General features: G+C 42.9%; 2 protein-coding genes across 2 annotated transcripts; one reads left to right on the top strand and one right to left on the bottom strand.

The window, feature by feature from the left end:
* Nucleotides 1-11,517: 11,517 nt before the first annotated feature.
* Nucleotides 11,518-48,842, top strand: atrx (ATRX chromatin remodeler). The gene is made up of 34 exons (XM_030062198.1): nt 11,518-11,653; nt 13,386-13,447; nt 13,711-13,760; nt 13,901-14,022; nt 14,109-14,189; nt 14,402-14,511; nt 14,656-14,723; nt 15,645-17,641; nt 17,780-17,852; nt 18,025-18,167; nt 18,283-18,450; nt 18,566-18,680; nt 18,782-18,881; nt 19,170-19,355; nt 20,822-20,963; nt 21,107-21,216; nt 21,790-21,936; nt 22,222-22,399; nt 22,646-22,783; nt 22,949-23,124; nt 23,228-23,345; nt 25,521-25,651; nt 25,940-26,034; nt 26,155-26,294; nt 27,691-27,841; nt 28,110-28,210; nt 29,076-29,184; nt 29,378-29,555; nt 30,614-30,805; nt 42,832-42,981; nt 45,042-45,158; nt 46,223-46,318; nt 46,557-46,685; nt 47,207-48,842. The coding sequence occupies exons 2-34, from the start codon at nt 13,391-13,393 to the stop codon at nt 47,429-47,431; spliced, it is 6,093 nt and encodes a 2,030-aa protein (XP_029918058.1). The 5' UTR covers nt 11,518-11,653; nt 13,386-13,390; the 3' UTR covers nt 47,432-48,842.
* Nucleotides 48,843-50,727: 1,885 nt separating this feature from the next.
* Nucleotides 50,728-57,272, bottom strand: fgf16 (fibroblast growth factor 16). Its single transcript, XM_030062070.1, has 3 exons — nt 56,414-57,272; nt 54,593-54,696; nt 50,728-52,310 (listed from the first exon to the last, which is right to left on the bottom strand). The coding sequence occupies exons 1-3, from the start codon at nt 56,682-56,684 to the stop codon at nt 52,065-52,067; spliced, it is 621 nt and encodes a 206-aa protein (XP_029917930.1). The 5' UTR covers nt 56,685-57,272; the 3' UTR covers nt 50,728-52,064.
* Nucleotides 57,273-71,827: the final 14,555 nt, after the last annotated feature.

Here is a 71,827-nt window from a genome sequence, read left to right as displayed (position 1 = left end):
ACATGTAAAAAAAAAAGGCACACTCAGCAGTTAATTGTACTGTCAAGTGCTTTTCAAATTACAAATTAAATTACTGTATGATTCAATTATAATACACTACTGTACAAAAAACATACCAAAATCCTATATAGCTTTTTGTTCTCTCTATCTGTTTGACTTTATTATGCACATTATACCAGTGGTGGGGAACCTATGGCTCACGAGCCATTTATGGATCTTTGCCACAAGTCATATGGCTTTCCCCAGAAACTGCATTTCGAAGAGAGCATGTCATTTTTTACAGTCATTAAGCATCAGTCACTTAAACCTATTTTAACCCCAGCTCTGACACTTTTTACAATGTTTTTGTCCATGTGTCTATTCTGTGTTTTGTTGATTTCTTTTCAGCAGTGTGTAAACTCCCCCCCAAAAAATAGCACGACACAGATTATTTCACTGGTGATCGGAATGAACATGTCCACAACAGCATAAAAAGAATATTTGGCTGATAGGCTCAGTAGTAAGCCGAGAGAGAGAGAGAGAGAGAGAGAGAGAGAGAGAGAGAGAGAGAGAGAGAGAGAGAGAGAGAGAGACAGTGAACAAAGTGAGGAAGAACAAATGTTTTTCAAAGGTGTTGAATCACAACAACCATGAGAGGGGCTTCGTCATGTAATCATAATGGTGAACTCATATCCCCTCTAAGGAACCACATGGCAGAGATACAAAGTAATTCAATATTCCTGTGCTGTAGTGTAAAGCAGATTAGTTACTGGGTGAGTGAAAAGCTGTACCTTATATGAATGGTGAGCAAAGATGATATGTTGATGATATGGCTTTGTATGTGGAAATGCTGTGGAATAATTCAATGAACACAACAATTCACTGTCAAGTCATAATTTATTGATATATAAATATTGATACTGCAAAAATAAGTTATATGAGAACATAAATATAAAATTTTACAATAAATAAGGATAACTTAAATGCACTTCAAACACTTCCAATCGTTCTTGTTTGGTGGCGTTTCTTCCTCTTGTGACTGGTCTTGAAAACAGCGCAATTACGGACACGCTGCAAGAGGACCTTCAGCTGAACTGTATGTTCGGTGGTCGAGGAACAGTGGATAGGGTATTTCTGTGAGAAAATGTGTTTAGCATTTTAAAGTCATTTGCAGCAACGTGAAATATTGTGTTTGCAGTCTGATTTCAGAATGGACTGATCAGCATGTTGAATATCAATCATTTCTTCTTACCTGGTTGTAGCATTTCAAGTATCCCAGGAGGAGGTTATGGTTGTCTTCCTGATACACACTGATATTTCTTATGTCTTTCAAACTTTTGTAAGCACAAATGAAGGTGTCATCCTGAGATGAGAAACAACATCGAGTTAGGCTACCGTATCCAGCATAGTGATGTTAGGGTTTAATTAGACAAAAAGCATCAGCAAAACAAATGTACACTTGTTACAATTTGCTATTCTGAGGAGTCTGCAAGTTCCAGGGAAAGTCTGGAAATTGCAGAAACAATGTGTGAATCATATCAAAGAACGTTACATGGCTAGATTCAGATTAATCCTTTACAAATATTTCTAACATACCGAACACATTGGTCTATCATAAGGTATCCTCATCACGAGCATGTTTGGGTCCTGTGACAAAATCAAAAAGTTGTTATAAAAGCATTTTTACATGCAACAGCAGTTACTGTGATTCCAAAGGCAATCAACTCAAGTGTAGATTTGTACTTGTCTTACCAAATAGTTTGTCTCATCGGCACGTTCTTTAATTGTCCTCAGCCAGTGATCTGTCCAATCAGGTGCAGTAGTAGTTGGTCGTGCACAAATCATCACAATCGGCATCATAAATGTAAGACAGAAGATAGCAACAGTCTTCATGGCTTTGAAGTGCAATGTGGGCAAACACTGTCAGGCTGTCAGGTTGAGGTGTAAAGCTGAATAACTTCCAAACTGTCATACCTGCTACTTATAATAGCAGACACTCACATGACCCTATATCCTGACAACAATTTGATGCTAGACGAACATCAGAGTGAAGATTTCCTAAAGATGGCCTAATAAGGACACGGAAGGCAATCACTATGTATCTTGGAAAGTAGATATATCTATACCACAACTTTTACTTAGTGTGTAACCTCCAACAGAATTAACTTGTTACCTCAATGATTTGAACGACAAGGTCCAAAACTGAAAGCCACAGAAGTGGTAGGTCTTTGTGGACACATGATCTAGAAACTGGACTCATAACCTCTGAAAGCTGTCTTGTGTACTGTTTGGCTGAGTTGTTTTTGATCATATACATATCTTCTAATAGTATGAATTGTAATTTAGGCTGCATTTGTGCTTAATGCTGAAGAGAATTAGCTTATATTGAGTGCAAGCTATAGTCATAATCGTTTCTCCTTTAAAAATTAAGGGAAACATAAATTTGACAAAAGACAAAACTGATTCCAGTTTTTTTTTTAATGGATATACATAGAGAGAGAAAGGAGAAACAGTTTGGTGGGAAAACTTTTTCCAGCACTACAAGTTAGTTACACCGATGATGAGTAGTAAAAGTATGGAACTCAAAAATGTACTTTATACTCTAATTCCTTTAAATCAAAAGATTGAACATGCATGCCATCCAACTCCTGTCAGTGCCATTCGCCCATTGTACACTAAGCAAGTCAAATCTTTATTTTTACATCTGTTGTCTGAACACTTATTATTATATTGAGTTATATAATACATATGCCGTGATATAATGCACTAGTGTGAATTTTGTTTTCTTTTTCTATATGTGAAGATAATTCATCTTTAGGGCATGTTGTAGTGGAGATAAAGTGACTTTATTAGATATCTTCTTTGTCAAATGTTTACATTCATCAAGCCACTGGATACTTAATTTATTAAATTATTTCACATTTTGTCTCACATGATTTGTGCGCTTTTTTCATTGCATTTCACTGTTAATGGTCTTATTGTGTATTAATACTGTGAGAGCTGCATGTCAGTAATGTCTGCAAATTTGCATAAAGATTAATCCAGTTAGGTTATGAGGACAAGGAAGTGCTGCAAACAGTTTATTTTTAGTTTGCATTCCCTGATGATGGAGAATGTATAAACACCATACAGTAACTGAATTAAAAAATAATAAATTAATAAATAAATAATAATAATACAATAGTGCAGATCTCAACCAGATGTACCTCCTGTTTTTCCAGACTATAGGCACACTCAGCAGTTAATTGTACTGCCAAGCGCTTTTCAAATTAAAAATTAAATTATTGTATGATTCAATTAAAATACACTACTGTAGAAAAAACATACCAAAATCCTCTATAGCTTTTTGTTCTCTCTATCTGTTTTGACTTTATTATGCACATTATACCAGTGGTGGGGAACCTATGGCTCACGAGCCATTTATGGATCTTTGCCACAAGTCATATGGCTTTCCCCAGAAACTGCATTTCGAAGAGAGCATGTCATTTTTTACAGGTCATTAAGTATCAGTCTATTAAACCTATTTTAACCCCAGCTCTGACACTTTTTACAATGTTTTTGTCCCATGTGTCTATTCTGTGTTCTGTTGATTTCTTAAAACCCAGCACGACCCAGATTAATTCACCGGTTATCGGAATGAACATGTCCACAACAGCATAAAAAGAATATTTGGCTGATAAACTCAGTAGTAAGCGAAGAGAGAGAGAGAGACAGTGAACAAAGTGAGGAAGAGCAAATGTTTTTCAAAGGTGTTGAATCACAACAACCATGAGAGGGTCTTCGTCATATAATCATAACAGTGCACAAAAAAATTAAGGATGATAGACCCCGTGGTTTGTGAGATTAGCCACACACAGACACATACACACCAGACCAAACTCATATCCCCTCTAAGGAACCACATGGCAGAGATACAAAGTAATTCAATAGTCCTGTGCTATAGTGTAAAGCAGATCAGTTACTGGGTGAGTGAAAAGTTGTACCTTATGTTAATGGTGAGCAAAGATGATATGCTGATGATATGGCTTTGTATGTGGGAATGCTGTGGAATAATTCAATGAACAGAACAATTCACTGTCAAGTCATAATTTATTGAGATATAAATATTGATACTGCAAAAATAAGTTACATGAGGACATAAATATCAAATTTTACAATAAATAAGGATAACTTAAATGTACTTCAAACACTTCAAATTGTGGATGTCTTAGTGGTCGTTGTTTATTGGTGTTTGTTCCTCTCGTTAATTTTCTTGATTGCGCAATCATGGACACGCTTCAAGAGGTCCTTCAGCTGAACTGTACTTTCCGTGGTCAAGGAACAGTTGGCGGAGTGATTCTGAGAGAAAATGTGTTCATCATTTTAAAGTCATAGGCAGCAACGTAAAATATTGTGTATGCAGTCTGATTTCAGAATGGACTGACCAGCGTGTTGAATATCAATCATTTTTCCTTACCTTGTTGTACTCTTCCAAGTGTGCCAGGAGGTGGTTATAGTTGTCTTCGTGAGACACATGGGTATTTTTTATGTGTTTCAAACTCCTGTGAGCACAGCTGAAGGTGTCATTCTGAGATGAGAAACAACATCGAGTTAGACTACCATATCCAGCATAGTGGTGTTCGGGTTTAATTAGACAAAAAGCATCAGCAAAACAAATGTACCCTTGTTACAATTTGCTATTTTGAGGAGTCTGCAAGTTCCAGGGAAAGTCTGGAAACAATGTGCAAATTACATGGCTAGATTCAGATTAGTCCTTTAAAAATATTTCTAACGTACCGCACAGTCTGGTTTATCATAAGGTATCCTCATCACGGTCACGTTTGGTTTCTGTGACAAAATCAAAAAGTTGTTATAAAAGCATTTGTAAATGCAACAGCAGTTACTGTGATTCCAAAGGTAATCAACTCAAATGTAGATTTGTACTTGTCTTACCGAATTGCTGATCTTATTGGCATGTTCTTTAATTGCCCTCAGCCAGTCATCTGTCCAATCATATGCAGCAGTAGTAGTAGTAGTAGTAGTAGTAGTAGTAGTTGGTCGTGCACAAACCATCACAATCGGCATCATAAATGTAAGACAGAAGATAGCAACAGTCTTCATGGCTTTGAAGTGCAACGTGGGCAAACACTGTCAGGCTGTCAGGTTGAGGTGTAAAGCTGAATAACTTCCTAACTGTCATACCTGCTACTTATAGTAGCAGATGCTCACATGACCCTACATCCTGACAACGATATAATGCTAGACGAACGTCAGAGTCAAAATTTCCTAATGATGACCTAATAAGGACATGGAAGGAAATAACCATGTATCTTGGAAAGTAGATATATCTATACCACAACTTTCACTTAGTGTGTAACCTCCAACAGAATTCACTTGTTACGCCAATGATTTTGAACGACAAGGTCCAAAAACTGAAAGCCACAGAACTGCTAGGTCTTTGTGGACTCATGATCTAGAAACTGGACTCATAACCTCTGAAAGCTGTCTTGTGTACTGTTTGGCTGAGTTGTCATTGATCATATACATATCTTCCAATAGTATGAATTGTAATTTAGGCTGCATTTGTGCTTAATGTTGAAGAGAATTAGCTTATATTGAGCGCAAGCTATAGTCATAATCGTTTCTCCTTTAAAAATTAGGGGAAACATAAATTTGGCAAGAGACAAAACTGATTCCAATTTTTTTAAAATGAATATACATAGAAAGAGAAAGGAGAAACAGTTTGGTGGGAAAACTTTTTCCAGCACTACAAGTCATTTACCCCAATGATGAGTAGTAAAAGTATGGAACTCAAAAATGTACTTTATACTCTAATTCCTTTAAATCAAAGCATTGAACACACATGCCATCCAACTCGTGTCAGCAGTGGCGCAAAAAGTGGGTGTGCATTATATGGGGTGCATAGGGGCACCGTGCTGGAGAGGGAGCTAAAGCGATGGAGGGAAAATTATTTCAAGTTGGCATTTTCTGTATTTAACAGCTGTTTGTGCATGTGTAAATGATATGATCAATAACAGCGGCACGTCACTGATTAGGCCCCCCACCCCCACCACACACACACACACACACACACACACACACACACATACACACACACACACACACACACACACACACACTGTAGGCACTCCAGTGCACGCCCCCTCGAGCATGTGCAGGAGCATGAGTGTTTTCATTTGAATTGTGTTGTTATCTGATGACAGGGAGTTAATGATGGAGAGGCAGAAAAGAAAAGAAAGCTTTCGGGGGCACAAAACAGAAAACGGAAGAGGGAGAAGGAGAAAGATTTCGTAGGGATGAAAAAAGCTTTTCAAAGTGGTTGAGAGACAGTAGGTAAGTTATGTCACTGTATCAAGAGGAGGCTTGTAAATATTCAGGTTACCTAAAGCTACTACTAGTAAAACCACAGGTTACTGTTGTCTTGCAACTGTGTACTGATCAGTATTTACAATATAACAGATCATGACAAGAAAAATAAAGGAACTTGTTGTTATTTTGTTGTTCAGACAGTTGTCATTTTTTGAACTAGATGGTGAATCATAAAACACATTATAGAACTTGGGAGGGATACACTTGAGTTTAAATGTCTGCACTCGGATATAACACTACAGTGCTGTTGTGATGTATCTGATAAGTCTGATCAGATGCAGCGTCCAATCAGTAACTGATATCCAATGAGGATGTCATTTGAAATTAAAATTTCATGTTTTTTATTTGTGGTTTGACTGCTGTATTTTTTTTTTTTTTTAAATCTCCTGAACACAAAGTTCATGTCATTCAGGTGTGAGGATGGAGAGAAAGAGAAGAATAAGAGAGAGAGAGAATCAGGGCAGACATGAGGTCGGTGATGGCATCTGCTAAAAGTCTATAATAAAAGTCTTATGTTTTATAAGTCCATGAAAAAATAAGATTTATGCGCGTAAAAAAAGGCACACTCAGCAGTTCATTGTACTGTCAAGTGCTTTTCAAATTACAAATTAAATTACTGTATGATTCAATTAAAATACACTACTGTACAAATAACATTCCAAAATCCTCTACAGCTTTCTGTTCTATCAGTTTGACTTTATTATGCACATTATACCAGTGGTGGGGAACCTATGGCTCACGAGCCATTTATGGATCTTTGCCGCAAGTCACATGGCTTTCTCCAGAAACTGCATTTTGAAGAGAGCATATCATTTTTTACAGTCATTAAGCATCAGTCACTTAAACCTATTTTAACCCCAGCTCTGACACTTTTTACAATGTTTTTGTCCCATGTGTCTATTCTGTGTTCTGTTGATTTCTTGTCAGCAGTGTGTAAACTCCCCCAAAAAACCCAGCACGACCCAGAGTATTTCACCAGTGATTGGAATGAACATGGCCACAACAGCATAAAAAGAATATTTGGCTGATAGGCTCAGTAGTAAGCAAAGAGAGAGAGAGAGACAGTGAACAAAGTGAGGAAGAACAAATGTTTTTCAAAGGTTTTGAATCAAAAACAACCATGAGAGGGTCTTCATCATGTAATCATAACGGTGCACAAAAAAAATTAAGGATGATAGGCCCCGTGGTTTGTGAGATTAGCCACACACACACACACACACACACACACACACACCCCAGACCAAACTCATATCCCCTCTAAGGAACCACATCGCAGAGATACAAAGTAATTCAGTAGTCCTGTGCTGTAGTGTAAAGCAGATCAGTTGCTGGCTGAGTGAAAAGTTGTACCTTATGTTAATGGTGAGCAAAGATGATATGCTGATGATATGGCTTTGTATTCGGAAATGCTGTGGAATAATTCAGTAAACACAACAATTCACCGTCAAGTCATAATTTATTGATATAAAAATTTTGATACTGCAAAAATAAGTTACATGAGGACATAAATATCAAATTTTACAATAAATAAGGATAACTTAAATGCACTTCAAACACTTCAAATCGTTGTTTGTTAGTGTGTCTTCTGGAGATCGGCCATGAAAACTTCAGCACAATAACAGACACGCTCCAAGAATTCCTTCAGCTGAACTGTACTTTCCGTGGTCAAGGAACAGTTGTCGGAGTGTTTCTGAGAGAAAATGTGTTTAGCATTTTTAAGTCATAGGCAGCAACGTGAAATATTGTGTATGCAGTGAAATATTGTGTATACAGTCTGATTTCAGAATGGACTGACCAGCGTGTTGAATATCAATCATTTCTCCTTACCTTGTTGTACTCTTTCAAGTGTTCCAGGAGGTGGTTATAGTTGTCTTCCTGAGACACACTGATATTTTTTATGTGTTTCAAACTCCTGTGAGCACAGCTGAAGGTGTCATTCTGAGATGAGAAACAACATCAAGTTAGACTACCATATCCAGCATAGTGGTGTTCGGGTTTAATTAGACAAAAAGCATCAGCAAAACAAATGTACCCTTGTTACAATTTGCTATTTTGAGGAGTCTGCAAGTTCCAGGGAAAGTCTGGAAATTGCAGAAACAATGTGCAAATTACATGGCTAGATTCAGATTAGTCCTTTAAAAATATTTCTAACATACCGCACACGTTGGATTATCATAAGGTATCCTCATCACGGTCAAATTTGGGTCCTGTGACAAAATCAAAAAGTTGTTATAAAAGCATTTGTAAATGCAACAGCAGTTACTGTGATTCCAAAGGTAATCAACTCAAATGTAGATTTGTACTTGTCTTACCGAAGAGCTTATCTTATTGGCATGTTCTTTAATTACCCTCAGCCAGTGAACTGTCATATTACGTGCAGTAGTCGTAGTAGTAGTAGTAGTAGTAGTAGTTGGTCGTGCACAAACCATCACAATCGGCATCATAAATGTAAGACAGAAGATAGCAACAGTCTTCATGGCTTTGAAGTGCAATGTGGGCAAACCCTGTCAGGCTGTCAGGTTGAGGTGTAAAGCTGAATAACTTCCTAACTGTCATACCTGCTACTTATAGTAGCAGACACTCACATGACCCTACATCCTGACAACGATTTGATGCTAGACGAACGTCAGAGTCAAAATTTCCTAATGATGACCTAATAAGGACAAGGAAGGCAATCACCATGTATCTTGGAAAGTAGATATATCTATACCACAACTTTCACTTAGTGTGTAACCTCCTTTATCTATTCCACGCTGCTACTTCTTAATCACTCAGCTGATCTGAGTCAGCACAGTCACCATGGGGAACTGGTGGTCTTACGTTGCATGTTGTTAAACCTTACTGAAAGCACTTCATTTGATTTGTGGAAGGATAGGGAAAGATGGGTTGGATATTTTATTTGATTTTATATGATCTGAAACAGTAAGAATGTTATATATTCCTAGTTTTCTTAACTGAATTTTTATAAATCATGTTTTGCAAAAACTGCTATTGTTTTAAATAGGATGCATGCACATTGACATTTTTTTTCAATTGGCTATCGTGTCACTGAAATGCCCCCACATAGTGGTTTTACACCAATGAAATTTGCAAGAGTAGTGAAGGGGAATTATTTTGTTTTGAGTGAGTCAGTTTATGTCCTACACAGATGAGGTAGAGGAAAATGTGACTGAAAGAAAAAATTCTGTCACAAGTCAGTTGAATTGTCAGTGTTTTATGACTTGGTAGGCTTCTGAATGACTATGAATTAAGTTAATATCCCACAACTAACTTATTTACACACACACACACACACACACACACACACACACACACACACACACACACTTAGAAAGTATTCAAACCCCCTTCACTTTTTTCACTTTTGTTATGTTGCAGCCTGATGCTGCAATCCTTTAAATTCATTTTTTTTTCTCTCATTAATCTACAATCAGTACCCTATATTGACAAAGAGAAAGCAGAATTTTTGTAAATGTATTAATCTGAAATATCACATTGACATAAATATTCAGACCATTTATTCAGTACTTAGTTGAAGCACCTTTGGCAGCGATTACAGCCTCGAGTCTTTTAGGGTATGATGCAACAGGCTTTGCACACCTGGATTGGGGGATTTTCTGCCATTCTTCTTTGAAGATCCTCTCAAGCTCGGTCAGGTTGGATGGGGACTGTCGGTTGACATTTTCAGGTCTCTCCAGAGAGGTTGGATATCATTCATGTCAGGGCTCTGGCTGGGCCACTCTAGGACAGACTTGTCCCTAAGCCACTCCTGTGTTGTTTTGGCTGTGTGCTCAGGGTCATTGTCATGTTGGAAGGTGAACCTTCGGCCCAGTCTGAGCTCTTGGAAGAGTCCTGGTTGTGCCAAACTTCTTCCATTTGAAAATTATTGAGGCCACTTTGCTCTTGGGGACCTTCAGTGCAGCAGTTTCTGCTCTGATATGCACTGTCAGCTATGAGGCCTTCTATAAAGAGCTGTGTGCCTTTCCACATAATGTCCCATCAATTTAATTTACCACAGGTGGACTCTAATCCAGGTGTAGAGACATCTCAGCAAAGATCAAGGGAAATGGGAGGCACCTGAGCTAAATTTCAAGTGTTGTTGCAAAAGGCCTGAATACTTATGTCAGTGATATTTCAGTTTTTTTAATGAGAGAGAGAGAGAGAGAGAGAGAGAGAGAGAGAGAGAGAGAGAGAGAGACGAGAGAGGAGAGAGAGAGAGAATTTAAACAATTGTAGCATCAGGCTGTAACATAACAAAAGTGAAAAAAGTGTCACAATAAAATAATGCATAATACTCAGTTTTCCACACTAGAAGCAAGACATAACCATGTAAAAATTAGAACATTCTCCTGTACCTATATGACCAAGAATATGATCCTGCACTCTATAGCTCATCAACTAAACATTTCCTCTAAAACTGAAGTTACAGATATCACACCGTTGCATCAAGTGCAGGATGTGATGTTACATTTCACTGAGTTGCAGCATCATGTGAAGCGCGAGGCCTGAACTCAGTTGACATTTTCGTTCCGTGTCACAACTGTTGTAGAAGAGCCCCCTCCTCAGGCGATGTTTGTTTCATTACAATTTACAATATTCACAATATCACAATTAATTTAAAGAGACAGGGGCTGGAGAGAGAAATATCAAACAGCTTTCCTCCTCTTGAATAACAGTTAAAATTATGCAGTGACAGTCTTTGAAAAGCAAATAAGCACAATTTGACATTCCGCATGTTTTGAGTTTATGGGCATCCGTGGTGTTGGGGCACCCTCATATAATAAGACATGATGTTATTAATATTTTGTGTCGTAATTCGAGAATAAAGCAGAGCATTTCCGCGCTGAGCCTGCGTGAAGAAAAACTCTTACAGCTGCTCAGTCACATCGGGACGAGAGCAGCAGCATCGACAAGCGCGCCTGTTTCTATATAAATAAATGAATGAATCAAAAATACAGTGTGCCTCCCACCAGCGTATTTGCAAAGAACAGCTTTCCCCTTTAGGCCCGGGCCAATCAATGTGCTCGGAGCGGCGCGGGCCAATCAGAATACGAGCGCTTATGACGCCCTCAGCCAATGGGATCGCGCATAACATTTGGGCTAGATGCGCCATTTTACTGCGTCCACAGCCATCCGGCAAGATGGTCCCCTTGCTTTGTCTCCCCTGACCGAAGTTGTTTCAATATTCAATGTTTTTTCTCGCATCTGTACCACGGAAATTTTGCAAATCGAGTTGAACCGGGTCGACAATACCATAATTTACACGTATCTCTGTCAATCAAGAAATGACGACGGAGGAAAGGAGGTATGAGCAGCATCCAAGCTATTTGTTTAGGCAGGCCAATTTTGCATTGATCACTGTGCTAAGTTAGCTGGCGGCTAATGGCCATGAGTGTCTGCTAGTTAGCGGGGCTAGCTGCGTGATAGCTGCGTAGCCGGCAGTTTTCATTTCCTCAACCCACAGATTCAGACGCGCCTCTGCGTGTTGTACATTTGCTAAGGTAACACGGCAGCTGCAAAATGCGGGGCGCTGTAAAAAATACCGCTCGCAACCACAAACCAGAACCGCCGGTTTCCGAAACGACGTGAAAGCTAAGCTAACCCTACGTAACTCCTATCTGTGGAGTGCACGGTAAATGTTGCATTGTTAGCTTGGACGAGGCTAGTCAGTGCCAGCCCGCAGTTAGCGCGATGGCTTGTGCCATGGCATCGTCAGAGGGAGGGAAAAGGCCTGTGCATGCATTTTTGTCGGTGCATGTCTATGCATTGGACCATGCATGCACCGCCGAGATTGCAACGTTGCTACGGCAACGTGAGACGTCGGAAACCATAAACTCTGCAGCAAAAGCGGCAGCGAAACATGCTAACGGGAAGTCAACTTCAACTCGGTGAAGCCAGTAGTTAGCATTATGTCAGAAACACGGAAAAAAGCAGCGGTGCTGGAGCGACAGGACATGGAAGCACTTACATGGCTGCAGCTGTAGGAGCTTGTGTTAGTTTTGAGGCTCGAAGGCGCTGTTTTGTTGGAGCGACTCGGCGTGTTTGGTGATATTTGGCATGACTGGGCCGATGGATCAGCAGCTTGTAGCATCTAATCAGCACATTATGATGACGCAAAACGTCAATATAAACAACGCAACTCCCCGCTCCTCTAAAGTATACAAAGTTCAAGTGAAACGCTATCCTTTGAATTTAATGCATTTTAATACAGCCAGATGATGCAACATAGGTAGACAGATGTACTTTATTGATCACAAATTGGGAAATTGTTGTTACAGCAACAGATTGTCCAGACATTTCCCAGGGATGTTAGTAGACTACACAAACTGTACCTCTCAACAGTAGGTGAAGTAGATATCTTTGGAAGAATTATTAAACATAAGTAACAAAATAAATAGCCGAATATGGATCAATAGAAAAAAATATAAGAAAGAAAAAAACCCTATGCATACCGTATAGGGGTAATGAAAAATAAAATACACTAAAATATATTTATAGAATATCAATAGAACTTTCTTTGAAACTTTGCATAGACTATATTTATAAAGAAACATATCTGTATCATGGATGTTTACTTGTCATTACATGATCTTTAACTATTGCGGGGTTGTTGTCTTTGTTTTCAGTTGTCACTGGTTTACCTTGTGAGCCAATCAGCAAATGGGGGGGATCTTTACTGTCTACTGGAACATATATTTAACATTCCTCTGCAATTTTTTTATAGGGTTACACACTAAAACACACACTCTTTACCACCAAGTGTAAGGCAGAATTGAGTGTTTTCTTTTTAGGGAATATGTTGTGTACAGTTTTGTGGTATTGTCTTTTCCTCGTTGTTTCCAACCTGTGCTGGGTACGTGTTGAAATCTTGCTTTTCTCATTTGAAGTAGTGGGCCTCTATCTGTGTGTCTGTAAACCATGTAAAATGGATCAGTCTTCACTATAAGTCAGTGCGGCATCATGAGGCTGGAGGCCTTTTTTTTCATCTTAAAATTAAATTATCCAGCATGACACAAATCTTGGGATTTCTTCCCTAGGTAAAATGAATACGGCTTCTTCTGAATCAAAGCTAGACCAAATGGCAGAAATAGCAGAGGAGGTGAGTGTGGTCACCATTGTTTGTCTTTACGGCTGTGCATGTTGACCTTACTGGGGAAAAAAATAGACCTTAGAGCAACCTGTTTGATTTTGGCAGAAATCTTTATCACACTTTGAAAAGTTTTCTACTGACCTAAGTGTGAACCTGTTGCTGTTACAGGACAGGCTTTATTAAGTCACTGAAGACTTAAAATGTGTTTTCCCCAATGTTTGTGTTGTTGAGATACATTTTCATAACTTAAATCACTTTTCTTTACCCATCAGCCCGGCAGCTCAACAGAAACTATGAAACCCTCCTCTTCTCGTACTAAGAGGTAAGGTGCAATCTTTATTTTAGTATTTTCCAGATGCAGCAGTGAATGTTTTCTTTCCACCTGAGTGCTCTCGGAAGAGGTCAAAATACCCCACAACACAAATGAACAAGACACTTAAAAACTCTGTCCTAACATTTCAGAAAACCCGCTTCCGTAGCTAAGCACACTGGATTGAAGGAATCAGACACGTCAGACGACAGTGAAAACGACGGCGCCAGCTCTGATAATCCCTCAGACAGTAATGTGGACAGCTCGTCTAAAGGTGTGAACTGTGAGATGGCCCCTTGGTATTGACTAAAATACCGTGTTGATGTTGAACAGGAGGCTGATTCTTGTTTTTGTCTCAAGGCACTTTAGTGATGAGGCCAGCTGGGAATGAAAATAAAGGTGCCATGAAGCTCCGAGTGGATTTCAAACAGAAACATACAGGTTAATTTCATTGAATTTAATTCTTTTGGAACTGAACTTGTGCTCTGTTCACTGTGTAGGCGATCAAAAGTGTCGTCCTGCTGAACGTGCATAGCATTTCTGATGTAAATGGTTTAGCTGACAATAACTTAATTTCATTAGTCACTGAGAATAAAGTGAAAGTGAGCTCACAACACTAGCTGCCTTCTCTCTCCTTTTTTCCTTTATCACAGATGATGCCCTGCAGAAGAAGGTGAACTGCACAGCCTGTGGACAGCAAGTCAACCAGTTTCAGCGCAACTCTGTCTATGAGCATCCTGTGCTCAAAGTGCTCATCTGCAAGGTAGGAGTTTCCTGTGTACTGCCTGCACAGCCAGTAGTGGGCAATAATGACTCATAAACTCATTCTGTTTTACATTTTCACTATATTAATACTTTGCCAGTAAACACCATATTAATAACTACCGTGAATATCCCCTGCCTCCAGTCATGTTACAGATATTACACAAGTGACGACATAAGCAGAGATTCTGATGGAATGGATGAGCAGTGCAGGTATGAAATTTGCCATCAGTGTATTTCCCCCCCACCTCCCGTATATACACACACACACACCCATGCACACACACATATTACTGGCTATTTTAAAGAGTGAGCATTTTCGGACAGAGAAGCTGGCAAAAGGGCATTAGTCTTATAGGGGTATCAACTAATCCAAATGTTGTAGCAGGTAATGATTGGAAAAACTGCACTGCCTTTAGCAAGTCATCAGTTTGTCCGCTTGTATTCCTCCACACACAAATCAGTGCTACTTTTTTTGTTGAGCAATGCAAGACAGGCCCAAGTGTGATCAGCTGTTAAAGCTAATGCTGACTAAAGAGCGTTTGTTTACTTTTTTTAATATCTGTTTTGCTTTAAAGCCCACTAAGACAAAAGAAATTGTACTTAAAACTGTGAGGTAGATGCAGACCATTTCTATAAAAAACAAAACATGAAGCTTCATTGTGGCCAGAAGAAGATATCGCACAGAAAGGAGTCTGAAAAGCACCAATATTTACAGGTGCCCCTCTCAGTTAAGTGGTAGTTTCTGATCAGTTATCTTTGCGATATAGTGTAACATGTTAGAGCAATGTGTACTGTGTGATGCAGAACAAAAAAGCTTTTTAAAAAACTCATTTCAACCAGCACAAAAAGTAGGAATTCATCTTATCAGTGGTCTGCAAATGCACAGAACATAAAGCCACCCACCAGCCAGTTTTCAGCTGACTTTCATGTGTGAAATGATTTTGACTTGAACTACTTGTTCTGAATTGATTAATGTAAATTAAACATTTTTACCTATTAAATGTGTCACTTACAAGCAGTCGTAATCCTTTTGATACTAAAATTTTATTACACATAAAACAAATCTCAAAAGTCTAATCTAGCTATTGGAAAGATTGAAGACCTCAGTTAATTTGAACTCTTGTCCCCTAGGTGGTGTGCTGAAGGAGGAAAGCTCATTTGCTGTGACTACTGCAACAATGCCTTCTGCAAGAAGTGCATCCTGCGCAACTTGGGCAGGAAGGAGTTGTCAACCATCACTGATGAGAACTCAAAGTGGCACTGCTATGTGTGCAGCTCAGAGCCCCTCTTTGATCTGGTCTCCAAATGCAACCGCATCATGGAGAAATTGGAACAGGTGCGGCGCAAGGAACGAAAATCAGATAAAAACTCAGAGCGTGACAACAAGCGACACAAGGACAAGGAGGTCAAAGGGCACAAAACTGTTGTCAATGGGAAGGAACACTCAGAAGGCTCAGGGACCATGACGTTTTCCTACAAAAAGCTGCAGATACCCAGAGAACTTGTAAAGAAAGCAAAAAAGTTAGTTGAAACTACTGCTGGATTGAATAATACTTTTATTCAGTTCATCCAGCAGGCAGCAGAGGAGCAGGGCGATAATTCTATCAGGTATCGGCATTTGAAAGCCTTCAAATCTGTACTTGCTGATTTGAGAAAGGCCCACAATGCTTTGGAGGAAGCGTTGGAGCCTGAGTTCAGAAAGATGGAGTTGCGGAATGGCAATGAAGGGCTACACAGTCCAAGGAAAAGCACTGAAGCAATTGCCCCTGCAGCTGGGGACCATGTGGACAATATGGCCGATGCAACTGAGGAGGCTGATGTGACTGAGGAGGTTGATGCAGCTGAGGGGGCTCCTGCAGCTGAAGAGCAGGATCTGGACAATGATCAAGCATCAGCTGAGACTGAAATGATTGACAGCCAGACTGTTAGTGAACCTACCAAAGTAACAATTAAAACTGAGAACTGTGATGGTGGACCACTGTCTACTGGTGAAATGTCCTTAGATCACGACATTGTGTCTGTTCCTCCCTCAGTTCCGGAGGAGCTCTTTCAGATGGTGGAGAGTCTCGCAGATTCTTCCATGCTCACACAAAACGACAATGAAATTGTCACAGACACTGATGCAAAGTCAAATGGAAAGTCGCCAGACTCTCAGCACTCAGGCATCCAACCTAAGGTGAAAAATCTCATTGTGAAACTTACTCCTGTACCCGTTGTGACGACGCGTGGATCAAGGTCCTCCATGTCCAAAAACAAGGGAAAAGATGCAAAGGTGAAGGAGGAATGTGAAGAAGAATATGACAAGGAAGTGGGAGATGTCTCTGACACAGAGGATGGAACCGCAGGTGACAGTCTGCTTCCCAGCCGTCGCTCCAGCAGAGTAAAGACCACTCCCCTGAGGAAGCAGGCCGAAAAGAAGGGCCAGCTTAACTCCTCTGAGTCTGACTCAGAAGAAGGCAACGCCAAGGCCTCCAAGAAGTCGAGTAGCAACACCACAGACGCCACAAAGCAGACCAAGGACTCAAAACAGCAGGCCAAGGAGATAAAAACATTGGACTCCGACTCAGACGAAGTTCCTGACATACTGCTGCAGACAGCTGCAGCAGGGCACAGCTCGGATGAGGATCAGAAAAGCACTAGTGTTAAAAAGTGTTTGTTCAAGGTGAACAAGACATCCTCACAAGATAAAGACAAGGCATCCAAACGCAAGAGGAAGTCTGACTCCTCTGGCTCAGATGTAGAGAATAAAGGCAAGAAGGTCTCCAAGAAGAAGAAACAGAATGGCTCAGACTCCTCCAACTTTGACTCTGACCTAGAGAAAGAGATGAAGAGTCTGAGCAAACTGGGATCAGGGAAGAGGAGGTCTAGCCGATTAAAGAAGCAGGACGAAGCAAATGAGGAAGACTCTAAAGAGAATAAGACAGTGGAGCGGAAGAGGTCCTATGAAAAGAAGCGGAAGGGAAAGAAAACCAAAGCAGCATCTAAGCAGCCATTGTCGTCCTCCAGTGAGGATGAGGAAGAGGGGGAAGGGGAAGTTGACTCTGGAGAAGACAGTGACCAGCAAAAGATTAAAGCCATTGTCGAGGAAAACGTGGTGGCAGGAAGTGGAATTTTCCGTCAGTCCTCAGGTAGTTTGATTGTCCAGATAGTGCTGTTCAGTCTGACACACAAAACTACCAACCAGAGTTCAGACGGCCACATTTATCATGAGTCACTGTTTTAATGACTGCTGCGTACTTTAACATATGCACTACTTTGTCATATAGGAGATGAAGCTGATGGTAAAGACGGAGACGCTCAGGCTTGTGACGACGACGACGATGATGATCCTGAAAACAGGTACATACGACACAATGAATCCTAAAAATGCTCTTCCATTAGCTTATTTATTTATTTTGAAAATTAGTTATTTATACATATTTGCAGGTGATTTTTGAAGCAGGTCTGGTGTGATATATGTGATTCAGTAACAGCTGCCCATTTTTTCTTCTTTTTACCGCGTCTCCTAAAGAATTGCAAAGAAAATGCTCCTTGCCCAAATAAAGTCCAGCTACTCATCTGGAGCAGAGAGCTCCTCTGATAATGAAGGAGCAGATAAGGAAGGCAAGGAGTCATCCAGGAAAGTCAAGAAAGATGAGGACAGAGAGCAGGAAGGTAACATACTTTTACCAAATATGCATGCATATTTTCATATTTGTTTCTTATGCGATCACAGAAATGAATGGATTCCGTATGGTGTCGGACTTTATTTGTATTTCTCCCTTGGCAGATAACGAGGAGGATTCAGAAGACTCAGGTTCTGACATAGATGTGAAGAAGCGTGGCCGACGCCATCGCTTGCTGCGGCATAAACTCTCCTTGAGTGAGGGCGAATCAGGAGACGAAAAGTCTGCCAGCAAAGAGAAGAAGGAGACCAAGAAAACGACAAGGCGGAAAGGTTGATTTGAGTTTTTACCTGCTGCCCTCTGTAACATTGTGGGTACAGAGATTGTGAATTCTATGTGAGACAGGTGATTGACCTTTATCTCTCTCTTGCTGTGTTTGTCTGGTAGTGGGCAGTGATGACTCTGCAGACTCAGACTTTGAGAAGTCAGATTCTAGTGAAGAGTCAGAGATGAGCGAGGAGGTTAGTGGATCAGAGAAGGACGAGAAGCGTCGAAAGACCAGGTGAGGACAGCGAGACCCAGTCTGTTCAACCTCTTTCTCTGTTCCTGGTCTGGGATTGGTTTGTTGCCCTTGCTTAGCTGGATCCTATTTTGTGTCTGTAGAGCTGCCAAGAAAAAGGATGAAGAGAAACAGAGGAGTTACCAGCAGAAGAAGAAGAGGCGCAGGATCAAGGTTCAGGATTCCTCCTCTAGTGATGAGAAGGTATTTAGATTCTGGTGCACCTGGCAGCCATTTTGCCCCATTCCCAAGAGTTTCTTTTTTTTTTCCACTGCAGAATTTACCAGACAGAGGAGATGGAAACACATTGCCTTTTGCTAGTCAAGTCATGCATGATACATTTAAAATGTAAACCTGCCCCTGGAGTGTGTTGTGTGGGTGATTGAGGCCAGAAATAAGTCGTAGGGTTGCTAGGTGACCGATCATTGGAAGTGAGTGTTTGACCCAAGGGCTGAAAGATCAGAGGGCTGAGCTTAATGTGTATTTTCACAGAGTGGAGAGGAGGACGGCGAAGAGAAGGAAGGAGACGCGAAGGACACCCCCAAAGGTCGCAAAAAGATCCGCAAAATCCTGAAGGATGACAAGCTTCGGACAGAAACGAGGGATGCTCTTAAAGAAGAGGAGGAGAGGCGGAAACGTATTGCAGAGAGAGAGGAACTGAGGAAGAAACTGCGAGAGGTAAAAATGAGCCATTTTGTGCGGTTAATCTTACACGTTGATTTGCGAAGCCATCAACTCTTACTTTGTCAACAACACACACGAAGGTGGACAGTCTGCAGATAGTGCTGCATGTGCCAGGGAATGTGAAAGCGCTTAATACATAATTCAATATTCCAAAAACATTTGCAGCCCATTTTCTCTTAATGGTGCACTGCGCTGACAAAAAATGTACAATATGCATGTAATTTATCAATGCATCAAGCAGAGGAGAATCATGTAGACTCCAGGATCATATTTTGCACTTATTCCAAGTTTTTTTTTCTTTTCTTTTCAGCTGAGTCTAGAGGAGCCATCCTTTTTTGCAGCATTACATAGTGTACCTTTTTAAATATCACATCATGATTTCTATTTATTTTTTTGGGTGTGTTACAGTAGAGCTAGTAGTTGCAGCAGGGGCTGTAATTACACTGTTATGATTAATGTAGGAGGGGTTTCATGATTACAGGAAACATCCATTCAGAGGGCAAGGTGAGCAACATCTATAAGACGGCTAGTGCTACTGCACCTGTTTGGCAGCTTTGCAGTAAAAATGTTTTAGCAAGCTTTGGAAATACAGTGATCAAACACAGAGGGCTTTCCACTAAAGTTGCAAAAAAAAGCTGAGTACCAAATGCAGCCTCCAAACACGTATTGACCCCATTTTTGCACAGCGGGGTAAAAGCACCAGGTATGTCTTTCTGTCCAGAAGTAGAGTTTATAGCCATATATAGCCCTCGGTTGAAGAAGTATGATGCTTCAGCTGGAACGCTGTTACTTTTGGGAGTGTTTACATTTGCTTAGCTTATTTCTCAACTTCACTGAGTAATTTCCATGTCTGCGTGATGTCTGTAATCTTGTTTTCGCCCAGCTTGATTTGGCTGACACTCGACTCATCCAAAACAAAAACATTATCTTTTGTCGTATAGAACAAATCAGAAGAGGCAGTATAATAATAACATCTGAATTAGGTCGCACTTACTAGCACTAATGAAAATGTTGGACATGATGAAAGTTTATGAAGAAAAGGCACACATTATGCCTACTTTTAATTACTTTAATTAAGTTCAATTAAAATGTAATTGTCCTGCTAAGGAAACTAGATTGAAATATATTCCACAACTAGAATATTACTTACAATCTAGAAGAATATTTGTGATAAACTAATTATGAATGTCTTGGCACCAATACAGAGCACTAATTTAAAATGTTGTAACCCAGTATTACTGATAAATAATAAAACCTAGTGTCATCAGACAGTAGAGTAGAAATTTTCCCTCTACAATTATTCAAGCAAAGGGACTAGGGGGTGCATGATCAAATTGTATATCCCTGTGATAAGACTGAACTGATGTCATATAACCGCAGTAAACCCCCCAATTAAATGTTATTTTTTCTGTCAGGTAATGTTGGTAACAGCTGACTCTCTGTTTTGGCTCCTCCCCTAGGTAATTGAGGTCGAGGAATCCTCCCAGGTGACCTGTCCCATCACTACCAAGCTGGTGTTGGATGAGGACGAGGAGACCAAGGAGCCCATGGTGCAGGTGCACAGGAACCTGGTCACCAAGCTCAAACCTCATCAGGTCGATGGTAAGGGCCAAGACAAGTGACAGTGATGTCCCTCCTGAGCATATGAACTTGGACACTAACAGCAAAGCTAAAACATTTAAAGGCCATATTAGCCAAGAAGTGGTGGACTGATGTCTGTCTTTTCTCCTCTTGGCCTGTTTCAGGGGTGCAGTTCATGTGGGACTGCTGCTGCGAGTCGGTGAGGAAGACAGAGAAGTCTGCTGGCTCGGGATGCATCTTGGCCCACTGTATGGGCCTCGGGAAAACCCTCCAGGTAAAGAATCAGTAATCGCTCTCTCTTCACTTCTCTCGGCTGTTACCTTGTCAGCCTGTCTCACTTGGATCCCTATTTTATTGTCTGTGGTTTTAAGATGTGTGCAGAATAGGGATGTAACAGAAATTAGTGACATGCAACTTTGGAACTTTGTAAATTTGTTTTATATGCATTGTGGAGGCTGGAAAAAGGTTTCTAGCATCTGAAAATTAAAACACTGAATGACTTCCTGTTTTTGTATTGTCTGAACACGAGTACAAGGCTAGCAAAACTGACCTTAAATTTTATTTAGATGGCCTTTTTTTTAAAGTTTCACAACATTAAGGTCATGGCATTTTTCATTTTTGTTTTCCTTTGCCTCAAGGTGGCATTTTGAAGTGTTTTGAGATGCTGTGAATCCAGTATTTTGTCAGAATGTGCTGGTACATCCCCTGTGCAGAATTGTGTATATTATGTATTAAAGACTCCGCCACACTTTCAAGGCAAACCAGTGAGTAAACAAACGTCTCCCAGGCTGTTTTGTCTCTCCCTTCTTTTCCTGTGTCTGAGTGTAATTCTCATTTTGTTCTGTAGGTGGTGACGTTCCTGCACACTATGCTGCTGTGTGAGAAGGTCAACTTCACCACAGCACTGGTGGTTTGTCCCCTGAATACCGTCCTTAATTGGCTCAACGAGTTTGAGAAGTGGCAAGAAGGCATGAAGGATGAAGAAAGTTTGGAGGTAATGAGTTTGCATTGTAACTTTTTTTTTTTTTGTCTTTTGTTGTTTTTGTTTTTTTTTTTTTTGGAATGTCTTTTTTTTTTTTTTTTTTTACACACAGTCTCCATTGATGTCTAAGTAGACTTTCACTTTTTGTGCTCTTTTTCACTTCCCTCATTGACACCCTTTCTTTCCTTTATTCCACTATTCATCTGTTCTGCATCTGCTTTTGCATCGTGAAACTGGTAAATGCGTAACCCGGAGACTCTAATGTGGTGTTGTGGTCTCCGGTGGTGTGTTTGCCAGGTGACTGAGTTGGCCACAGTGAAGAGGCCACAGGAGAGAGCGTACGCCCTCCAGCGCTGGCAAGAGGATGGGGGTGTCATGATCATTGGTTATGAGATGTACCGCAACCTCACCCAGGGCAGGAACATCAAGAGCAAGAAGCTCAAAGAAATATTTCAGAAGACGCTGGTAGATCCAGGTACGCGACCGCAGGGGTTTTCAGAGCGGTTACAAACAAATGTTACATTCATCAGTGATCATTGTAACATTTTCCCTATTGTGCAAAACCACTTGAAAGTCAACAAAAGTTTGAAAAGCCCTGCACTACCACACAAGAGAACATAGTTTTATTAAGCAGTCAGTCCATCGAACCTCTTCAAATGAGTGATCTCTTTTTCTTACTGTCAAAAGGTTTGTTTTTCTGTTTTTTTTTTTTTATTCTCAGGTCCAGACTTTGTGATCTGTGACGAAGGTCACATCCTGAAAAACGAGTCGTCTGCAGTGTCCAAAGCGATGAACTCGATCAGGACGAGGAGGAGGGTTGTCCTAACCGGAACGCCTCTGCAGAACAACCTCATAGAGTGTGAGTCTCTTTGATCCTTACCCACAAAACACAGATAGACACAATTGTCCAGCGCCAAAGAGAGGTGGCCACAACAGCAACACTTGAAGACAAAGCTCGTGCATGACTATGGACGTATTCGCGACTGGTCAGGTGATTCTAACTTGAGTCTCTGTGCTCTCCCAGACCACTGCATGGTCAACTTCATCAAGGAGAACCTGCTCGGGTCAGTAAAGGAGTTCAGGAACCGCTTCATCAACCCCATCCAGAACGGCCAGTGCGCCGACTCCACCATGCATGACGTCCGCATCATGAAGAAGAGGGCTCACATTCTCTATGAGATGCTGGCCGGGTGTGTTCAGGTAATCCAGTGGCTTACACCTTAGTTTACCATCTCCAAAAAAAAATGGTGGTGAGCTTGGCACCATATAGAAGGATTTTTTTTCTCTGCTTTCCTTCCCTCAGAGGAAAGACTACACTGCCCTCACCAAGTTCCTGCCTCCCAAACATGAATACGTGCTGTCAGTGAGAGTGACCCCGATCCAGTGTAAACTCTACAGATACTACCTGGAACACTTTACAGGTGAGTGTGTCTTTGCGATGGAATTTTAAACATGATCTCGAAGGCTTTGCTGGCCCATATATCCCCCCCACCCCCTTTTCAAGTAGACATCATTCACGTGGGCCTGTTTTTTAGACAAATGGAAGGTCTTACTGTTCTCTCACTTTTTCATTCGGCTTTGTGAAGTCGTTTAGTGGTCGTGCCTCTCAGAATGTGGCCGTCGGGCAGGATGTGTGTGTGTGTGTGTGTGTGTTCATGTGCTTGTGGCTTGTGTGTGTGTGTGTGTGTGTGAGTGGCAGCTGGCAGAGTGCCGCAGGCGGGGTTTAAGCCCAGTTTCCCACGTCTCCCTCTCTAATGAAGAGCCCTGGGAGAGAGGGAACAGGGAACGACTGGGGAAGGGGAGGCATAGGGGGGTGGGGGGGTGTCTTGTGGTTTTTACACCAAAAGAGAAAACAAAGAACAGGAGAGCTGGTAAGGCAAAGTCGAGAGAGGAGGGATGGGAGTTTGGCATGCGCAGTAGCTCTTTAGACCAGGTTGTCCACCGGGGCACACTGCTGGTGTTGTGACTGTGGCTTTAGGCCCAAGAGGCACCAGTCACTCCTTGGGGGTGGAGGTGGTTGTAATTTTTTTTTTTTTTTTAATTCTTCCCTCCTTCATCTCTGCTCATGTAAATTCTGCTTGTTCATCCTCGCTTCTCAACACCCCGGGTCAGTGCAGGTCATTCACAGCATGGGCACAGCATGAATGTTTAAGTTGCCAACTGTTCTTGGGCTGATCCGATAATATTGAATATGACTATATTTTGAGGACTAATGTGATATTTTCTCCATCAACAAATGCAAATTCGGACTGGGCAGTAGATTGATATTATATTGGTGTCGTGATATGAGAGTAGATAACATCCGGGATTTCGGATTATGCAATAATGTGATATGTCATAAGTGTTGTCTTGCTGGTTTTAAAGGCTGCATTACAATAAAGGGATGCAATTTTCTGAGCTTGACAGACTGCTGTATTTGTCTCTATCTGCTTGGCCATCGTATCCACAATGCTGATGACCATTTATCAAAAATCTCTAACTTAACTTAAGAATAGGGTTGGGCGGTATGAACAAAATCAGATATCACAATATCTTTGAGCTAATACCTCTCTCAAGACTGAGACGATATAGTAGGGATGACTGTTGGTGCTTTCATTAGATATATACACTCAAGATTTTCGCAAACAGTCATCAGAAATGTGGATATGATGACAAAGCAGGTAGACGCAAACAGTAAAACAGCTAGGACTGTCTAATAAGTTCAGGAAACTGCATTTCTTTTCTTTGATGCAGCCTTTGAAACCAGGGAAAGGCATCACTTATGCAACATCACAATATTACATCATCTGAAATCCCAGATGATATCTAGTTAGGATATCAATGTATCGCCTGACCTACTTAAGAACGCACGAGTAGTCTCACCAGAAGTCCCACAGTGTTGTCACAATGTGGTTATCGAGATATCCAGTTGAAGATGATATGATGATATTTGATTTTGTTTGCATCACTCAGCCCTAGTAAAAATGTCTATTGCGCTTATACTTTCTAGTATAAGTTTGAGTGAGTTTTTACACTATAAATTACAACAGTTTGGACAGGACGTGCACTAGAGGCGAGTTCGATGATCAGAGGAATGGGAATGTCGTTCATAGGTGGTGTTTTTATTAATTTTCTGTTCACGTACAAAAAGCATTTAATTTAGGACATTGTGGAAGAATATAAGGGAAGATGAATAAATTTGGTAATGTTTTTTTTTTTTTTTTCTAACCTCCACCCCCACCACCCCAATATTGCACTGTTGAAGTGTGGATATCACCCAGACCTACTGCCAGTCATCTGGCTCACGCAGATGGTAATTGAACAGTTAGAACAGGCCACGTGTTTGTACATTTGTGCAGACATCAGTGTCAGAAGAAAGTGAGATGTCATCATTATGTGCCTTGGTTTGTGTAGTAAGAGGGAATTTACGTCTGTTTGCCCACAGACAGGATGAATGTTTCATTTGCTGAAAATGCTACAACAAGCACAAATTAGTCTGTAGCTGATAGAGGAGAGTTTGAGGGCGCGGTATCCCAGCTGCTACTGAGAGTGTGCTGTGGCACGCACACACACACACAGCCGTGTTCCTTCTTCACTCTGCTCTCCGTGGTGTGCAGGTGTGGGAAACGCCTTGGAGGGGAGCCGGGGCCGCGCAGGGACCAAACTCTTCCAGGATTTCCAGATGCTCAGCAGAATTTGGACACATCCCTGGTGCCTTCAGCTGGACTACATCAGTAAAGAAAACAAGGTGGGGGTGGGCAGATGAGACGAGCGGGTGTCAACCGCAGGCTCACTCAAACTCAAAGCCTAGGAATGCATTACCACAAATCACATGCACTCTGCAGGAAGAAAACAATACAAACACACTGTTGCTAATTCGTACACCAGGGGACAATGGCACACATCTTGCCACTGCAGCAGACTTTCCCCTCATGCATCATTTCTGCTCCTCACAATACTGCTCCCAGTGTTTCACTGACCTATATCGCCACACAGTAAAGCCCGGTGTGTGTGTGTGTTTGTGTGTGTGTTGCAGGGGTACTTTGATGAGGACAGCATGGACGATTTCATCGCCTCAGAGACAGAAGAATCCTCCATGAGTCTGAGCTCTGAAGATGAGAAGACGAAAAAGTAATGGAGCTCACAATCACTTTCACTCCGTCTCCTCTTGTATATATTTTATTCGCACAAAGTTAACTCTCTCTGCCTCTTGCTGGTCCTGTCCCCAACACCTTACCTTCTCCCTGATAGGAAAAAGAAGCGAGGGAAAGGGAAAAACAAGGGATCGGACGAGTCAGATAGTGATGATCTGGAGGTGATCAAGGAGTGGAACACCAGCTCCCGGGGCGGGAACCCAGAGGGGCGAAACAGGGCAGAACCAGTGGAGGAAAGTAAGAACAGCAGAACCTCTGTGATTAGACAGCTAATTATGCCTCATGATGTCAATGTCATTTTTTACCATAATCTTTTCAAACATATGTATAAAGCTCTTTCACATAGCACTTTAAGCTTCCAGTAACGACGGCACAGTAATATATATGCCGTATTTGCAGCTGTCCCTTTTGGCTCTACCCGTTTAATCATTTAGCTTAGATACGTCCAAAGATAGAGTACGTCCTGGTGGCTTGGTTGGCAGGGGCACGTGTCATGTGGCAGCAACATGTTGGCTTTGGGTTCGGATCAGGACCTTTTTGTTGATGTCATCCAATTGTCTCTCCGTTGTGCTGTGTGATAAAAGAGAAATGTCCAGAAAAAGTCATTGGGATTTGTCGAGATTTTAATGAAGAATGTCTGCTTATCCTCCTATGATGCATTAGACACAGACATTGGACATTCCTTTGGAATTCAGTTGTAAAATAAATGAAGGAGTCCTGTTAAGCAGGTGCTTAATGACTCTTTGACCTTTCACTAATGCGCCGTCCAGTTTAGTCTATCTAGCAGGCCAGGTGTTTTGAAACTTTTTCACATTTTGGACCCCAGTTTGACTTAGGGCTTGTGTAATTTGGATTTTTGTGTTAGATCACAGCAAAAGAAAAAAAAAAAAAAACTTCTTAATCGTAAACAACATATGTTACAGTGTTTTAAGACCAGCTGAGCATGCCATCAAACAAACCAAACAACTCATCTACACAGAACGTGCATGCCCAGACATGCATGTGCAAATCACCAGTCACATGATCGTGCCTGCTGAGATTCCCATCAGTTAGTAGTAGTAGCTGTTAGTGAAAAATGAGAAAAATCTAGATTGAAATCCTTAATGGTGATTTTTTTTTTTTTTTTTTTTTTACTGAGATTTCATTTTTTAGCCATGTTACGCAGCTCTAGGTTGACTTTCATTAAAGTGATTGGATTGGAGTGTTTTTTTTTTCTCCTCATGACCAGGATATGAACTTGACAAATAAGTGAAAATGGTGAGATTAGAACAATGCTAATATAATCTCTGGCATTTTTTTTGTATGTATACAGTTTCCACTGAATTAAATTATAGTGACAGTGACACTCCTCATTTTGCTGAGGACCCCCTGGATGTCCCTACACCCCACTTAAAGAACCAGATGTAGATTTCACTGCAGAAATCTAGTAAACAGGCCTTAAAGTAAAGTACCTGATTAACACAAAGACTGTAATTATTAGGAACATAAATGAGCATATTTGCATAAATGTCCTGTATGTCTCATATGGAGTAAAGAAAATTATCCTTCTTTGACAATTTTGTCTGCTGCCTTAGTTAATTGTCAGACTGTACAGACTGAAGGCTGATCTGTGTCCTCTTGGCATCACCCACAGCTCGGCCCTCTGGCTCGGGCCCAGGGAGTCCCTCTGCCGACTGGTACAAGGAGTTTGTCACAGAGGCTGACTCCGAGATCCTGGACCATTCTGGAAAGATGCTGCTCCTCTTTGAGATCTTGCGCATGGCCGAGGAAGTGGATGAGAAAGTGTAAGTGCTCTGAGTGCAAACACTGTGCTCGCAGTCATAGCCGCAGTTTAATGAATAGGACTAATGTGGTGATTATCATCATCGTCCGTATTTGTCCTCACAATGTGGGTGTAATCGGTTTCCAGCCTTTTCTGTTATGCAGGTGGTTTGCAGTGTGACTAGAGAGTGTTTGGGTTAATCACAGAGTGACATGTCTCAGTGTGGTAAGCTGACACCAGTGTATCGTCTAATCTTGTGTCTCTCTCTTTCTCTTCACCCTTCCTTTCAGGCTGGTGTTCAGCCAGTCACTGATCTCTCTGGATCTGATTGAGGACTTCCTGGAGCTGGCTGGCAGGGCTCGAGAGGAGGGCAAGACCTCTCCTTACAAAGGTAGGCTTTGGCAATTATTGGATGTGGCCATTTTTCAATTCAGGACGTTGCCACTGTCTTCAGTAGACATGCCCATGAATCTGCGACTCTTATTACACTGAACGATACCGTATGGAGCTACATTTGCCTATGATGGGCCTCCCTGCTGCATATTATATGATGTGAATGGCTGCCTTTGGCTTCATGATGTGCAAAACTCACCATGCGGTATTTAACATTGTATAGTCATCCGTTTTGATGTCCATTCTTGTGGTTTTACACTACAGTCTTTGAACTTACTAAACTGTGTGTGAGATATAAAGAATATTAACATTAGCTCTTTCAGAAGGTTCAAGCACTTTCATATGGAGATGCAGGTTTCACACTCATAAGACAGCCCACATGCAACATGGATTCTTGTACACACGGGTACACTTATTACCCCTCTTACACACACACACACACACACACACACACGCATGCACATAGCCTCTGGCATAAGGTCATGTTCCTAATTAAACTCCAGCAGCTGTTTTTGCTTTCATTTTGAAAATGATTAGACCTTGACTTTTTTTATTCCACAAAAAAATGTTTGCTCAAGGGTTTGTAATTTGTAATGAAAAGATCACAGTGCCGTAATTGGAAACATACTGAAATGTTAGTTATGAAGGCTGGTGGGGGGATTGGCCATCTTAAAGGCTGAACACGGCTGGCCTCCATGCAACCAGCTATCTGCTCATACTCAACTGGGAAAGTCCTTGATGTTTAAAACTCACTGGGAAAAGGCTTAGCTAATAGCAACACGTTTTTGTAGATGGGGGTGGTGTGTGTGTGTGTGGGACGGGGTGATGTTGATGTGGAATTAACTGTGGTGTGTCTGTGGAAGGTGACGGCAAGTGGTTCAGGAACATTGACTACTATCGCCTCGACGGCTCCACCAATGCCACCACCAGGAAGAAGTGGGCTGAAGAATTTAATGATTCCAGTAACACAAGGTACTCCCCAGGTGTTCCTTTTTCATGCAAAACAACACCCAACAATAATGACTCAAAACACCCTGAACATTTGGATTTTTATTAGTGATGCTTCAAATTTAAGATGTTGCATATAGTGCATCTTAAGTCAAGATGTGCCAGACGTTGACATGTCCTAAATGCCCACCGCCCCGCGTCATTCTTTTTCTGCCAGAGGTCGCTTGTTCCTCATCTCGACGCGAGCTGGCTCTCTGGGCATCAACCTGGTGGCGGCCAACAGGGTCATCATCTTTGACGCGTCCTGGAATCCCTCCTATGACATCCAGAGTATCTTCAGGGTCTATCGCTTTGGCCAGGTCAAAACAGTTTTTGTCTACAGGTTCCTGGCCCAGGTGAGCTCCTCCGGCCGCTCACCTCCTTACACCTGTTCAAGTGGTCTCGAGTCATTACCAGCCAATATGTCTGCTACATCTGTCATCATGCGTATGTGAATGTGATGGAGCTCAACCAGTTTCACCTGCTCGATCATAAAATCCAGAAAGGAAAAAATGAGTCAGGTTGACGGCCCACGTTTATTTATTTCTGACATGTTTTTTCATGACTTGCATGATCAGAACCAGTCATTGTATTGGCCATGAAGCATAGCCTACACTGTTTCAATGAAAATCTCGTAATTATAATACTAGCAGCAGGTAGAGTAAGCACCTCAGTCATAGAGCACACTCTAACAAGTAACAATTATGATTTAAAAACTGATTTATACCGACAGTAGTGTTATGCAGCTATAGAAACAACAGTGAATTGTGGCATAGTATTTTTCTTGTTTATACTTACTGTGCACTTTGACCCTTTTTCCCGCTGTAAGTTTCTTTTTTCTTTTTTTTTTTCTTTTTTTTTTTTTTGACACAATCAAATATTGCAATATCATCAGCCTAATACCTGGATATTGATATGGTGTGGATATTGTAAGAATGATTATTGTTGGTGTTATTAGTGACTTAGATACTAACGAACAGTCGTTAGTAATGTGGATATGATGATCAAACAGGTAGAGGAGAAATAACAGAATTGCTACAACTGTCTAGTAAGTTCATCTCTTTACTGTAATGCAGCCTTTAAATCCAGGAAAAGGCAACACCTATGTCATCTCACAATATTACAGTATTCAAACTCTTAGATGATATCATCATAATCTCAGATATGATATCTGATTATAACATGTTTATGTATATGTTTGGAATCTGCCTTCAAGCACCGGATTGGAATATCCTTAGTCACTCCCAGTGCCTTACATGAAGGCACAGGGCGCAAAGTACCCACTGACCAAGTTAGTTAATAGTTATGTTATGCAGGAAACCCTTTGACAAGCAGATGACTGTTGATTTTTGGGGCACTCGCTGCATAAATTTACCCCATATTGCTCTCTTCTTGTGCCTGCCTCTTTTTTCAGGGAACGATGGAGGAGAAGATTTACGAGCGGCAGGTGACCAAGCAGTCGCTGTCATTCCGGGTGGTGGACCAGCAGCAGATTGAGAGGCACTTCACCATGAACGAGCTGGCCGAGCTGTACAACTTTGAACCGGACATGCTGGATGACCCCTCGGAGAAGAAGAGCAAGAGAGCCACGCCCATGCTGCCCAAGGTAAACTGAGTGCGTGTGTGTGTGTGTGTGTGTGTGTGTGAGAGAGAGAGTTTGTTGTTCATGCCCACATATGATTTTAGATCACTGAAATCCCCTTTATGCAGGGCCAAGACTCATTTTAAAAAGACCTTTTTTGCACATGTGGCTTTTGATCAAAGTGAATGAGATTTCATGCTGCTCTTTAGACAGATCCCTAAAGGATGCACGTAAGAACAGGTTAAAACCTGTTAACAATTGCAAGGGTAAAATTGTCTTTTTAATTTCCTTCAGCTGAAATGGCACCAAATGCCATTTTTAATGCCAAGCTTGTTTTTCCAAACCTGCCCCATGCAGTACTCACTGCCTTTTGAACTTTACCGCTTCAACGATAAACCCTGTTATTTAGCCTCGTGGCCAGCCTGTGTCCGCTCAGCCTTCTCTTGCTTTCTATTGCTCCTCGTTTCCGTCTTCGCTCTCCACTCATCTCTTCTCTCCTGAGTGCAGGTGCTGTGTCACTAGTTGGGCCCCCTCAGGCCCCCTGTGGTTTAATGAGAACACACAGCCCCTTACATGAGCCATCAAACCGCACACAGCTGCACAGTTTTGTCTGTTTACTGGTATTTACTAAATAGTCTTCACATTGCAACATTGCTGTGCACCAGAGCTGCTGCCCCCTCTAAACCCTTACCTCTCTTCTCAGTTTTCCTTCTTTTTCTTTACGTCCACACTGTCCTTTTCTCCCCTCTTGCTCTCTGAACTACCCCCTCCTCTTTCCGCTCCTTTCCTTTCTGCAGTCCTGGGGTTCACCCTGATAATCTGAAGTGGTTTTACCTCTTTGTTTTGGTTCGACTTGGGTTTCTCTGCAGAAAACTGTAAACAGAATGGATAAAAGCAACAGTGTATATCCAACTTGCTTGCTTTTTCACTGGACACACAGGCAGTCTCTTGATGGAAAATCTGTTTTCCATCCACCGCATCAAAAGATCTTTATCGCTGTTCCCCTCATGAGTATTAATAGGTAGAGACACAAGGGATAGACGCTAATATTTTTAAGCACTGGCCCCACGGGCCACAAAGCCCCTAATTTGATGGTCAAAGTATATTTTTGGTGGCCTAAATGTAAACTTATGTAAAAACAATATAGAAAAGGCAATTTAACTCAGCCCTCCATAACGGTGATACTTAAACCAGCCCAACTTGCTGTGGCTTTGTCCTTTGTATATCCACGCAACGTACTCGTGCATGTCTGTGGCAGTTGTTTAAGCCAAGGAGGCACACTGGATGTGATTTCATTATGTATGGTAGAACATTTTTGAAGATCCTATAAATTTTCTTGACCACTGTCCACTCTCCATTAGATGTGTTTGTCTCTCCATGGGTGTATTTTCAGGTGAGATAACTGTAAGTAGTATTCACTTTTCCCATGAATTGTGATTGTGGTGTTTCCTGAAGGCAAGAAAAACAAAGTAGTCTTGTTGGTTCACGTTAGTTGAGGAAAGTGACGGTACACGCCACAGTACATCATGTCCTTAGATGTGTCATATCCAAGCCATTTACACTCTGCTTCCATTCACTCCTGAATTTTCATGGTCATTTTGTTTTTTCACAGTCCATCTTTTGTGTCTCTGGTTCCTCTTTAACATTGATTGTGGTAACAGTTTGAGTAACGTAAGGGTTAGTAAATCCATATTGGAGTAGCCCCACATATCAGAAGCTAGCTGGTGACAAGTGCAGTACTCGTACAACGCCTGTTATCGCTATTTATGCAGGGTGTTGAACTGTAAGGTGCGAAGGATGGGATGCTGGCGAAGGCTTGCAGTATTGTGGCCACAGAGGGCCGCCTACATGGAGTATTTGGTGGCCACAGCGTAACTTTTAGAGGCCTTGGCCACCGGGTTGTGGTTAATGTTGACCCCTGAGCACTGCACACACCCTGGAGCCAGCACCAGCCCCAGTCCTCTCAGTCTCCATGTTCCCCTGCCCACGCGCAGCCTGCTTTCAGTGCAGCGGAGCACAGTTGGAGATTTGAAGAGGAAAGATGTATTCACCGAGCCACGGCCTGGTGGATGTGTATGATCGTTAACGAGCCCGGTGACATTTATGCGACACAGTATTAAAAGATGGAGAGGCTGACAAGTGCTTTAACAAGCTGACCTGCTTTGGCCAGGGGGTTAACTGTGATGTGGCAGCAGGACTGCGGTATTGTGGAAGGAATTTGCCGCCTGGAATGATGTGAAGATGAGTCAGACACCCTCCATCACCTTCAGCCAAAAATGCTCCGCGCAGAAGGAGAGAGTGAATTCTAGCCGTGGCAGAGGGATTTTTGGGCTTCCTCTCCACATCTCTTCACACAGTGAAACACTGTCCTCTCAGCCAGAGAGGGGCCTCCTGCTTTAAAACTCAAGTCACGAAGGCCTCAGAGGCAGCCGCTGATATTTGTGGCTCGAGAAGCCAAATTGGTCTTTTCGTAACTTTATCTCTTCAGGCCAGTCAACCAAGTCAACTTCAAATAACCAGCGCCGACTGAGGCAGACAGTTGGATCGCTTTGTGTCGCCTCACGTTTCCTGCTAAAATTTGTTCATGAACACACCGCACAGACAACAACTGACGGCTGACATGCAGCACAGAGAGGAAATAACTGTGTGCCAGGAGGGAGCAGTAGTCTCAAAAAAGTAAAGCCTTGGGTTCGCAGAAAGATAAAGAAACAAGCTAGCGCGAGCCCTTGTTTTTATGCCACTCTCAGGGTTCCCGCGATATCTGGAAATGTACAATAAGTATGGAAATTATCTTGATAATTTCTAGGTCTTGATAAGTATTGAAAAAGAATGGAGTATGGAAAAAGATTTGCGTTTCCAGACTATTGCTTATATTTACAGTTTTCTAAAAAAGCAGCTTATTAAAATGCATAATTCAGTTATTCAGAAATTGCAATAATAAATCACACAAGCAATGTATTTTGAGTTTGTTCACATTTGGACAGACAGCGGAATAGGTTTTCCACTACATGGGTGGTAAGAGCGATTCAAACCATATTACGGCACACAAATCAGCGGAGACACTTAATGTAGATGAAATGCAAGTTTTCTGAGAAATGGCTTACCTGTCCAAAATATAAAATGTGGTTGGCAAAGGATTCTTAAAACACAGGCGGAAAGCGCGGTGGAAACTGTATAAAATCATTGGACATCTCTAGCATTGGTGAGCAAGCCATCACGAGTTAAATGGAAGGGAAAAAAGCACGGCGATGTTGTGAAAGCATCATCAGCAACCGGTGGCTCATCAGTTTTTGCTCAGTCCACCGATGTGAGGCCGACAAGCAATGACGCCATCAGCTCGTGCAGCAGTTTGGAATATTGTATGCATAATAAACATGAAGGTAACTTAGTGAAAACATGAAAACTTGGAACAAAAAACAAGACATATGACCTAGGGCAGAATGATATTGCAAAAAAATCATATTGCAGTTCATTCAAACAGATATTACAATTGCAATATGATTAGGGTTGCAAAATTCCGGGAATTTTCTAAGTTGGAAACTTTCCATGGGAATTAATGGGAATATATGGGAATTAACAGGAATTTACAGGAATAATCTGGAAATTTGCAACATTGCATGATAGCCTATAAGCAGGAACTTAATGTAGTTGAAGAAAAACATCTTGCAGCGTAATCCTGGTTAAAACAACCAGATTTAATACAAATTCAGTTGAATTTCTGCCCTGCATTGTGCCTTCCTCAAACCCATGCACAGATCATTTCTATAATCCTGCACACTGCAGCAGGACGACTGAGGCCACACAACTCAGCCTCCATTTGAGCCCACGGACGACATCCAGTCAAGAAGGTTTTGATGATATGATTGGGGTAAATATATTTGACCTGCGGTATTAAAGTGTAACTGGAAAAAATAAGTCAAAATGTGTTTATACAGTAGCTATTTAAGAGGCAATCTATCATGGTGTGAGCTAGCTTAACTGTGATGCTGGTTCTTCTGCCCTCTGCTAGCCCGTTTTCATACAAATACAGTTATCATACAAGAATGTAGGTTATAGTTTGATTTAGCTGCTGACTGAGGAGTGTTCATCTATTCATTGAGCCTATTTCTATTCATTTATCCACCATCAATTTTGAAGGACTGAGAAAAAAAATCTATTCAAAATAGGTCAAAGTCAAAAATGTCATTAGTTTGCACGCATGTCTGCTTATGACAAAACAAAATTTCCAAAATTCCCCAGCTGAACTTCCCATGGAAAGTTTCCGGAATTCATAATTTTCATTTTTACTGAAAAAGCTAAGCTATTAAAATTCTGATGGTGGGATCATTGCCGTGGTCTGCACCAAACAAACGTGATCTCTGACATCTAAAATTCAATAGGGAGGGCAGGGCATCTCTGCAGCACCATAATACTTTATTTACCACTGTCACATATTTTACCAACTCCTGCCATTTGGACATTGCACTTAGCCATATTGCGATTTTGATAATGTTTCGGTGTGTCATTCGGGACAAAGTGGTCCAGGTTTTTCTCCCGTCACTCTGCAGAGCTTCGCCCCCCGGCCCAGTTAACCTCCCTGTGTGTCCTGTTTCCGCTTGAGGCCTTGCTGCGGACGTCTCCCTCTCATCTTTCTCACCTGAAGCCCCCGCCCCCTCGTCTCACCCCGCCTCACGCCTTCCTCTCCACTTTTCCCCCTTATCTTTACTCCCATCCTCGCTCCTCCCCTCTGTTCCTTACCCACCATTAACCCCCACCCCCTCCCCTCTCATCCTCCCCCTGCCATTTTTGGGACCATCTGTTGCCCCGACTCGCCGTTCCACCTCTGAACGTTCAAAGGAAGCTCCGTAAACTTGTTTTTCTTTTCCCCCCCTCTGGTCTCCCCTTGCCTGATGAAGGGTCATTATTTAAACCCCTCTCTTAAAGATGTCCCTCCGCTCTTGAGAGAAGCTAATTGGAGACAAAGGGAGCAGGCGCACTTCTACTTAATGACAAAGAGGGTCTCTGCAGCCCAGACATGACTTTTTTTTTTTTTTTTTTTTTTTCCCCCGTGCGCCAACCCCACTTCCACTTCCTCATACTCACTTCTTCCCTCTAGCATACTCCATTTCTCCCGCAAGTTTAATACAACTCCTCAGTTAGATTTATCTCTTGGATTGTCTGAGGATGTGGGTTTGTTGCATTGTAAAGCGCACACACCTTGTGACATGCTCGCAGGCTGTGGGCGTGCCTTGCGGTGTGTGTGTGTGTGTGTGCTCTCAGCAGGTGATAGTTAGATAAAGCAACAAGCCACACCATGCTTGTCTCATTAGGAGTTGGAAATCACCTGGACCTCAAAGGAAAATTCCACCCTCAGATACTCTTACGCTGTTAGATATTATCAATCTGTGATGCTCACTGCATTCCAGGAGCTGTTTTACTTGTTCGGTGTACCCTGCTTTGTCTATTTTTTTTTTTTTTTTGTTTTGTTTTATATGTAACTTTGTGATTCCTACACTTCCCAGAATGCCTTTTGACAACCCCCCAGAAAATGTGCCTGACCTTGTTGCATTCAGGATGTGCAGGGTGAAAGAGCAGTAGTGCTGGTCAACAGCAAGAGAGCATATTTTTCCAATCATTAAAAAGCAAGAGTCATAGGCCTCACTTAAAAACATGACACGCCTTGTGGCTTCATTGCAGTTCAGCCCATTGAGACTTCTGTTTCTGGAGAAGATGTTGTCTCTGCCTCATCTACAGTAGATTTTTTTTCCCCCATATGATTTTTGAATATCAGTGCTTGGTTTATTATTTTGAAGGACTGAGGCCAAACCCAGTGCTTACCACTGATTCTTTAGGTCGCTGAAAAATCTTCTATCAGACGCAACTGCGGTGGTGCTTGAATTCTGTCAGTATGTCACGCTGTTTTCATTCAGTAAGTCATCTGCAGAAATAAAAATAAAATGAAAAAAAAAAAAACGCAGTATAATGCATACATTCGCCAACGCTATGTCATTTTTATGATATGCCATTTCCACGTCACTTAGTTGACCAAGTAAATAATAATAACAATTAATTTTAAACAGGTGTATGTGGTTGATTTAGGGATAGGCCACGCCCACCACCACACTTCCTTTGGCCAATAGGATGAGAGGTTAATCAACTCTTTCTTGCCGAGTTACGTGAATCTGTTTAGATGATGATGATTTTATGAACTTTTCATGAAAGGCCGTGTCTGTCACACTCACTGTCTTGCTTTATTTGGCCAGTGAAAAGTCACTACTCTTCTGAGGCTCATGATCATCTTTGAGGTGTTATTTTGATCTATTTGGAAGTTATGCACCATGTTTTAATCGGCCACGCCCTGTTTTGGCCAGTCGTTGTAATCGGCTCTTTCTTGCCCTGTGAGCTTTCCAAGAAATTTTGCCGCGTTAATACAAATCTGAAAATTAAATGCCTTTGTGTGATCATTGATGCCCACCACAAAAACAAAAACAGATGAAATGGGGCAAAAACATGGAGTTGGATTGGAGTTTGGGGATTTTTTTTTTCTTTTTCTTTTAATAGGTTTTTCGTTAGCCATGGTTAGCCCACAGGTAGAGCGACTCCCACCCCCCCACCGGCGTTCTGTAGCCGGACCTGCAGATAATCTTGTTCAGCCTCAAAAGGAAACTAAGAAAAGACAAAGAGACTAAGCCTAAGCGAGCAGTACTCAGCTTTTGCAAAACTTCCGCCTCTTTTGTCTGTTTTCCCACCAAGAACAGCCTCACCTTCTTACCCCTGTTTCTTCTTGCCTCGAGAATACCTCCAGCCTCAGGTTGGCAGACCCTCGTAGTGACGTCCCATAGAAATTTGCCCCTTGCTACTGCTAGCTGAGGCTTGTTTTTATAGGAATGCGGTGTGTTTATTGTCTTTGTTTAGCCCTTTGTGACATGCATGATTTTGTTTCTTTGTTAACTGACTGACAGCTAGATAAACCCCCTGACTTGTGCGCCGGCCCTAGAGGTTGTAAAGACGGCTTTGTGCCGAGAGTAGGGGGGTGGCCTTCCAGTGTCAGGCACAGTGCCCAAAGTGAAGTGCCTTGCCGCAGGGAAACTGTTTAGAGCAGGCCAGCGGAGTTATGTGTATCATTTGTGTGCAGCTGGGAGGGAGAGAGTTTTGACTGGCTATGTTTAGGTATTACAAATATCTCAGCGCCTTGCATTCCTGCTGTCGGGATCCTGCCTTGGCCCCCTCTGTTGCTATGGTTAAAGCACCTGTGCGTCAAAAGCAGACTCTGGCAAGCGTAGCCTCCTGGGAGAAAAAAAAAAAGCCCCTCGGTTTAGTCAGGCGCTTTGAGCACAGATCGACCACTGCTGGACAACTTACAAAAAAAAAAAAAAAAAAAACATGAACCCGTCAGACAGCACAGGATCCGGCTCACTGTCCCGCTCGAATGCACTTTTTCCTCTTCTTCCTTTTTTCTCTCCCTCCACCTGCGTCTTAGCCACCGTCTTTGTGTCACGCCTCAGCACTTCCATTCCAGCCAATCATAAGCCTGTTTTCCCCCTCATTCCCGTCTTTTCCTCCTCCCGCCGCCCTTAATGCCCCCTGTGAGGTATTTCTGTTAAATAGAGGTTTATTATTGCGGTAATGAGAGAAATAAAATAAAAATGGTGACTACAGCGGTGTGTTTAAAATATTCTCAACACAATAAGCCGCGGTTTAAAGGAAGGAAATTGGGTTAACATGGTTGAGAGTGTTCTCAGCTAGAGCAAGTATCTGATAATGCAGCCAAGAAGCCTGCGTGCATCGAACCCAGAGCTATTAATGCAGGGGGGTGTTTAAATGCATCAGAGCTTTTCCAGTTAAGCGCCGTCTCAACTCTATTGGTATAGTACGTGTGGACGCCTGTGCCAAGTTGTAAAGTCTTCTACATGAGGCCCGCTTATATGTCGACTCCCATGTTTTCATCTTTGTGATGTGAGAGCTGCCTAGATTCAAAACAGGTTTACATCATTATGGACTGCTGGCAGGTTAGCCATTTTCATAATATACCCATACAAGAATTTGGCTTAAGCAGAACATAAATTGTTCTCTCAATGGAAAGAATGAAAAGGTTTTGATACGATGTTTAAATGTCATGCATGTTAGATGCCCACTTGGATTAGTATACAAATTCTGACACTTTTTTTTTTTTTTTTTTGCTCCCCTTTCCCCCCGTTCGGTAGTCAGCTGGAGCCAAGACTTCCACCACAGAGCGTGCTTTACATTAATGGGTGCTTTTGCAGAGCCTTTGTCCATTAAAAGGCCCTTTCCGTGCAAATGTGCATCTCAGCATCAGAATGGCAGATTATCAGGCTCTCAGCGAGATTTGCTGTTTATGCAGACTCTTGGGTCTCTAATGAAGAAAGTCTTCAGCTTGTCCTCCAGACTCGAAACGCCCACCTCAATCTTTACACTCGGACACATAAATGCTCACGCTGTGGTGCCAAATGCCAAAATTCTTTCCCAGATTTCTCAGGAATACTCTTTCTCTGTCCTCCATTCTTTCTCAGGAAGAAAGTAGAAGTGCAGCTGAGTGGGGTAATTTACCTCTCTTCCCTCTGAGTATCTGCCCACCCAGCGTCTCTCTCTCTCTCTGTCTCACTCTCTCTCTCTACCTCTCTCTCTCTCAGTAAGCGATAGGCTCTACCCGCCAACTCCTTAAGGATGACAATAGCCCAGGTCAGATTACCTACCATCATTAGTGCTGGCTCAGAACACACACATACACACACACACACACATACATACTGCACCGGGACTGGAGATGGACCGGACCACCCCGGAGCCATTGCTGGTGGGGATTACTCAGACATCCCAGAATGCACCGGGCTCCAGGGAGAGTGTCTGTGCTGTCACTTGACCTGCCACTCCACTGACCCGTTACCAGGCTGAAAGTCAGTAATGCTCATCTTTCATTCAATTGAATTATGATCAAATTCACACACATTTTGTGCATGCTCAACAGGTGGATAGTTACAAAAAAATACCCTGTGAGCGTTGGACCGTGTTCAGATTATGTGGCCACCAATCCTGCACAGCAGCATGCAGTGTAGCACATCTCGGTCAAGTGTTCATGAAGCACACGTTGATGAAATTGTTAGGTTTTTGGTCACTTTTATGTCGATTAAACCTGAGTGTCATGCGCTGTAGCAAGCCGGCGCCCAAAGAACATTAAAGATGGGTGTCAAAACACGTAGCTTGCTTGTATCGCTTTCACACTGACATAAAATCCCGTTCCCATCCAATACTAGAACTCAGAGTAAACAGTATCCCGGCATTTTAGTCCCACACCCTGAACCCTGTGAGGTCGGGGGTAATTCTCAGTTTTGTCCCCGATCGACACAGTTGTAGATGGGTCACCCGCTAATTTGCCTCTTACATAGGACTTGCTGTACATTGTAGGCAGGCAATCGTAATCTCAGCGTAACTTAAACAATAAATTACCAATAACTCATCTTTTGGGCTGTATTGTGAACTATGCCATTGCTTGCTTTTGAGCGGGTATCTCTAAATTAAAAAAAAAAAAAAAAAAAAAATATTTGCTGCTTCGTGCAAAAGTGTTGTAGGTGAAGTGGCATCTTAGTGGTAAGCTTCATTATCCAGAGTCACTCTCAGTGAATCAGCAGGACAGGACTCCAGCGTTGCGTTCAAGGACACTTTGACAGAAACATGGCTGTGACCACGATTGAACCTGACATCTTCCAGTTACAGGACCGCCTGTCTGAACAGCAAGCAGGCTCTGACCAGTCGCCATGTCCTGCTCAGTGTGCTCTGCACCCTCTAAGCACGATGCTCTAAATATATGAACAGGAATTCAGATAGCGCTATCAGCCTGCTAAAGCTTAGTTTAGCTCCAGAGTGTTTTCCGGTGGTCCTTTGGTGACGGTTCACCAGCAAATCTGACAAACTTGAATGCTTCAGGGTATCCGTGAAGTATCGATGTTCAAATCTCACATGGCGAGGACGTTTTTATGTATTTCACAAGTATACGTCCACGCCTACAGCCGTGTTTGTGCCTTATCGGGATGTGACCTTTATTTTACCTCGTGCTTTCCCTAATTGGAAGAACAGGACACAGTGGATGGCTCTTACACGAGTCAGGCCAACAGGCTCTTCTGTTGCTTTTATGTCTTAATTAGTGAGTGAGGCAGCAGTCGAGTCGCTGGCTGTGCCTCCGCTCCACAATGTCTGGTTGTTCAGGGGTGGCCTGGTTCTGTCCTGATTGTGTTCCTCACTGCCACATGTTTCTGTTTTCCAGCCATCAGACCCGCTTAGATCCAGGACCGGAGTGTTGCAGGTTGATGGGTTTGTGGGTGTGGAGCGCCGTGTCCTCTTGTGGAATGACCTAAGCATGGCTTTTTTTTTTTTTTGCTCTTACCTGTTCGAGCCACCTTATCTCTCTCTGTGGAGTCGTGGAGGCCTAAAAATAGGGCCTTGTGTGGTTTGCCCAGCGGCTCTTTTCTCTCAACTTTGAGGGATCCGGTTTCACTTGGTCCGGCCCTGTGTTTATTTTCTGTTTATTCAATGCAGGTTTGCAATCACTGCTTAATTTCTTCGTTTGGTGTTTTCTCTGTTTTGTTCTTTTTTGTCCCACTTGAAGCCGATGACGTCCATGATTAATTTTGTTTGTAGCGTCGAGCTGGTTGTCACTGGTCAGACTGAGAGGGAGAGCAGCGGTGGAGACCGCAGCCCTCTTTTGTAAATTGGCCTATGTGGAGGGTAACGATGCAGCACTCATGTGGTGTCGTTTCCAGATTGTGAAGTTCCAGTTTAATGTAAAGCTAAGGCGAGACAAAGAAAAGCAAACATGAGCTGCAGAGAGAGTAATTTAAACCACGTTTGTGTGACCGGGGCCTGGCCTGGCTCTCCATTTTTACTCAGGTATTGTTTTCAATAACAATGTTGTCATGGAAACCTGAGTCACACGAAGGCGTCTGAATCTCGTTGTTTTTTTGTCTTTACATATCCTCCCTCTCTTTGATTCTTTGTTTCTTTCTAGCCCAAACTCTTAACTGAACATTGTTTTTTTTCTCAGTGTTTGATTATTCAGCATGGATTTTCTTTCCTCTATTGATTGTGTTAAGTGCTGATTTTGAGGGTTTTGGTGAAATGTGACAGAGCGGCTGCATATGGTTCTTAAAGTCTGGTTTACGCGTCTGCAGAGTCGTGTCGCTGTAGCTGCACAGAAGGTGTCTACAGCGGTGAAATGAAAGATTTTTGTACGTCTGCGCATAGATCACTCAAACGCTAAAATAGTGTTTGTTAATTCTGCGCTAATGAAGCACAGATTAAAACGGAAGCAGTTATGCTTACATTATCTGAAACAGGCTCCAGCGTTGTATATTTTCCCCGTTGTCCAAACTAGCGTTCTTGGATATGTCTAACCATGAATCAAGTGACATCCGACAGCCTTCATTAATTGGGGATGAGTTGTTGTTAAAATGGGACATATTTTGCCTGCCTCTCTTTAGCTGGCACTGCACCATGTCTTTACTTTGAGCAGAAATCAGTCATAAAAACATGGAGGAAGCACAAAGCAACATACCAGCGGCAGTTGTAATGTCCTTGTGTCACCCTATGCATGATTACATCTTTGGAGAGCTGTGCGTATGCAAGAACCACAGAGCCTTTGCTGAAGCGGACCTTAACTAGAGCACAATCAAGCATGAAATACAGATTTTAATTGTTTGTTTTTGCAGTGAGATAGCAGCATCTTCGTCAGGATGTCACAAAATTAGAGAGCTTGGGCACAGCTGCTTTTTGAAGATGCCAGAGAAAAGGAATAAGATCGGAGGGGGATATTGGGAACATGGTTAAAGCTTGGAAAACAGATGTGAGGAGAAGGAACAGGAGGCAGTTGGAGTAAGGTACAGTCAGAAAGCCAGTCAGAAAGGAATGGAATGGCCTTGCCGTTTCCTTCATGTGAACGCCGCCTTCGCATTGTTACTGTCCTCCATTTTATGGGATGCCTCCAGGGCCATCTCGTCCTCCCCTCTGATGCAAACCCACGCTAACCCCTCTTGTCTTTTTATCACTCCATCCTGCTGTAGGATCCCTTCCTGGCAGAGCTGCTGCAGAGCAACAAGGACCAGATTGTGTGCTACCACGAGCACGACTCCCTGCTGGACCACAAGGAGGAGGAAGCCCTGAGCGAGGAGGATCGCAAGGCTGCCTGGGCCGAGTACGAGGCCGAGAAGAAGGTAGGCGAGAGCAACAACAGAAAACACAGCAGAGATGCGGATAAAGAATAGACCAATATATCACCAGCTTATCTCTGTCAGCCAGTCCAAAAAGTATTTTTACTGCTGATATTTGGCTCATGGTGAAAATTGGCAGTGTGTGGCCTTTTTTTTTTTTATAGGAACTAATATATCTGTCAGATTAGCAGCAGAATAAAAGGAACATGATCTTTTGTGTAGAAAATCTTGTTTACACCTGTCTGAAACAATGAGACTGTTTTGTCCTTGCATTTGCATTCCGATTCTTACAAAGTTCATATTGTTATCGGGTGATATGGGTGGTAAGATATCAGATATCATATTGGCCTATCCCTGCATCCCTGACTGACACGCACTACACACCGGTGTATCCTGCAGATCCACATTCAGAGGCAGACACACACCTAGCCATATCGCAGTGTGAGCTGTGTGTTCGCTGCAGTGCGTGGGCTCAATTGTTGCATCTGTCGGCTCCCGTGATGTCATTTTGCCTCCTGCAAAGTCCACAGAGGGCTCGGGACACCTCTTTTGTGTCCTTTTTTCCCCTTGTACCCCCTCCATCGTACCCTCCCCTCCTCTCCTCTCTCCCATCTTGTAGGACAAATCGATGGGTAATTAGTAGGGTTTATTTGGAGAGTTGGAGGAGAGGGGGCTGCTGTAAGGGAGCAGGAGCAGGTCTCCTCTCCCCCCTGTGTAATCCTAGAGTCTAATTCACTCTAATGATTATTTTTCCAACAAACTCTCCCTCCTCTGCCCTCTGTGTGCCTTAAGCGGCTTTTCCCTCCAGCTCCTCTGCTGAGAACAGAGGGTTCCCAATCACAGGAAAAACAACGGCACTGAAGTTCAGTGTGAGGATTTCGACCGCAGTCGCACCACGACGATCTTTACTTAGTCCCGGAGGTGGAGTGTAAAGACTAGCGAAGGTCATGCACTAAAGATCCAGAAGTAGGCCCATACATCAATACCGTATATTGTATATTTTGAGCTTCTGAACAGAAACAAGTGGAACCTGACCCTCCCTCTGTTTCTGTCTTCACAACTGAAGGATTGGTCAGAGGCGGCTAGGCGAAGTTATGTGTGTGCATTTCATATTTGCAACTCAGGAAATGGGAAAACCGGTGAGAAAGTGATCAGGCGCCCAAAACGAAACTGAACCCAGGAGCCCTCGGTCTCGCCGGGATGACTTCAGCTCGGCACAGAGCTTAGCGAGGCTCCTGTCATAAATTCTGGTTTCAGACAATACATCAAGTTTTGGAAATAAGGCCCGGTCTCGATCCTTGCGTGCGTGTGTGTGTGTGTGAGAGACTGTCTGTCTGAAAATTGATGATGGAAGTCTGCAAAGTATCTAACGCTGCAGTTGACATTTAAATGTGGCTACTTGTTGCTAGTAGCTCCCATTCCCAAAAGAGAAGAAAAAGTTTGTGTATGCGTTAATGGTTGTATACTTGAGTGTATGAATGCGTGTATTTGGATTTGTTTGGAGGTTTTGTACTGTTTAGCCTTGCACACCTGCGCTGAACTGCTCTGAAACACACACACACACACACACACACACACACACACACACCCCTACCTACATACCGGATGGCTAGATTACAGGGCACAGGCAGACCATCTGCAGCAGAGGCTCAATTACACAAAAACACCAGCATCCTGCTGACCTTTACTGTGACAAGACTGTTTACTCCAGGTCACTACGCATACACACACACACACACACACACACACGATTCATACAAGAGGACAAGGCCAAGACTGGGAGGTTATTTATGTGTCGAGCTGAAGGCTTTGTTTTATCTTGATTGCTGGCTGATCTTGAACGTTTGGAGCAAAATCCTCAACTTGTTCAAGTGAAAAGCTTGCAGGTGCTGGTCGTCATAAAACTGGGACGGGAGACGTTAATGAACTGCCAGGGCTGTCTGGTCAGTCGCGGTGATGTCATACAGTGTCTCCCATCATGCTCCTTGTTGTCTGACTGATGTGTACTAATCTTGTGGCCCCCCACCCCCCACCCCCCTCCGTCTCTGTCTTTCATCTCTCAGGGTCTGTCCATGAGGTCCAGCTACCCGGCAGCATACTCCCAGATGGACATGGGCGCCTCCAGCTACTTCCCCTTCAACGTGGCGGCTTTGGCCTCCATGAGCAACCAGCAGCTGGAGGTAAGTAATGAGCTCCACATGCCCCCTCTCATGCCCAGCCCCCCCCCCCACCCGTCCTCCCACACCTCCTCCCCCCACGGCATGGAGCCCCACATTCCTCAGACCCCACTGCTAATTGTGACAGCAGTCGGCTCGCTGGTGAGCCTGGCTCTGCCCAACAGTTTGCACTCCAGCGTCTGTGCCAGCTGCTATTTATACATAGTGGCACATCCAACAAGGGGACTGGAGAGCAGGTCCAAGAGGGAATGTGTATTTTTCAATGTTGAGGGCAAGTGAGTGAAAAAAAATATACTGTGTACTATGTTTTTTTATGTTCCTTCACCATGGCACATGGTATAGGGGTACATTATGTCGTCATGGTGGCGTCTGTCTGTCTCAGTGTAGATCTGTTTTTGTGAGAGTAGCAACTGTAGAACACATGAATACATACGTTCAGTCCTTATGATATAAGCTTCATGCTCACAACGTGGGTTTCCCCTACAGAGCAGATAATCTGATCGCATTTTGGATGTTTGCTTATTCATTTAACGCTCATTTCTTCCTTTTAAGACGCTGCACTAAGTCGACTTCAGGTTCTTCCAGCGGTCGCTGAGAAGCTTCCAGCAAAATGAAGAATAATTTCACTCTAATTGAATTCTTGAGAAAGTGTTACAGTACAGTTTATGAGTGATTATTTTAACTTGGTTTTAATCTCACCAGTTTAAATCTATTGGTCATTGTTCAATTTGACTTGTAAACAATTTAATACTTTATGCAAACCAAAATATCTGTTCATGCCAGGGTCTCTATAGGGTGGAATAATTGTGTTTCTGCAGTTTAATGAAACTCAACTTGGTGGTCTGGAACATGAAGCTTTAAGACTCAGAGTTCATATTTATACTGCCCTTGTGTTATGCGAAGACAAGTATGTTTGTTGCTTAATTCATTAATTGGCTATATTCATGACTTCATTAGCATAGCTGGCAGTGTTTAATACATCCTAGTGATGATGGTGGGCCATTAGGCTGCTCAAGTGCCTCTTAGCTTGCGCATTAAAATTTTCCCCCTTGTTTATCTTTGTGCAGGACCTCATAAACCAGGGTCGCCAGAAAGTTATGGAAGCAACAAATGCATTGAAGACTTTACCCCGAGAATCACTGGAAGATATTATTGCGAGAGTGGTGAGTGTCTTCTATTTGGTAACGTAACACAAGCTCTCAATTTGATCAGACTCCTGTTAATGGCTCATAACTAGTCAACTGGTCTTAATCTAAAGGATTGTCCTCTTTTAAGTCCGTACTCATGAACAGTTATTGCTGTCATCCATTACACTGGGACAGCATGTACCTGGTGTTATTGCAGTTGTGACACTGGTTAAGCTTAATTTATGTCAACTGTCCCCTCTCCTCTCAACCACAGTGGAAGGAGAACCCAGAACTTTCTGAGAACCACGTCCAGTCCATTGCTCTGGGGCGGCAGGCCAGCGTGGAGATGGAGCTCAAACACAGGGAAGCAGTGTACAGGGATGTTCTCAGCAAGCAGCAGACGGTAAGCCCCAAGAGGAAGACCTTTCTGGTCTAGTGGCTGACAATAAAAAATATGTATATTATATGTTCTGCTGCCAACACCATTTTCCCAGCCCACTAGATTTTTACTGATTACGAGTGGCCAGTGGAGAAGGTGAGTTTGTCTGTGACAGCTGAAATTGAGCTGCACTTGGCTGGTATTTGTTTTCCAGCCTGGTACACCTGAAGCTAACATGACCCTTACAACAGCCTCCTTAACCTTTACCACAACGCTGACACGCCACTCTCACTGACCCTACGGCCCAGCCGTAAAGCTGCGTTCCTCTGCCCGGTTTACTACATCCCATTTCCCCAAAACACAGCCCTGTGTGTAACAACTGTTTGGGAAGCATTCTGCCCTGTTCCATTGCTAAAAAGCGCATTATTAACATTTCCCCTCCACAGATCTTGGTTGCTTCAGCTTCTGTACCTCAGCTTGGTTTAGCCAACTTGAATTGACAATTAGTCTCAACTTCCTCTGTATCTCTCTCTGTGTCTGCACAGCTGATGATGTACGTGCAGAAGGTGATCACCAACAGGAAGGTCCGGGAGCAGCAGCTGGCCATAGCCAATCAGGCCTCTTACCTGAACCAGCTGGCCCTGCAGAACGGCATGCTGGGAGCCTCTGGGCTCAGCCAGATGGACCTGCTGGGACTTTACCAGCAGCTCCATGGCATGGCGCCCCATCAAGCAATGGACAAGAACCCTGGGCCCTCCAAGGGCCTGTAGGTCAGGAGGACGATCCTCACTCCCACCCGGTTAGCGGGTTCACAGCGGCCCAGTCCAAGCAGGGCCCTGCTCTCTGTAGTTAATGCACTATTAAAATGACTGGAGCCAAAATGGTCGTAACATACTGGTTCAGCTCCGCGTGGCTGAAAGCGGTGCACCAAACAGAGAGGGCTGTAGTTTTGAGACTAGGCTGCTGTCCACTTGGGCCTCAAGAAGATCTCAGAGATGCCCTTTGTCCTTCCTTCTCTTGTTTTTAGTCACTAAGAGGAGGTAAAAGAAATGTATAAATGACGTAAGAAGGGGGTCTATTAGCAATTTCATCTGAAATTATGTATATACCGCCTTAATGTTATTCGAGTTCTATATCTTCATTTTTCATGTATTTAAAGAAAACCAAGTTTTACCCCCAATGCTTTTAAGCATTGTATTGTTTTCCCCTTAAAGGAGGGTTTGCTGATTATTTAAACTCAGTTGTTTTTTATACAGTTTTAAATGCCTAACAAAACCTGAGTGGGACCAGTGTTGTTGGTGACAGGATTCTATGATGTAAAGATCTAAATGATTTTATCCCCAATAGATTCCTCCACCAGTATTTAGCTAGCGGACAGCTATTGGTGCTGTGAAGTCCTGCTCTTTTTGGGAGATAGAAAAATTGGTATGTCAGTGTAAAAAAAAAAAAAAAAAAAATTAAAAAGAAAGAAAACCGACAAAAAAGTAATGGCCTTATATCCATTTCCTAAAAATGTTATGTAAAGTACTGAAATTTGAGATTTGTTGAAAATCTTTTCTATTATGCTTTTAGGCGTTTACATTAGTTGTTGCTGAACATGGTAATGGAATGCTTGTGTCGTTCAAAAACTGCCTGCCGGTTCCTATGACCTTTTTGTAACATCATTCACGTTGTCGAGTGTTGTCTAGCATAGCACCGTGCGTCCTGTTCATTGTTTATGTTCCACTTGTGTTGCACCCATGTCTGGGTGATGAACTCGGTCTCACAAAGCACAATCAAGTTAGCCAGCTATCAGAGTATGAGAGGACAGACTGAGCTTAATCTTTGTAAAGACTAGACATGTGATTGGTGATCTGACTGGCTTGTGGACTTGACTTTGTGAGATGCGCCCCTGGACACGGCCTCTAGGCCCCCAGCCTCTCTGTATTCTACTTTGGCACATCCTTGCTTCTAAATGCTTAAACTGGTGTAGCTGTATGACGAGGACTATATACATTTGTCATTTGGAGACTGTTGACTCCTATCTTTGCACAAGGTGTATTTCATAAATGTAGAGAAACTTTTTTGCCCTCTTAAGAATGTTCTTATGTTAGCAAATACATCAAGTTGATTGGCCATTAATCTGATCTGCTACTATCTTGATAAGTAATATAACATTTAATAAAGTGACCAAAAGGATGACCACCTCCTGTTTTCGAGTCATTTTTTCTTGTGGGCTGAAGCACTTAAGCCATGATTCTAGTTATTTTAAACCTAGGCCCCTTTTCTCTATTTTCTGTTATGGTAATGACTGTAGAAAATGTTATCACTTACTTTACTATCAAGCTTTCATACCTCCAGGTCAATAGAGGCATTGCTATCCAGTGCGTGCACACACACACAATATTATACTTTTAACTATGGTCTGAAAAGCAGAAATAACAGCTGTAGTTTGACTAGTATGAAACTGATAGATACAAATGATTTTGGCATTCCAATGCAAAAAAAAAAAATGCTTTCAGGCTAAAGCAACAAAATCCCATTCGTCTGCTTATTCCTGCGGGTTATGTATTGACCCTATGTGTGTATGTGTGAGTTGGACGGCAGCACTCCCAAGAACCTGGAGGTCCCCTGAAGGTCTTCAGTGAAGTAAGTCATGATGGATGAAAACCAGAAAAATAAGACTAACTGTAATTGCTGAATATATAACTGTGAATGCTGGTAAGTTAAGTCCATGTTGTGTAAATATGAATTGGGAGAACAAAGCGTCTCATCTGATACTAATGTGTTTTGAGAGAGCAGAACCAACAATTACATTTTTAAGAGATTTGGGAACTTTTTGGTCTTAAATATATGTCCCTCCAAAATGTCCATTATCTGTCTGCATGTGTAATATCTAGACTTTGGTGCAGGTTCCTGAGTGTGTGAATGAAATAGTTGGAGAGCGGATAACTGATAACATCCTAATGCAATGTCCCTGCATATGAGATTCATATCACACCCTGAGCACTATCTAAGCCCCTTTTGTCCCACACTCTCTTCTCCTTTCAATCTTTCATCTATTTTTCCCTCTGTCGGTATTGTTTTCATTTCTCAGTCTGCCAGGGTTTTCCCCTGCATGTCTTTGACTTTTCCATTCCCTCCCCCCAGGGGAGCTTGCTCTCACAGCTTACAGATATCTGCCAGTGAAGAAACATTACAACTATTGCAGATGTTGAAATGTTGATCCCATCCCCTCTTAGCCCCAGATTACCACCACTCCAGGTTTGCTGCACATCCCTGCTGGCTCGCCGTGCAGCGGGCAGCTGTTTCTGTCCATTGAAAAGGCCCCGGCGCAGACTGCACTACAGCGGAGCCTGTGAGGCCCCTGCATCGAGTAACCAGTCATTGCCCTAAATCCATGATGATGTGTAGAGCCAATTAGGGGTCGAGATCCAGTTGCATAAGGAATCTGATTTTGTACGGTGGATGTAGGCTGACTAAGACCTTGTGGAGACAGAGGGGGCCTGTGCATACGACTTGGTAAAGGGTTTATGAGGGCAAATTGCTGTGAGATTGTATGGGTGTTGTCCTCTGGGAAAATATCTGCCCTATCCCTTTACCCCATTTGCGGTCTGTCTTTTGGACATGGGGACACCAGACCCAGTGGGCACTGCTTTTTAAGACATTTTGTCAATTTGAGACATTTATTAATTCTGAGCAAACCCCATAAGAATGTTCTTTCAGTACCATGTTACATCAAGAAGGCCCAAACCTTTTTTTTTTTTCCACCAAAAGGAAAGGGAGCTATGGTATGCTTAAATAAAGTTGTGGTTTTCTGGAACTCCACCTCAACCACAAGTGTTATGTCTGCCAACCTCCTCCACTGGCTTTTAGGGTCATTCTCAGGTGAAATGATGTTACACAAATTAGGATGTGAAAGGTGGAGTAAAAATGCAATGTTTTCCACATGCTATATTCTTAATCCGGTTTTAATTGGTACATCAGATCTGTATTCAAGCAAAAATAGTCTCACAATGAGCACTCAATAGCAGGACAATTTTATTGTCTTATTCATCGCACTTCATCATTTTTTTTTTTTTTTTTTTGAATTTTCTGTATAATTCAGTAGAATCTACAGTTCAGATAACTTCAAGTTCATTACAAAATAAAGTCTTTGCAATAAATAAATATATAGATTTATATTTATACTTTATATGTAGAAAATAAATATATTGTACATCTCATAAATAGGATCACCCATACGTACACCTCAGCTGCTTGCATTTTTAATAATGTTCCTGACACTCTGAACATTACAAGTCACCATCATTTTGAAAATCCATCACTTATGCAGATTATCCTTACAACAACAGTCAGAGAAGTGCTTTTTTTTTTTGTCCCAAGCTTACTCAGATGTATCTTATGAAATTCCTACAAGTTGCTATGTAATATTTTATTTAAATGTGATGATCGCCCAGGAGACCAAGTGAACTCCCAGCTAGGGGTGGATTGGCAGTAAGTGCTCTTTTATCTCCCAATGTCTCACATTAAACATAGAGATTTTTTTTTTCCTCTTCCATCTTTGATTTAGAAGAAAACGTACTGAATTCGGGTTCCCCTTGTAACAATTTGTTCTCTGTTGCCTCACAGTCATTCCTCTCACAATTTCTCTTCGCTGTTTCGTACACCAGACACTTTTGTACCTCGCTACGTCCTAAGCTGGCAATTACTATGCATTTAGCACATAGTTTGTGGCCGTCTCCGACCCTCTGTCTGTATGTGGAATGTGCCCTCTCTTCAGTGAACTGGCATGCTGGCTTCAGGGTCGGCATAAACATTACCATGACTTGCTTATAATGCATGACAAATGCACCACATGAGATCTGCAGTGGTCTCATCTGAAGCTCCTAACAGTTTCTCGGTCAGTCACTGATGGTCCTTCTCTCTTTGGAGTCCAACCAATCCAGCTTCGCGCTACTCAAACCTGCCAAGGGCAAAAACAGCCCAATCTTTCATCACTGCGTTCGCTATCGCTTAAATCCATCCATTCGCCTCTGAAAGTGGTTATTCGGAAAACAATCGTGGCACCTGTGGCTCAGATTCGATCGTCCTGACCTCACAGTCCGACCTCATCTCTCTATGGCTGCAGTGGTTTTTAGAAGATTTTTAGAAGATAAGTCTTCCTCTGTCATGTGGTCAGACGCCGGCTGCAGAGGCAAAAGAAAGCCACACCCATGTTTACTTCTGCGCTGTGCTCGGTGGCGGGCTTTGCATGTGGATCGAGGAGCAGACGCAAGCATCATGGGGGAGCCGCGCAAAGCAAGGTCGAGACGTATAGAGTTCTGTCCCAGGTTCAAAACATCCATAACTCCCTCCTTCTTCTTTCCTTCTTTCCTTCTCTGTCCCGCCAGACTCGGCCAGTTGTCCCAGTGTGGGCACTGGTCACCTGTATTGGAAGAGGTCTCTGTAAGCCTGAGGGATCTTTTCAATTTCCACCGGCCTGGGTAGGAAATGTGTGAGTTTCTGGTGTTTTTTAGTCCTGCCCCCTTCCCTGGGCGAGCCGTCCTTATTTAAGGCCACGTAGTAAAACCGTCCCGTGTCTGTGTGCTTGTACAGCGTCGAAGCGTAGGTGTTGTACCAGTTCTCCTCAAACTGCTCCCTGAACACACATTCTGCTGTCAGCTTCTTCTGCAAGGAACAGAGAGCAGCAAATTAGTCATATGGTAGAGTCATACGGCATAGGCTGAGCAACAGGGAGCAATATTGGATTCGTATTTCTAAAGACAGCAGTAAAAAGGTATAGAAACAAAAATGTTTGAGATGGGTCATGCAAATAACAGTCCTCTTAATAGACTTTTGTGTGTCATTTACTGTTGGACTGTTGCACATTTTTGAGTGCCACACATAAGCTGAAATGAACCAGTGGAAACCCTTTTAGGCAGGTGCTCATTATGACAAAAGAGGGAAAGTCATTACTTGCAGCTTTTCACTTTACACCCCAAACGTGCTGCACAGACCTGTTAACCTTTCAGTGTGCATGGAGAATTATCTCCCTCCCTGTGATGCAACAAGAACACACATACAGGCTTCCCTCATTCTTTCACTGCCTCTCTCTCTCTCTCTCTCGTCGCTGTTTTATACACACACACACACACACGGCAGCTCTCAAAGTCTAGGCCTTCACTGACAGCACAGCATGAGCGATGGCTGTGGGTTCAACAGGTGAGAGTCTGCTGGCTGAGCGAGCGTGTGAGAACAATAGAAGCAGAAGAGTTAGAGCCGCTTTCCTGCCAAGACCAGTCAGTCATGCAGCGGAGTTGCTCTGTTAGAAGCCTGAATCTCAGGCGTGGCAGGGGTACTGCCCTGAGGAGAGCCTTGGCTGGGGATGCCATGGCCCCTCTGCACCATACGAAAAATGGTAGTGATCCGTCGATCTCTCCTTTTAACACAGCAAGTAGCTCTAGCAAGTGTTTATCCAGGCAGTCTGACCACTATTCCAGCGCTGGGTAATTTTTTTAATTCCAGAGGCAATTTTGTTGATTAGCTGTCAGCTGGTTCTGCTGCTTGGCTGCGGCTGTGTGGTGAATGTGTTGTCTGTAAACACAGCCTCGGGGGCACATGACTGGGCCAGCTCTATCCTCATATACACACAGAAACCTCGCCGGATCAAAAGCGGCCCGTCAAGGTCTGGTGGTTGAGGGACGGAAGCGCCCTTCTACCTGTTTCCCAGTTTTGATAGTGGTTGTGGGCTGATCCCGGCTCCCTGGCCCCTCTCGGAGTCAGACAGACGTGTCTACATCTCCTCTGCCCGTCAGGTGACTCAGTCAGGTGTGTGATTACCAGATGACCCCCCCCCCATCCCCACCACCGTCCCTCCTCTTCTAGCCCCATCCCCCCTCCCAGGGTCAAAGCGACAGGATGCCAGACTCTGATAGTACGCAGTAATGATATCTGCAGTTTCAACATAATGGACATGCTCAAAAGTGGCCTCTGTTCTGACTGCCTCAGAGCCAGCGGCAGTCCGAGCCTGGGAGGCCCTCAGGTAATGCCCTGGGACACCTGATACAGGTAACCCTCACATGCCCTCCCCCTCATCTCCCCTCTTTATTTCTCCCTCTCTCTCTCTCTCTGCCTTTCTCTCTCTCTCTTAAATGCCTGGCCCTGTGTGAGAGAGAGTTAAGAAAGATGAAAAAACGGTTTACAGATGCTACTTTGTGCTGTGGAAAGTATAAGCATATGAGATTTCTTCTATATTTAACATGTAAGTCCAAACTCAAGTGCAGCTGTGCACTGAGGGGTTGATCTGAGAACTTCTACCGAATTCACCAAAAGTACATCTGAAGTGACTCCAAACGTTCCTGTCTCTACTCGGGGGAAATATGTAAATATTTTTGCATATCTCAAAACTAAATGAAGAGGTTGGTTTCCTCTCTCGCGCAGCGCACAAACGCATGGAGGATCTTGGAACATTTCCTTGAATCCCTTCCCATGGAAAAGAAGTATTCAGCAGTCTGTCTGCCACAGTTGTTGTTTTCAATCTGAAAGTCCATACCATTGAGATACATGTCTTTCTTCATTTATACGGTCACCATGCTGAGGGAAACTACAGTAAGCAGCAGGAAACTAAGGAGACATGCATTGGACTGTGTGAGAATAAGAAACATCTTTGTTTTGTCTCACGGTGTCTTTCCCATCTGCCATCTATGGGAACCTTGATAACAAATGAACTTCCAGACGGTTACTTTAGGTTCCCATGAAAACCACTTTTGATAGCTTGGGATTGACAATACACAGTAATAACGATGCACCGTGCTCTGAGAATGTCTTGAAAATGTTGTGTGTTACCAATCTGAAAAGCTATTCATATAAAAGCCTACATCTGCAGTTACTAATGTGCCAGGCTTGTTGTGAATGAGCGAGGCTGTGGGCTGGAGGCGGGGTTGCAAAAGGAAAGGAGGGGTTTGACTTACCGACCCATAGAGCTCTCCTTTCTCATTCATGCCGAGGTAGAGGCCAGCATCCACCCCCCTGATGCTGACCAGACCCACTGCCAGACTGATGAACTCCAGGATACCTGGGGTCAAACACACCGTATCGGTCAGAGAAACACACAAACACACTGGAAACACAGCCAGGAGTAAGGCTACAGGTGTCCCACCTTCCTCTGACATTTAACCATTCATACCTCGCAGTTACCTGCTTTGGGAACTGAATGTTCCATTTTTTCATCTGCTCTCATTTGTAACTGGCTTATTGTCATCTTTTGCCCCATTTGTGCCTACACAACCTTTTCCTTGACATAGAAGCTTTCACAAAGCAAATCGAGCATAATCACTGGCTCAGAAAGTTGATTTTTCAAGGCCATGCATTGGATTCAATACAAATGAGATGTGTGGATTGTTGAGGAAAAGCACCAGAGAAAGATTTATAATCTATGCAGCTGTCTTACATAACAACATTTTTTTTTTTATTATTTAGGCTGGACTAAAGACAAAACATCAGTAGTCTATCACAGTGGATTGTGAGTGTGTTTTCCCTGTCTTGTTTTGACTGCTCTAACTGGTTACTGTTATAAAGTGAGAAGTAGGTGAAATGTGGGTAAGTTGGTAGTGGACTGCTGACTCAGAGGAAGTTACAGTAAAGTGAGCCTGAACTTCAAAGAAGAGCTACAAGCGGTATAATTAAAAGCTATAATTAAAAGCTATTAACTGTTGTGATGCGAAGGTTAGTCAGAGAGTACAGCTGTCTGCCTTGACTGGCATGGGCCAAGTCAGCCACCTGGTCCCCATCTTCCTGACTCCGTCTGATGCCAGAGAATGACAGAGAAGATCCCTCTAATTTTTGTGGGGTGAAGAGCGTGTTTCATATCCCTTTAATCAAAGCCATGGCTTCCTTGCAGCTCTGACAAAGACCTTGCTTTTTAAGTTAAGTGAAGCCAGAAACAAACACACGGACCACCCAACCCTGTAAACTGGCTTGTTTTGGCTGAAGAGTGAACATTAAACCTTCCCTGAATTCCACAGTGGTCATGCTTTAATTTAGAGTTATTCCACTCTTTCCAGCAAGCGAGCCGGGCTGCACCTGTGAGATGACTGCATGGATATGAGGCGCAAGAAATGTGCATATCTGCCCCCTGACCTAATTTGTTTATCATTCTGATACAAACCACACCTCGAACGATTTATATTAATTGTATAATCAGTGCCGCGTGTGCGCGCCCCGTCTGGGCCCGCTGCGTCGTGCGCGCAGCCACTGAGACTCGCGGTCCCGCGGCTGTGCGCACTGCTTGTTTGTGGCTGAAGGGAGACACCTGCGCCCCACACGCAGCGGGGATTGCCGGTAAAAGTTGTGTGGTTTTGCTCTCCTGCAGACCCGGGCGACAATGACGCACAAACATCCCAAACACCTCAGGATGACTAATCACCAGGGAGACAGTGGAGGATAAAGCCATTTAAAATCAGTTTACCCACAGATTCAGGATGGCGTAAATCTTAATTATGGGCATTTAGAAGGCTATACATAATAGAAAGGTGTAAAACTGGAAAATGTCTGAAGATATAAGAGAATTTCATTTATATATATTTTTTTATTATTATTATTTGATTACCACCGACGGGGCGTCATTTCATCTAACATCTCATGGTGGACAAGAAGATATAAGTGAGCCGGTAAAGTAAATGTAAGCCATGATTCTCACACCTTTGTGCATTTTAAAATAAAGTGTGGCAAATATTTCAAATATTTCAAAAGGTGCTGCCACGCGAGGTCTTTGAAAAGGCCTTGTTGCTCACCAAATCTGCTGTGGTCTTGTCTTGTCCCATGCACTGTCCCATTGGGGAATATCTCCAGCTGGAACCCTGTTCTGCAGTAGAGCTGCCGCCGCCTCAGGATCCCTTTGAGGTGCCCAAAATCCGTCAGCGACCCCCGCTGCAGCCTCCCTTCAATCTGCCCCAGCCGCTCATTCAAGCCCACTGGCGACTCCGGTAAGGGCATATTTCCGAGTGCAGGGAAGCTTTGTAAATCCAAATCGAGTGTCCCCAGAAAACTACCAACCTCTGCCATTGTGTTCAGCTGTCAAAATCTACAAAGGCAATTAAAATGTACGGTGGCTTAAGGAGGGAAAAAGTTGACGGTGCAACACAGAAGTCCGATCCATACACGCACAAAGCGTACCCAGCGCGCCGTGCTCCTCTAATCAGCAGACCTCAAAGTCCTCTCAGCTCATCAATCGTCCTTGACTATAACTCATCAGTTTGATATCTCTGTTTATCAAAAGGAAAGACCCTATTATATACATACTCCCTACGCATTCTCACATTGGATATTCAAATACAAGCCACGCCTGGCTGGCATCTCTTCTTGCGCGCATCAGTTTCCTTACTGAATGTGTAGTTTCAGTCCAACTTCTACTATTGATGGTGCCGCTGTCTTCGTCTCTGTCACTGCTCTCCTCAAAGTGTATCTATCTTCCGACCAAACAGATCCAAGTCGAGCGGAATCTTCTCATCGCTCCTGCGTTCTTGATTGCGGTCCGCGTCTTTCTGATAAAACCACATAGCCTACCCAAAGGCAGGAAATTCTGGTAATAGTTTGCGGTGCATTAAAATGCGTTACAGATGCAGAAGCAAAGACCATCATTGTTAAAACACAAATGGCAGTTGACACAAAGCCGAAAAGCTACATGTTTCATAAATCTGTACCAACCACTCCACCACAAAGGCAATCCATAATTTACATTCACTGGTTTGGTCACACCACAGCCTATATGCTGCACGACTCCCCTCTCCTCACGCCTTTTCCCGGGGAGAAGAAAAAAAAAAAAAGTATCAGGCGAACATTTCCCACAAGAATATCAAAAGAACATGTGCATAATCTCAGAGCAATCCAATCTCCTGCACAAGTGTCGGTGCAAACCACTGAAGTTGGAAGTTTTCATGGGAGCATTTTCTCCACCTCCTTCTTGGAAGCAGGTGCTTCCTCGCCCCTATGCTCAGCGTTTGTAATGTGCTCCAACAAACCAGCAGCTTAACCACTAGTATTACAGGCAAGGGAGGAAGAAAAAAGGAAAATCCAAAGGGCTGATGACGTGCACTATCAAATCTTACTGGTGCAGAGGCTGTCTGAACCTTTGGAGTCATCAAAGAGCTGTAATAACAAGTTTGCCTGAGATGATTTTTTTTTTTTTTAAAAAAACCTCAGGTCTCCAACATTAATCACTGTTGGGCCTCACAGTGTAAAAAGATAAATAACAAGGGCTTTATCCAAATATTATCCAAATATGATTACAAGATTTCCCCCACCGGCTTTGGTCTTTTGTTTTTGCAAAGGCTTCAGACAAGGTGTGATCTCTGTGCTGTGCTTGTCTGGAGTTTAGTGATAACACTTTCACATCATTTGGGGAGGAGAGGAAGCATTTTGTCAACGCACTGATGACAGTGAACACTGATATATATTTAACGGCTTTATTGTGATTTATACAGCAGCAAAAACAATAATAACAATAATCTTGCAAGATGTTCTTTTGAATCAGACAATTAGTAGGCTTTTCTCAGAGCCTCCTCATCCCCGCCTCTTTCTCTCAGCCACAGCCAAAGTACCCACTAAGCAGTGATGTAGCCTAAAGCATTTGATTTTTCAAGTGCACCATGAGTTGTGCCATCACGCTCTGGAGGTGTGGACTTGAAAGAGACCACGGCGAGAGACATAACAGGAGTAATGAATAATAGCTGTAATTTATGATTGAATGGGGATTTTATTTCTTAATGCGCACAATGGCACAACAGGCCCTGGCTTGTACCATCACAGATAAAAACACAGCCATTTAGTCAGGATTTTATTTCTGCGAGGAGTGAAATGAAAACAAACTTCAGGAGTGTTTTAATTAGTTCACCACTCTTGAGGTATCAGTGACAGCAGGGCGGGTGGGAGGGGCGGGCGTGATTGCATCAATAACACAACTTACCTATTAGACATGTTATTTTAGACCTCCCTCAAACTGTTTTCGGAAACCCCCTTCCTCAGGGGGAGATCTCAACTCAGCTCCTCGTCCTGTACAGAGCCAGGATTTAGGGCATGATTCAACAAACTCTTGCTTCCATCAAGGGTGACAAATAGTAAACAGTTGGTGTTGAAAGAGCACAAGCTAGGCATGGATGTTTTGTGTCATCAGTTTGTAACATTGTTATTTCACTGGCTCATCTCTGTGCTTGGGCAGGGGTGTTGATGAATTTCATAGGTCCTTGTTTTTTTTTTTTTTGCAGCAGATGCATTAACTCTTGTGGTGGCAGTGCAATCCATTTTGAAGCAGATGCGACTGGCTTTGAGGGCTCGTCTGAGTGGAATACAGTATGGGTGATCCTCGAGAGCACGCTGCCTACGGAAGGCAGCGCTTTTTCACTGCTACTAATTATGCCACTATAAATCTTACGGGTGTGTCACGGCTGCATTGAAGTCAGAGGAGGGACAGTGGCTTTCAGCTGGTGCTGGATATGAAAGGTGGTGGGGGTGATGAATGTCCAGGGGCCTCTGCTTGATGAATTGGGCAAGGGGTTGATGAGGAGTCAGGGATGGTCAGGCTTTGTGCGAACAGACACCAGGGCCCTCGCTGCAAAAGAGGATGAAAGGAGGATTCGTCTCAGCTAAGGGTGGAAGGACAGGGATTAAAGAAAAGAGAGCCAGAGAAAAAGAAAGAGGGAGATCGAGCAAGCAAAACAGAGTAATAGAAAATTAAAAAGGGAACACCCAGCCCCTCTTTTCTTCCCTTGGTTCTTTTTGTCAAGTGCACACTCTGACTTCTGCTTACTGTTTCTCCTGTATATGTTTTTTTTTTTTTTTTTTTAATTGCACGAAGACCATTGCTTACGTATAAACTGTCAGGCCAAAAAATCTCAAGGTGGTAAATTTTGATTTGTTGCCGGTCAGCTGTATTTTATAGTTGACATGGCAGATTTATGGCTGCAGACAAAAGGAGAATCCAGAGTTAAAATGTTCCCATATGCTGAGAGCCTATGGAGGATATAGAAATGAAGATAATGACCTCAAGCACAGGGCTACGGCTTTGAAGTCACTCTCCTGTGAGTCAGTAGGAGAGAGCTGAAATTGAAAATGAAGTTGCACTTGCAAATGCAAATTGGGGGCTAACAAGTCCCTCAGCTGTTTATTTGGACTAGACAAACTTCACATGTATCCTCTTCAGAGGGGTGAGCGAAGGTTTCCTTGAGCAAACAAAACGGCTAGGTTTGTATGTGAATCAGGTGCTCTGGGTCAGTGGCATGATGGAGCACATGGAAAGTGGTTTTCTGTTTTAAGCAGAGTCATCTTGCACTCTTTGTCTGGTGATTGGGCTAGGTATCTATATATTATTTGTTCAAATTCCTTGGCAGACTGCTTAGAAAACACTGTCTTCTGCCAGTGAAGAATGTGAATCTCTTGAAACAGAGGCCCCTCTCCGCACAGTCCCATATTGGCTGAAGCGGAGCCAGTTGCAGTCCCCCTCTCCTGTGATGGATGCCCAGTTTATGAAGAGGCCAGAAGAAGGCCTCCTGTTGCTCCTGATGGCTAATGCTTAATCATCAGATCTAGGATCGGGTTCCTCCACCCCCTCTTAACCTCAGCCAAGTCGAGGGCACGAAAAAATGGCTGACTCCATGTCGGTGGCGATTAGAAACGAGAACTTGTACTCCATACCACCCAGTTGACAAGGCCACTAAAGGGGTCAAAGCCGGCGAAGCAGCGCAGGGCACAAGCGGAGCAAAGTGTACGAACTGTGGAGTGTAGCTGCAGAGCAGAGCGGAGCCACAAACTCCCAGAGAGTCAGAAAGGATATCATCTGTTCTTATTTTACCTTTTGTCAAGCGGCATGTGGAAAATGATCTTCACTGTGAGTTATTTGCAGAGCTGGATTCCGTGTTATTTCATTCCCTAGCAGAGACATAACAGAGAGGGTCTCCTCTTTCACGCAGGTGGTCCCTCGGCCTTGTTCAAGGGCGCTGTGTGCGCTGGGGCAGGGGTGAGGGGGGGTGGAAGACACAGACAGATGCATGCGAATTTAGGTAATGGTGTAACATTTCAGCGCCTGCTTTCCTTGGCCACCCCGCGTAAAGATAGTGTTAATTAATTTGTTTGCTTTGCTTTCAAGCCCTAACGAATGGAGCCCTCCAGGTTTTGAGAAGCCACTAGTATGCAAGGAACACAGTCTAAAACCAACATTTGTTGTACAAATTGCTTGCATATGTTCTTGGGAGAGGAAAAAAGATCCTTGTCATGACACACCAACAGAGCTGTCCCACTGGCATTTTTTTTTTTTTTTTTTTTTTTTTTTTGGTGGGGGGGCCCTAATGAGAAAACCTTGATAGGCGTTTTTAACTTAGTTTCCAAGATTTGGTTTTGCAGTTAATTATCCGTACTCCAAACTTGTGGCTTCACTGTGTCAGGGGATGGCTGATTGAAATATAAACTGGAACGTTAAAAGCCTGATCCCACAGTGTATTCTTCCTGCCTTATCCATGATAACAAGCAAGGTGTTGAAACTTTTTACCGCCTTGTTTGTGCTCCCCTATTGAGCTATTCTGCCAGCTCTGAAGTTCACTGATTGAGTTATGGCTTACAAGACTATTAACGCTATTAGGATTGAGGAAGTGGCTGGTTGAGTTTGACTTTGATATTGCTGCGTGTGTGACAGACATCACAAGAACGGCGCACTTGTGGTTCAGTAATGAATAAATGACCGGCTGAATGTGGGACCACCCCACTTCAAACCCTCTCTATCTGAGTGGCTGCGTTGAGCGACGTTCCACCTGTCCATCCACGGTGATGACTGAGGTGCGGTGTAATATCAGCAATAACAATTCAAGTTGTGCTCCTCGGCTCTGGGAGGGCTGCGGTCTGACATTAGCGCTCAGACCGGAGAGTGTATATGCGTGATCATGATCCTGTCTGATGAGGGAACGAGCCTTCAGGACGAGACTATTATTCTTACTACAACACAGAGCAGGAATCTACTCTCAAACAGATGTTAGGAGCCCTTTGCAGAACCTCTGGCAACGAGCCCAACTCTACCTATCTGCACAGCTATTTACATGGCAATGCAGCTGCTCAGTCTCTCTCTCTCTCTCTCTCTCTCTCTCTCGCTCGCTCACTCGCCTCTCCCCTCAGTCTTCCACCTCTCCTTTGCTTTTGCTCTCTTGCTCCGTCTGTGTCTAAAAGTTTACAAACTATCCCGCTGCCCCCCTCGTTTCCCCGTCCCCCCCTCCGTCTCTTTCTCCCCCCTTTTACTGTTTGAAATGGAATACCCATTCTCATATAAACTTTGATCAATCAAACTTGCTAATTTGTTTAGCCGAGGAGACAGTGACATACTGATGCAGGTTCGGTTACAGAGGGATGTAAAAAAGGCCAGGCGTCCTGCATCTCAGAATATCTCTGTGCTGACGCAAAGCTTTACCCCATACTTTATATTTAGTCATTCCTCTTCACAGAAAAGCCAAATATATCCCTAAAATGTGTACCTGCTACTTTGACTTATTGTCCCCTCTGGTGGAAGTAGACATGGGAGGGAGGAATTCGTAATGATAACCATTCTTGGAATCAGAGTTTATATTTGGTTTCTCACAAATCTTACAAGGTGTTACAAAAGGCTTTACACTTCTATTTTAGTCGGCATGGCCTTTGATATGTGTGTTGCTACAGTCATTTATTACGTTACGAACAGTTCAGGTTGCTAGAAACAATGAGGGAAGCGTGGATAGTCTCATTTGCACTGCGTAGAAGACACAAAGTTTTGATTTCATCCTCTCGTTTTGGACAAATGTTTTCTTCCCTGCTCACAAAAAATGTAGCACTCATGTTGTTTATGCTGTGTCGATACGGTGTAAGTGTCACGTTCATAAGCCTTAAGTTTAACAACACTCATTGTGACACTGATGCAAAACGTGTTTGGAATGCATGAATACACAATGAGAAGTGCTCTCGCTCAGAGGCGCAATCTGGTCCTCATTAGCCGACAGCTCAGTGGCAGCATTATCATGAGATGATAATTGGACCGGCAACCTTCATGTAAATGAAAGGAAATGAAATCAAAGTCAACTGGGGCCATGATGCTGGCCGGCTCGTCAGTAGAGGGTGCTGATGTTTTCCCTCCTTCCAGAGCTCAGCCAACATCTCGGATTGCCTCAGAATCATGCAATGTCACGCTATGACAAATGGAGATACATTAGTTAATTAAAGTAGAGGGTTCAGGCCAGGGTGATGCAGGTAATCTCTTCAACTTTTTCTCCCCCGTTTTCAAACATTCCAGAGTATCACGATGCAAACGCAGAATCGGGTCCAACTCGCTGACTCCTCCTGGCTTGTTTGGATGAGTGCTCTTTCAGTATCTGCAATCAAGGCTGCTTCGGCTTCTGACGTATGTTGGTGTTATTCCCCCCTCTCTTGTTGACACAAGTGAACACTGGGATCTGGTGTATTATTGGGGGTAATTTACTCTCAGGAGTGATTTACAGTTTGGGGTGATTGTGTGGGCCTGCGCATGAGAATGTTGAAAGTTTGTTTACCAAATAGGATTAACAGAAGGCATGTCTTTCGTGTGCTCATTGACGTTAAACAGTTCCTCTCATTGACATCAATGGCCTCTGCTACAGACATTGTAATTGGTTTGAAGTGATTTTTGGCAAATGAGGAAACACCAAACAAACTAATGGGGGCAGCGGGTTCACTGTTGACGATTTGTATTGCGAGGCGAATATGTTAAAAAAAAAAAAAAGCCCACAGAAACCCACTGTTCTCATCTCAAGACTTCAGTTTTACTCTCATGTGTCTTTGATGTTATGGGGGCAAACAGTTGTTAGGTTGAGGCAGTCTCTCCACTGCCAGAAACAAGGCTGGAGGCTGAGACAGGTGCACCGCGTTCATCACATCCTGATGGAGCAGAGTAAGGCCAAAATGTTGTTCTCAACATATTGGAAGTGTTTGTTAACAGATGTAGACATGTGCTGGCAAACGTTACCTCACTTTGTCCAGGAAGGGAGAGAAAAAGGATGGGGTGGAACAGGAGAGCAAGGAAGGCAACGTTTAATTTCCAACGGCACGCAGAGAGACACTGAGAGAGAGAGAGATCAACAATAAGAGCCATTAATCAGCATTTAAATTTAATCTTTGCATTGCCTGATGCAAGATCCAAGCTCTGAAACTGAGGTACATCAAAATATATGTTGGGAATAGGGAGTGGTAAGCACAAAAAACTTCTGTTTTTAAACTGTCAGTCTAGTCTGAGAGAAAATGGTCGAGACTTTGTTTATTCATAGGTTTTGAGTATAATATCCAGCTGCAAATTGTGCAAAACCACAAGCAGGTTAAGGATTTTCCCTCAGGAAATCTTTTTTATCCAGTGTCTGTCATACTTTTCAAGCACGTCTTAGCTGCATATGTTCCTCCCAGTCCACTCCTGTATCTGTGTTTGTATCACAGCTTTATTTCTCTTGTAAGGTCATGCAGCTACAGCTGGCATCAATATGGCAGGGCTTTTTTTCTGTCTGAGTCCAGCGCTGGAAAGTTATATTCATAGGGCTAATCAGTTTAAAAGATAATGAAAACAGAGATTGTTTACAGAGATTAGGCCCTTGGAAATGGAGTAATCAGTGCTTTGAAAGGGCACTGACAGCGGCGGGCTGGGTTACTGTCTGTAGAAACCAAGCAACGTTCCTCTAACTCTCCATCTCTAACAAGCTCTCAGAGCCCTGATGTCATCGCAGATAGAAGATAGAATACCTTTCCCTCCGCTCCTCCTCTCCATTTGCTCCTCTTTGCTGGAATGAAATTACTCAATGTTTAACAGACAGGACACCTGTCAACCAGATGTGTTCGAGTAATGAACAAAGTGTAGGGTGAAGTAAGCGTTTTGACAAAAATGATCAGAGAAAAATTAATCACGGCCTTCGTTTCTTCGTTGTTTTATATGTGCCGTGATTTATGTTGCACTGGACTGATTCATTTGCTGCACCCCCCTCCCCCTCTCCCCCCTCAGATGCAACAGTTAGAAAGTGTATACTGGTTCACTGCACAAATATATGTCACATTTGACGCCTTCATAAGCACGTGGATTGGATACACATTGTGAAACAGACACCACATTTTAACCAGAGAGACAGGCTATTGCTTTTTTTAAAATTTTTATTTCTCAAGAGAGATGATAGGTTTTAATTTGTGTGGCTCACATATAGTGTTGTTTGTTGGCAGGAGGCTGAGCTATTCGATCCGGTCTCCATTTTATTGATCGGAGAGACACATGGGGCCCCGGTTTAATTGGGGAGGGGTTCCCTCATAAGTGCTCACCCCAGAAAGCCATGAAAGTAATTATCAGTATCTCAGATCTCATTGAGCAAAGGCAACATATGTTTAGGATTTGGACTTTAGCCGTTGCCCCCTTGCCAGCCAAAGACAGCTTGTATCCTTTCACTAAGTGGGCACACAGTACAAGCCTGTATATAGCAGCATGTCTTTTAACAGGATAAGATCTCAGGGGGTGATAGATGGCGGGGGTTGTGTCCAAATACTGGAGAGGAGATAACGGGTCTGATGTGCCAGGCATGGTGAAGGGTTTGAACAGGCTCCTCTTGGCTCAGGAGTGGTCTCTGCATTTGGCTTGGCTCAGGTCTTTCCCCTGCAAACAAGACTATACCTTGTGAATAATGGGAAGACTTGGGGGACAACAAGAACTAAATTCCCATTGCCATTAATCTGTCTGACCTTTTTTTTTTTTTTTATTTTGTAAGAGAACAGCTGGAACACTTGCATCATTAAACATAGCACTATTTTGCTCTTCCACACTGTATTGTGACCATTTGCTGTAAATATACCAGTGGAAAATATCATTTAGGATGGTGCAGACTTAAACCAAATGTAACAGTGGCTTCGTTCCCCCGTCACACTGATCAGGGGGATGAGGAAAGGGCTCGTCCTGGAGAGCAGAGGATGGGTGTGAATTCATTGTCTCAGTCTGAGTCCACTTTTGGCCAAGAAGTGCTGTCAGTTGAGCAGCCCAGCGAGGCTAACCCTGGCCCTCCGCCTCTGACCAATGACTATGGCATCCTCCGCTCTGGCACTGGGACGTCCCGGGGGAATCTTTATTCTGATCAGAATACAGGGCAGAAACCTCCTATAAAGTCCCACAAAGGAGGAAAAAAAAATGAAGCAATCATGGACTTTACTGGAGAGGAACAAAGACCAGAATTTATAAAAATGTCATTTATCTTTGGTGATCTTACTTTTACTGATTGCAGTGTGTTTCTGTATTATGAATTCAAGATATTTTTGTGTACTTGGGACAACCTCAGTAAGAGAGAGGGAATCTTTTTTTTTCTTTTTCTTTTTTTTTTTTACTGGTGTTAGCATTATGTTGTTTAAGGGTTAGGATCTGGAAAGCACTTCATATATTCCATCGGTGCCCTTTGGTTCCATAGTATTATGTCATTGTTTGGGAAATTTGATTGTGAAGGTGCCCCCAACATTGTACTCGATAAACACTCTGCTGATCTATTTCCCTCCCAAAGGAGAATGACAGGGGGTTGTTGTTGCTGCGAGCTGCCCGACTGTGCGCCTATAAGAACCGAGAGTTGGGTGGTCTGTCCATCAACGGCAGATTTGGGGTTAGGCCTGTGAAAAGCAGCTCACCCATATCAGTTTCAAAGGGTGAAACCCTAAGCGCGGGCCGCTCTCTGCCCGCTGCAGCCGTGGACGCACAAAGACACCTGTTGTTCAGCTCTGAAACAAAACCTTCATCAGTTTAGGTGCTTGCAGCCAAACAAACACAAAATGGCACCTTGTATTGAGTTTGCTATTGTTAATTTTCATGTGATTGAAAACAGTGGTCCTGTACATGATTTTTGTGTTTTGCACTTAGCCGGTTACAGTGCTATTGGATGACCCTGCCGAAGCGCTGATTACACACAGTTTTTAAACACAGGCCCTAGGCCTCTTTGTGTTGCAAAGCTATTTGAAACAGATATGTTTTTCCATCCAAAGTCACTCGCAACATGAGTAAGACAGCAATGCAATGCTAAGCTGTAGGTTGCCTGTAGTAAGGCAGTAAATCTCCGGAGCGAGAGGAAACTCCAGCCCTGCAGGACACCAGGATGTACACACACTCCCACAGAAGAGGAACCTTCCAAAAGTCTCTGGCTGCTCCCAGACTGAAGCCCACCCTGGACACGCACAGAACGTCAAAATCGCAAATGACAACCACCTCAAAAACAGGTCTCGCAAATTTGTTTGTACTCTGCTCTTTATTTTGGGCATTTCGATTCACTCTGAAAAGGCAAGTTCGAGATCATATTCATCTGAAATGATAGTCGGCCAGGTTTTAGGATTTTTTTCCCCCCTTGTAACACAAAGGGGAATTAATTTCTGTCAGAGTGAGTCAACTGAGCCAAGCTGAGATGAGCGCATTTGCCATGGTGACTGTGGAGCTTGGTTCATGGCTACTTGTGCTTCTTACTTCTTACTCATTATGGGAAGTGGCATGTACAGTAATTTCATTGATTATTTCTGGACAGAACTGGTTGATTGTGTTTCTGCTCTGGGGAGGAGCGACTAGGCGTTGCCTGGTCTTGGAGAACAGTGTTGGAATTTAAGTTTAAGACAAACAAGTTTTACCCAAGCTCGATAGGAACATTAACATTCAAGCACAAAAAAAGGCCAGCATCTGCTTGAGGTGTCGCAGAACAATTTTTTTTAATAGTGCAGGTCTAATAATTGTCTTTACAGAAGGCACAATTGTCCAAATGTTTTGGAAAAAACTGGCATTAAGCTCACATTAAGGTTTTCTTTCTTCCACTGCCCTAAGAGAAATTTGTCTGAATGAAGAGCAGGTTGTAATCCACAGTTAAACTTTGGGAGACCAGTGAGGACTCGTTCAAGTCCAAATCTATTTTCCACCCTACTTGCTGGAGCAGTATAAGCAAGCTTCATACAGCACAATTATAACAATTTGAGATGGCGATGAAGTGGGCATGCATGGAGAGACGGTTAACCTCTGAGACACCTCACTACCAAACAGATTTAAGATGAGTTATCAGCTGTGCTATCGGGAAGGGGCATTTTTATTTTCATTCCTGGTAGTTTACATTAAAACAGCTTTGATCCCCTAATCTCACTCCCGCTGGCTGTATGTCTGATGCTATTTAATCCAGTGGTTAAACAGTGGATAATTAAGAAAGATTGAAGCTTGTTGAGGAAAGATGGGATCGGTTTCTGCTTAAATCTTTCCAGTAGAGGAGAGACAGATATGAATAGCTGCGGTAATTTGATGAGGCGCTGCCTCTCCTTGGGATCACACACTGAGAGGAGGCTTTGTTTATGTGCCAAATGGATTTATGGAATTAAATAGAAGTTTTCATTTCCTTGTTTGAGTCGATGTGCAGGGGATTAGAGGGGGGAAAATGTGGGCTAAGGTAAAAGTAGTTATCAGGAACAGCGTGGTGGAACAAAGGCTCTTTGGTTTACCTGTTGGTTATGTTTTACTTTTCCGTTGTGCTTTCAACGGTAGCTTTATGGTGCACCATAATGCCACTGCATTTGAGTGATTTTCCAAATGTGACATTTGATTTTTCAAGAATTGTTGGATCTCGTAATGATAACTTGGCTAGTTAGTTGTATCTTGGTCTTGCTCTTTTTTTTTTTTTTGCAGTTGAATTTAAATTTGTTTAATTTTTTTTGCAAATTCAAGATTCATTCATTATGTCACTATGCTGCAAAACATTTCATTTTATTTCATGTCTGGAGTAATATCTTGAAAGTTTGTGTTGTAATTTACATTGTAATATGACTACAAATTCTAACATAATGACAACAATGTCCTTTAACTGGTAGCATTTAATAATGAATGCAATATACATGCAAACACTGTTGCAAATACATTTTCATACTCTGCAAACCCATGTCCCATTCAAGTGAGTGATAATGCACTGTGCATCCTCAGGATGAGATTTTCTGTGTGTGTGTGTGTTCATTTCATGATTGCATCATTTAAATGAATGTAGATACTAGTAAAGCTTGCAATGCATTAAACTGCACTTGGCTTGCTAACATGCATCACCAAAGTGTGGCAAGCATCAGTCATGCAAGTTATTAGACTTCTGTGACTTCTGTTTGCTGAGAATGGATCTGTTGTCGGAGCAGGGAAAAACTTCAGATTGGTAAGTACTAAATGTCTATTTTAGATGGCACTGCCCTCTTGTCCCCCCTGTTCTGCGGTTTTAAAAACTCTTGTCCACATCTTTAATCTATTTTACAAGCCAAAGCTGGAATCGAGTAATGGCTTCGACTGGCCTTTGCGGTTTCAGGGGGCTCAGGTTCAAAACTGTCAGTGGGAAAACACAGGAGCCAGGCTCTTTGAACAGTCAGTCAGTCTGCACTCAACTTGGTGGCATACAGATGTTGTTTGTGTGTTTGAGCGTGTGTGTGTGTGTGTGTGTGTGTGTGTGTGTGCATGTGTGTGTGTTTTCTAGGTTAGATGTCTTGTGTATGTGTTTTCTCAACTTCCAGATGACATCGAGTTACACACAGCGCTGCAGAACCGAGGCTCTGAAAACTCAAATCGGCGGTCTGCTCTCTCTCCGCCCTTTTCACGTTCTAAAAGTCTGACAACATCCCTCTTAAATCATCCTCTGATATCATCAGCTTCACTTCACACCCCCCCCCAAAAAGTTAGAACAAATCACACATCCACACTTGAGCATCACAAAGTACACCACTTTGTTGCGAGCCACACACCAGAATGGAGGTGAACGACCAGGGCTGACCATACTTTGACCAAAATGCTGGGTGAAATATGGGACTGTCATGGCGTTGTGTGTATTTTGACTTTAAACATATTCGTATTGGCGTTCACGTGTGAGGCACAAGTGAGGTTATTAATTATCACGGTCTCTCAGCTCTAGTAAAGGCAACAGCTGCATTTCATAGAGAACTCGCAGGCAGCATTGTATATAAAGAGAGAGCCCAAAATAGACCTTTTAGCTTCACTGTGATGTTTTGCTCACAAACTGCCATTTTGTCTGAGAGCTGAAATGGCTTGGAAGGAACAAGGAAAAAGGGATGTTGACGGATCGGATAGTTATTTGATTGATGTTACTTCTCCCGCTCTTTCCCAGGAGAGTCAATTGTGCCTAAATTTCTCCTACCCACAGCCAAGTCTGAATTCCCAACCATTTTTTTTTTCACCTTGCTAATCTTTCCTTTCATGTGATTTTTTTGGGTGACAATCAGAACACAACTACTGTAGCCAATCAGCATTCTTTTACAATTACTGAATTCATGAAGTGCAACAGCTGCATTCAAAACATAAAATACTCTGATGGGTGCAAGAGGATCTGAAAAAGGCAGATTTACTTTAAACGTTTAAGGTGAGGCTGACTGCGAGGATTTCTAGACAAATGATGAGGTGAGGAGAAATGTCGACCGGGGACACTAAATGTCCTCAGAAACCTGCGATGTATGCGTGTGCTGGGAGGGGAACTAGACTTGGTGGTCCCTCTTTGTAATAAGTACATTCCCTTCTGTTGGATTCGGCTTTAAAATGACGAGACAGAACACACAGGCAGCTTCTTCAGAAGATATGATCATAACCTTTGAAGTGACTTGTGACAGTAGTTCATATATCTGGCGATGGTTTTGTCAGGTGGACAGCCATCCATAAACACATTCCAGAGGCCCAGACATGAGCCATTTTCCAGAGAAGGTGGAAAGCAATGATGTTAAAATCACATGCTTGTTTAGGCTTTCGCCGAGTGATCACTACATTATGAAACTTTACTTCTTTGACCCCAGGGTCTGAAAATGCCCACGTGGACACATGGCTTTTACATCGGCCCTACAAAGCCTATCTATTGTCTGCCTCCGCCGCTCTCTGTGTCTCAATCAGAGCCTCTGACGCTGCGCTGCGGATGCACCTGGCCCATAAGGTTTCACTCATGCAGTCTCCGTCTCGGAATATTGAAACACCTACAAAAAGCGAAACTGAGTGGTGCCGTGCTGCGGTGCATTACTGGGTGCCTTTGCCTGCACTGGGTGATCATGCAGCCCAGGCGACTCTGCTTCCCAGGAAGATTTAAAGGACCACACCGCTCCTAGTTTTGATTTATCATCAACCATTGTGATCACATGGGTCCATCCCAAATATCACTTGCGTAAGTGTGTATAGAATTTGTTTGGTAACTTAGAAATGAGGGATAACTTTCTCAGATGAACTTTATCAGATGAACTTTAGTGTCCCCAAGGGGAAATTTGTTTTAGGCGAAAAAGTGCCGGACGCAGCTGCAGTTGCAGTACCACAATCATAGTAACATAGAAAACAATAAGGTTAAGACAGAGCATGGCCCAGGAACAAACACATTTGAAACCAACATTTTTTTTTTTTTTTTTAAAGCTCAGCAGTCAAAGAATAAATAGATAAAGGTTAACAACAATTGATAAGACTTGGTATAAATAAGGCTAAGTCATACAATAGAAAATTTAAAATAGCAATCGTTGCACTGAAAAAACAGCACCTGCTGAAGCCAAACGAATAAATATGGTAACTTCATAAGAAATTTAAAATAATATTCCACTAACATAGTCTTACTCATCCTCACTAATGTTAAAGGAATATTCCAACATTTTGGGTAAAATACCCCTTTTCCTCCTTACCCAGACTGAGACAAGATGTTCGATACCATTTTCACCTCTGCATGTCCAGTGGTTCGATTCCTGTGGGTAGCGTTTCATGTTAGCTTAGCATAAAGACTTGAAGTCTATGGAGGTCATTAGCCTAGCTCCATCAAAGTGAGAAAATAAATTTTACAGCAACTCCGAAACTGTCTTATTTACACAGTGCTCCATGTGTATTTCAAATACATGTTTTGGAATTTGAAAAAAAAAAAAATAAATAAAAAATTGAGAGCTGTTTTAACAGAAGTGAATTTGTGGACCATCCAGATGTAGCTCTGCCTTCAGTGGTGCACGGCTCACTGTGATATTCAAGTAAATAGGCAAGAATTTATAACATGGAATTACCTCCTGCATGTATAGCAACTTTCAAGCTTCACAGAGCAATTTTTTCACATTTTTGAACATGAAATGAGAGTGAATTGTGGGTAAGATAGCCCTGACATTTAAGCTACCACAGTGTATCACATTAGATTTAACTGTAACATTGTAATGTAACACGTTATTCT

The sequence above is a fragment of the Myripristis murdjan genome, chromosome 10, assembly GCF_902150065.1.
Source record: "Myripristis murdjan chromosome 10, fMyrMur1.1, whole genome shotgun sequence".
NCBI lineage: Eukaryota > Metazoa > Chordata > Actinopteri > Holocentriformes > Holocentridae > Myripristis > Myripristis murdjan.
Note: the sequence above shows the minus strand (reverse complement) of the source record. Positions and strands in the feature narration are given on the sequence as shown.

Excerpts from the sequence above, each read along its gene's own strand:
- atrx (XM_030062198.1), top strand. The coding sequence starts at position 13,391 with ATGAATACGGCTTCTTCTGAATCAAAGCTAGACCAAATGGCAGAAATA. Across the intron at positions 18,882-19,169 it reads CCTCCTCTAGTGATGAGAAG|AGTGGAGAGGAGGACGGCGA; the intron begins GTATTTAGATTC and ends GTATTTTCACAG. Across the intron at positions 29,556-30,613 it reads TCTACAGGTTCCTGGCCCAG|GGAACGATGGAGGAGAAGAT; the intron begins GTGAGCTCCTCC and ends CTCTTTTTTCAG.
- fgf16 (XM_030062070.1), bottom strand. The coding sequence starts at position 56,684 with ATGGCAGAGGTTGGTAGTTTTCTGGGGACACTCGATTTGGATTTACAA. Across the intron at positions 54,697-56,413 it reads ACAAGACCACAGCAGATTTG|GTATCCTGGAGTTCATCAGT; the intron begins GTGAGCAACAAG and ends GTTTGACCCCAG. Across the intron at positions 52,311-54,592 it reads AAGGAGAGCTCTATGGGTCG|AAGAAGCTGACAGCAGAATG; the intron begins GTAAGTCAAACC and ends TGTTCCTTGCAG.